Source organism: Peromyscus maniculatus, chromosome 4 (assembly GCF_049852395.1).
Source record: "Peromyscus maniculatus bairdii isolate BWxNUB_F1_BW_parent chromosome 4, HU_Pman_BW_mat_3.1, whole genome shotgun sequence".
Classification (NCBI taxonomy): Eukaryota; Metazoa; Chordata; class Mammalia; order Rodentia; family Cricetidae; genus Peromyscus; species Peromyscus maniculatus.
In genome coordinates, this window is record NC_134855.1 from 89,500,578 (window position 1) to 89,572,666 (window position 72,089).

Below are 72,089 nucleotides of genomic sequence, written 5' to 3' on the forward strand. Positions count from 1 at the left end.
ACCAACACAGCCACAAAATCTTAGATTTACAATCTGTACTGCTTGAAGAATGTGCTAAAATAAATGGCCCCACAAAACCTGTGGTAGTAAACAATGAACTGCAATTTGGCTTAAGGTCCTCCCTACAAGATAGAACTCATAATCAACAATGAACCAGAGACAAAGTAGCCCAGAGACCTGGAGAAAAAATAAATACTACAGGTCAAAAAATGTTAAAAATTAATGAATCCTAATGATATTATATACCCATAGATCATTGCCTTATTCAGCTAATGTTGGAGAAGCTTCATCCTGTAGTAGATGGAAATAAATACAGAGATCCACAGTCAGACATTACACAAAGAGAAAGAACTTGAAACATACAGCTCTAAATGGGATGTCTCTATCAAATCCTTCCCCACAGAGTTCAGAAAATACAGAAAAGGAGAATGTAGAAAAAGTGTAAGAGCCAGAGAGGATGGAGGACACTAGGAGCATGAGGCCCTGTAAATCAGCTGAGAAAAACTTATATCAACTCACAAAGACTAAAGAAGCAACCCTGGGGATTAAATGAGTCTGCACAAGGTCTAATGCATAAAAATATTATAGCTTTCAGGTTAGGAATTTTATGGGACTCCTGAGTGTGTGCAAGAGAGGGACTCTGATTCTAGTGCCTTCTCTTAGGGCTCTTTTCCTGCTGTTGGTTTGCATGGTCCAACTTTAATGCAATGGATCTTGTTTTATCTTACTATGTTTTAATTTGTTATGTTTTGTTGTTATCACTTAAAACCCTTGTCTTTTCTAATGAGAGACAGAAAGAGAAGGGAAGCAGAAAATAGGGGAGGTGGGGAGAAATGAAGAGGAGTTAAGGGAGAGGAAATTGTAATGAGGATATATTGTATGAGAAAATAATCTATATTTAATAGATGAATTAAATTTATAATCATCTCCCAGCTTCTAAGTACATTGAAGTCTGTAGCAGACTGAAAACATGTTTTTTTTAAATAATAATGATAAAAAAAGCATTTTCCTTTCCAAAATGGCCAATGTGAAGATCACTGAGGTAATGATGAGCATAATAAGTTGAAGTAATAGTACAAAAAAGCATTCACAAAAATAAAATGTTACATTTTTTTAAATATGGTACTTTCTTTTCTTTGGATGGAACTAGTAAGCTTATTAAATATTCTGAACCTTCTTGGATTTTTGCAATAAATATAACAAAACTAAAATTTTCTTCTGTAAAGTAATTATTAAAAGGGAAGACAGATTCAAGTATACATTCTTTGATATTTTCAGACTGAGGAGAATTAATTACAAATTTCAGTAATAAATATTTTAGGAAAATTCAAGTTCATATTAAAATTTGTAATCATGAAATTAGAAAACCAACTAATGGGCATGTGATGTTATATAGACTTATACACAGTTAAAATTTACTAAAATTTTATTCATGAAGGTAAACATATGAGTTTGGTCAAAAGTGCTAAGTTAAACTTTAATAAAAACATACAAGAATACTTTGCTGACATTCCTGTGTGGAAAATCATTCATATTTAGAATTTAGGACAAAGAATTAACAATGATCTGCTCGTTAATCAATAAATGTCATATTGTCTTTAAGGTGTTAAATGATATCTATAGTGAAAGAATGGTACAAATATTCAATGTAAGTCATAAGTGCTGGTTTTGAATCTACTTTACAAGTCAGTCTCTTTATCTGAAGTAATTGGAACACATTTTTTAATATTATGAATTTCCTTTGGGACCCAGAAATTTGCCTATGAACCTTTTCATAGCATTTTTCATCTCTTTATTTCTCAGTGTATAAATGGCTGGGTTCAGAAGAGGTGTAAAAACAGAGTAAAACACAGCAAGAAATTTGTCCAACCAAGTGATACTGAGGGGCCACACATAGATGAAGATGCAGGGCAAAAAGAAGATCATCACCACTGTGATGTGGGCACTGCATGTGGACAGAGCCTTTGATGCACCAGCTTTAGAGTTCTGGCAAACAGTGAAAAGGATATATGTGTAGGATATGAGCAACAGAAAGAAGCAGGTTACAGCCACAACCCCACAGTCAACATTCATTAAAGTATTTAAATCATGGTAATCCATGCAGGCTAGCTTGATCACCAATGGCATGTCACAGAAAAAGCTGTCTATTTCCTTGGGGCCACAAAAAGGCAGCTGCACAACCACTACATAGTAACTTATACCATGTATAAAGCCAGTAGTCCAAGAAATCAGCACCAACCCAGTGCATCTTTTCAGGTTCATAATGGTAAAGTAGTGGAGTGGTTTGCAGATGGCCACATAGCGGTCATAAGCCATTACCACCAACAACACCATCTCTCCTGCACCAATGCAATGGGCGAAGAAGACCTGGGACATGCAGCCTGCAAAGGAAATAGTCTTGATTTCCTTGAGAAAGTCTGATATCATCTTAGGAGTGGTGTTTGAGGAAAGACACATATCAACAAAGGACAAGTTGGCCAACAAGAAGTACATGGGAGAGTGGAGATGGCGGTCAGTGGTGATTAAAACAAGGATGACAATATTTCCAGATACAATGAACAGATAAAGTATCAAAAACACCACAAAGAGTAAGGCCTGCAGATTCTCTGAGCGGGAAAGTCCCCAAAGTATAAATTCTGACACCACAGACTGATTTCCTCCTTCCATTTTATTCAATGTGTAATCGGAAGAAACCTGCAAAGAAAGAAAATTATCAGCTAGTCATAAGAAGCATTATACTTCTTTTGTAGAACTTGGCATTCACTTTGAAACTTACCTGAATAGAAATACATAAATGTAAAGAAAAATCTAAGGTAAATATGAGTGATACTGATGCCCAAGTGAGCTAATGAGCTAATAAGCCAAGAGCAACTCCCCATGAAGAGAAGCATCAGGTTTGACTGCTACACGCATGCTCTATCAGGAAATTTCTCTTATAAAACAATTAGGAAACAGGACAGCATTGGAAAACATGTGTGGTTAATAAATAGTCTGCATTTGACACTAGCAATCATGACTTTCCACTATGGAAATGAGGTTTAAATTTGGAAACTGGTGAGGAGGTGCATTTTGAATATCAGTGCAAATGGTCTGATAGATTGCTAACATTATTGGCAGAATGCTTAATGATTTTATTGGACATCAGTAGAAACATTTCTGACACAGCAATAAATTAAAATTTTAGCTTAAATTATGAAGTAAATGATGAGAAAACCTGAGTGAGGAAGCATTCCGAACAGAACATTATATAATATATACACAGATATCAGACTGAAATGTTCAAACCAGGTACACAGTTATTAATAAATAAACGTATATTACAGATTTTTTATGCAACTAGACTGATTAACAACATACCACAGCAAATACCTATAGGTATAAATTGACCAAAGAACAAAGTAAAACATATTAAGACCTGAACTCCAAAAATCACAATTAGTTCAATCTTAGCAGTAGAAAATACTGATCTTAAATTGCATAAATTAATCTCGAGAGCCATTAGATTTTGAAATATAATTTCCTGACAAGATTAACATGTCATTTGTCATCAATTTGTTACCAGTATATTTTCTCATTATTTCATTTGTCTACTCATCATCTTTGTTGTTTTAAAGAACGGAATAATCACATAAGCATGTAAGCATAACTGTTCTTTGCCTTAGAGGAGTGTGATGTTATGCTTTCAGTAAGCAACAATTATTCACACCAAAGCACAGACAGGGTGCTTATACTGATCTAATGGACAATACTCAAGCCAGATATTTCTACTCACTACAGTTATTCTCTTGGTGCTCTTCAACTTTATTTTATCCTAGATCAGGTGAACAATGAAATCCTTGAAGTCATAATCAAAATTATTTTACATTATTGTTTTCTAAGGACAGAGAAGGGTTGAGTAAAGATGAAAATCAAGAAAGTTCTGAAGACACCAAGTAACACATCCATCTGCTATAAGAGCATAATGGCAAATAAGTAAACACACGTGCCTTATAAGATTTACCAAATATCTAAGGAAAATACACTGATTAAACATGAAAGAGTTCATACTCCTTGAAATTTTTTATTTTTCAACATTTCAAAAAAGATTCTAGTAAATCGGAATTATTTGTTTTTTATTATTTCTTTTATTTTTAATATTGTTATATAATTACATCATTTCTCTCTTTCCTCTCTTCAGATTCCTCCAAATACTCTTCGTTGTTCTCCTTCATATTCATGGATTCTTCTTTCTGTGCCGCTCATAAAAGGTTTTACTAAGAGAGAGTAATCACTTACAGAGCTATGTCAGACTGTCCTTTGGGACCTATGCTGAAAGGAGAACAAAGTCTCAAGTAATGCCTTTTAAATTGTGTCCTCTAGTATTATAGATGTAGGACACTACTGTATCAGACCTCTGTGGATGGAAAGTATCCTAAAACTACTTTCTGATACATAGGAGTGACCATGCTTTAACAGACCTATTTTAATGATGTTATTTAGAATGTTTTGTTTCCACATGATGATTGAGAAGCTAGTAAAAATGGTACCAAGTATTACAATATCTTAAAGATTGTTACACATTCAGTTTAATGATGGGTTATGAAAATATATAAGGCCGGGCAGTGGTGGCACACGCCTTTAATCCCAGCACTCGGGAGGCAGAGCCAGGTGGATCTCTGTGAGTTCGAGGCCAGCCTGGGCTACCAAGTGAGTTCCAGGAAAGGCGCAAAGCTACACAGAGAAACCCTGTCTCAAAAAAAAAGGAAAAAAAAAATTAAAAAAAAAAAGAAAATACATAATAAAATATACACATAGGAATTATTAAGTCTCACAATAATCCAAAGTAAAATGTTGTTTAATTTCATCATCTATTCTATTGTATGTTGAAACAATTTTGTTTGTAAAGTTAAGGCCAAAGCTTATAATGTCCATTTGAACTCACTGTATATGTGTCTGTACATATGCATTTATGTATATATTTGCACATATGTATTTATTCAAATATATTATATATTTACACATACCTAATTATAGATATTTACACAAAACATATGTATACATCTGTATAATCACCTTTCTTTAAAATAATTGATACACTTGAGATATACCTGTTCAGCAACTATGAAATATATAAATATAAATGACACATTCAACATGCACTAACAAATCACTTGACCTTTCTGTTCTCTTGTCCAGGATTTATCAGTATTTTTAAAGACCTAATGAAATACACTAATCTATTAAAGCATCTCTGTAATTCTTACATGTAACTTAGTAGCATCTCTCTTAGTAAAACCTAATGTTGGATTATATGTAATAAATATTTAAAAGTTAAATATTAAAATATGAACAGAAACAAACTAAATAATCTTGTATTAAGTCTAGAGGCAAACTAATAATTTTCTTCTATTTTCTATTGTGTTTTCTGTATTGATTGCCCTTCTATCAAAGTACTAAACTTGGTAATAGTTTCAGTATTTGAATTTCTGTATTTATGCTTATAGTCATAATTACAAAACTTGAAGAGATACCATATGACAGTTACTGATAAATGGAGGGTGATATTCTAGCAGCTTTTAATAGCTCACTTAGCTGGCAGATTGATTGTCGTATTGTGGGTTTTATTTTTTTCCTATATGTGTTTTTTTTTGTTTTTTAATTGTACGTATATTTTACTTTTTAAATATGTTTTAAATAAAGTGGAATCCCTAATTTTCCGTATATTCTTTCCTTCCACAAACCTCTCCCAAGTGCTCCATGCTACTTCTCAAGTAGCTACCCATTTTTCTTTAATTTTATTGATATATATATATATGGCTTATGTATGTATACTTATGTACAAATGCATATAAATACAATCTGTTATCTCTATTTTTGTTGTTGCATATGGTTTCAGAACTGAGAACTGGTCATTTGACAAAAAATTAGGAAGTTAATCCCTGCAGAGAGACTTATTCTTCGTTTCCTAGAAGACAATAGATGGCAGAATTTTTTAATCTGATTTCCACAATTCCCACTTAACTTGCATTCATTTTTATTCTTATTTCTATGCTGAAAGTTATCTTATCGAATATGCACTCTTTTATTTAAAATATATTTTATACAGTTAAGTGAGAGGGAATATTTGGACAATGTTAGCTGTGTATTACTTTTATGGATTATTGGATAGAGAATGATGACATTCTAGTGTAGACATGAGAACACATGGAATAAAAGAGGTAGAGGAAATACAGTAATTGGCCTCTAGTAATGACAGAGGACAAAGAAAACATTCTCAATTCCACCTATTGTGGGTATAGGTAAAAAGAGATAACCAAAAACATTTTAAGAATTACCTTACAGAAGAATATCAAACAGATGAGATGACTTACCAAACTCAACATTTTTTTTTTCGATCAGAAAGGAAAACACATCTAATGTGTGCTTATGAAGGTATCTTTTGTGTAGAGAGTCTTCACCTCATTAGACCTATATTTGCCTCCTGAAATTTCCCCATGGGTGAAATTCACTTGTGTGTTCTGACCCAAATGAGAATGGTGGAGATAATTACTTTGGACATCTCTTAGGAATTTTCCCATTTAAGGTAATACTGAGTGCTAAATAACTGTTGAAACAGAAGGAAACTAACATCGTTAAAGTCATTTCAGCACTGATTAGAATTATACAATTTTCAAATTTATTCACTTCTCAGATAAGGACTAAGGAGATGCTTTCTTCTGCCTGGTCACTTACTGTATGAATGTAATCAAAATGGATCAATTTTTTTGTAGTTATACAACCATGTGCTGTAAAAATGTAAGATATAACCAGAACAAAAGCGATGCTGGGAAAATTATTTCCAAATGCATGAAATATTTGTGTCAAATCTTGGTCACATGACTGATGATGTTCAGAGTACTCTGTAACTGTATGTGATACTGGCAGGTATAAAGTGGATGCCATAAATATTAACTATATAGAATACAAACATTTCTTCTATTATTTTAGAAAACTAGGAAGTATACCGTTCAAACAATTACACTTGAGATGGAGTTGTAATGAATTCTGTTAATCACAAAATAAAAGTGCTACATAGGTTTTTGCATATATAAATTGTAATTATCAGCAATTACTGCACAAGCCATCATGTTATTTTCTTTGTAAAAATGTACATATATGTGTGTAGTGTAACTTTATCAGCATCTTTATTCAAATGAGACAACATGGAATATTAGTAGATAGTCCTTATGACAATTAAGTGAATCCAATATATAAAATATGGTCTTATATAAACTAACAATTTTGAAACCTAACAAGAACATATTCTTTTTTTCTTCTTTTAATTAAGAGATTTTCTATTCCTTTTAAATATAAACCATGGGTTTGTTTGTCCTTCCTCCCACCCTCCAGGCTTTCCACCCCAACCCACTCCCCATTCCCACCTCCTCCAAGGCAAGGTCTCCTCTGGGGATTCAGCAGAGCCTGGTATATTCAGTTGAGGCAGGTCCAAGTACCTCCCCCCTGCACCAAGGCTAAGCAAAGTGTCTCAACACAGGCACTAGATTCTGAAAAGCCAGCTCATGTACTAAGGACAGGTCCCAGTCTCACTGCCTGGGGGCCCCCCTAAACAGTTCAAGCTAAACAACTGTCTCACTTATCTAGAGGGCCTAGTCTAGTGCTGTGGGGGCTCCTCAGCTATTGGTTCACAGTTCATGTGTTTCTACTAGTTTGGCTAGTTGTCTCTGTACTTTTTCCAATCCTGGTCTTGATATCTCTTGCTCATATAATCCCTCATCTCTCTCATTGATCGGACTCCAGTAGCTCTGCCTGGGGCTTGGCCGTGGATCTCCGCATCTGCTTCCATCAGTCACTAGGTGAGGGTTCTATCATGACAGTTAGGGTGTTCAGCCATCTGATCACCAGAGTAGGTCAGCTCAGTCACCCTCCACTCTATACTGGAGTCATCTTTGTGGATTCCTGGGGATCTCTCTAGCACTCTGCTTCTTCCTATTCCCATGGTGTCTACATTTATCATGGTATCTCTTTCCTTGTTCTCCCATACTGTTCCTGATCCAGCTAGGACCTCCCACTCCCTTAAGCTCTCTTTCCCCCGACCCTTATCCTCCATCATTCCCTCTTCCCCTAGTTTGCTCATGTACATCTCATTCATTTCTCCATCACTGGTTGATCCCTGTGTCTTTCCTAGGGTCCTCTTTACTAGCCAGCCTCCCTGGAGCTGTGAGTTGCAGTCTGGTTATCCTTTGCTTTACATTTAGTATCCACTTATGAATGAGTTCATACCATGTTTGTCTTTCTGAGTCTGGGTTACCTCACTCGGGATGATTTTTCTAGTTCCATCCATTTGTGTGCAAACCTCATGATGTCATTGATTTTCTCTGCTGAGTAGCATTCCATTGTCCACATTTTCTTTATCCATTCTTCAGTTGAAGGGCATCTAGGTTGTTTCCAGGTTCTGGCTATAACAAACAATGCTGATATGAACATAGCTGAGCAAGTGCTCTTGTGGTATGATTGAGCATTCCTTGGGTATATGCCCAAGAGTGAAGTCCGGGGATGATGGTGGAGGTCCTGGAACGACGTTCTGCCATCTCCTGGTTCTGCGGCTGTCCATCCGTGCTGCTGCTGGGGACCTCCCATTTAACAAGATACTGTTGACATAGAGAGAGCTTAGAGAGAAAGAATCATTATTATTTTATTTTGGAGTTGGCATTTATCTGAGGTAGATCTGGCCTGCCTAGATAGAGGCATGTGACATTTACCTGAGGTAGATCTGGTCCTAGTACTCTGCTTAATTTTTATCTGAGATAAGCCTCATTAGAGGTAGTTTATTTAAGGCACCTGTTTCCCTTATTAGGTTAGCACTTAGGAAACACAGGTGATCAGTTGCTGAGTATTGAACAATGATAAATTGTTGTATTACATTATTCCTTACCTCCTGGATATTTTTGATGGTCCTTTTGCCTCTGGCTCTGTGTGGCCCTGGTTGGAAAAGGAAGGGGTGATACCTTATTCCTCTGGAATTGGTGACAAAGCAGTGGGTCCTGATGTCCTCTGGAGCTTGAGAGTGAGAGGCCCTGTTTGTTTCACTGGAAAGAGAAGAACCTGATCCCCATTGTGTATTGGAGATGAGCAAGGATTGTCACACGGCTGAGGCAGTGAACAGTCCACATAGCTCCATAGAATAGACCTTAGGTGACATAAAAGAGGAGTTAACAGGCTATCTGGAACATTTGGAGGCTTGGAAAAAAGACCTGGTGTTAGAACTGGTCTGAGGAGATATTTAACTTTTCCTGTCGGTGGGCATATGGGTAAAATTGAGCTGTAGCCCTGGGGAGGTGGGAAGCCTCCAGCATGGCCATTATATGGCCTGAGTTAGATACGGATCCTCCTTTTGCTGTGAGAAGGCCACACTCCCTCCAAATAGCAGCGTGGGACAGGAGGATATGAAAAGCATATTTGGAGTCTGTAGAGTTAGTGGCTAGGAGGAGAAGTCGGAGAGCTGCTGGCGTGTCTGGGAGGAGGCAAATGTGTGGAGTGAAAAGAAATGGACGCTCCTACCTTAGCTAGGAGATCCCTCCCCATTAAAGGTACAGGGCAACTTAGCACCACTAAGAATGTATATGTGAGAGGGATGCCTCTGAAAATACAATTAAATGGCGGTGTCTGCTGAGGTAGATAAGGCTGTCCCCTGTACCCTACAATAAAGGAGAGGTGGCATCCCAAAACTCCCAGGACTGAGTCAATGGCTCTGGTGTCCAGAAGGAAAGAAACAGATCGCTTCCCTGCTGCGTTCTGGGTTCCCTGTCATGTCTGTAGCCAAGCCTAGGTCTGTTGGAGGTCTTAGCTTGATGTACCCATGCATCTTGGTGCCTGGGGGCAGTCAGCTGACTCTGTCTTTCTAGATGGCACTTTTAACAAGGCTGTTGATGGCCTGGCAGGGCATTCGATAGCCCATGGCCTTTTCCTCATTTAAAACAGGGACCCAACAGCTTTTGGAAGTCAGCAAGTGCCAGCACTTGGCAATTTTGTTTTCGGGCTTTTATCTCTTCCCTGGCACACCTTAAATGCCACAGGTGACTCTTTTGCCTGTGGGGTCAGGAGCCTTGCTCTCCAGATGCTTAAGTTTTAGTCAGGTAGGTCTGGGGAACAAGAGACAGATTTTCGTATTTATCCTGAACTATTTACTGGTTTTAGGGCAGCCTTATGGAGGCCTGTCAGGAGACAGGTAATAAACCTATCTCTGGCTAGACAGCCACTCTGGGTGTTGTAGTCCTAGTGTGGCTCTCGGTCAGGAACCGCGACAGCTCCTGGGGGATGTGAAAGGTTAGTTTGATGAATTTCATCTGTATGAGTCCTAGCCTGCTCCCATACACACCTGAGCTCCTCAGGAAGTCATGAAAGGTGAGACTATAAGATTGAGTTATATATTGAAACTGTTTAATAAAGGAAGCAGAATTAGATGTATAAGAACCCAGCTTACTTTGTATCTGAGAGAGTTCTGTTAGAGAGAGAGGATGGAACATGAATTTTAATTATTGGTTCCTTAGGAAGATCTAGAGTCAGAGATTCCAGAGTCAGAAAATCCTCTGGTTTACGTACAGCTAGGAGCATATGAGCAGGAGAGAAGGAAACAAGAAGAGACAGTTTAGCATTGAGAAAGAAGAAAGCAACTCTTTCCATTTGCCTGAACGCCAAAAGTGATTAGATAGCTCCTGTAAAATATCGGGATCCAAGGAGCCGCTCGGCGGCCATTTTTTGTTATTTTCTAAAGCATACTTTGGCCATTTTTTGAACATAGACGAGTTAGCTTAGAAATCTTTATGTAAGGCATTAAACTGAGAGGTTTTAAAGCTTCAACAAGACAGCCTAACAGAGAGGAAGAACTAACAGGGTTGGAAGCCTTGTTTCCCATGTCTGCAGTGGAGGCAGAAAAATAAAAAATAAACGTGATCCGGAGCCAAGGCCCCAGGCCTCCCCAAGGCCAAGGGCGGATACCGGGCACAGGCTGCTCCTTGACTCGTCAGCCACAGAAGCAGGGGCCCCCTCCACAGTGAGGAAAGGATTCCCCGGGAATCCAGACAACGTTTGCCCCTTCGTCAAGGAGATGGACGTGCCGGCCTCACGTGGCTCCCAGGACGCACCAACGGTGGTGGCCCTAACTCGAGAAATATCTCAGGCTGCAGACGTGGGAGACGGCTAGAAAAGTTAGGCCTGCGATAGGGGCCGACCGTAGCCAATGAAGACCGTGGTCGGGGGTTCCCCGGTCTCAAGAACACATGTGAGGCACCGGACAATCAATGGTCGTTCTCACAGATTCAGGAAACCGTTTATGCTGGCCGAAAAATGGGGGAACTCACCGATCAAAGAAGGCGGTGTTGGATGCAATTCGGATGCGGTTCAGGCGAATGGAGAGCTGTCTGTCGCATACGGAGCAGATTCCCCGGTTCGCGGGCTGCCAGGCGCAAAGCGCCCGGGAGCGCCTGCTCGGTTTCGGCACCAAAATGTTAGTTATTTAGCTGTGTTGTGTTCTTACCCTGCAAGGAAGTGTCACGAAACATGACAGAATCTGCTTATAAGAGTTTATTAGAGTTAAAGGGACAGAGTGCGCAGGCCTGTGGGAGAGACACGTGCGTGGAGAAGAAGAGAGGAGAGAAGAGAGAGTGGTTGCCAATATTTTAATGAGTATTTTTGCATCAATGTTCATGAGGGAGCTTGCTCTGTAATTCTCTTTCTTTGTTGCATCTTTGTTTGGCTTGGGAATCGGAGTAACTGTAGCCTCCTAGAAGGAGTTTGGTAAGGTTCCTTCTGTTTCTGTTATGTGGAACAATTTAAACAGTATTGGTATTATCTCTTCTTTGAAGACCTGGTAGAATTCCACATTGAAACCATCTGGTCCTGGGCTTTTTTTGGTTGGGAGACTTTTAACGACTTTCTATTTCCTTGGGGGTTATTGATCTATTTAATTAGTTAGTTTATCTGCTCTTGGTTTAACTTATGTATGTAGTACCTATCCAGATATTGTCCATTTCTTTTAGATTTTCCAATTTTGTGGTTTTTGAAGTATGACCTGATGAGTCTCTGGATTTCCTCATTGTTGTTATGTCACCCTTTTCATTTCTGATTTTGCTATTTAGATGCTCTCTCTCTGCCTTTTGGTTAGTCTGGATAAGGGCTTGTCTATCTTGTTGATTTTCTCAAAGAACCAACTCTTTGTTTGATTGATTCTTTGTGTTCTCTTTGTTTCTATCTTATTGATTTTAGCTCTCAATTTGATTATTTATTATCTATTCCTCCTAGATTGACCTTGCTTCTCCTTGTTCTAGAGCTTTCAGGTATGCTGTTAAGTCACTAGTGTGAGATTTCTTCAATTTCTTTATGTGGGCATATAGTGCTATGAATTTTCCTCTTAGCACTGCTTTCATAGCATCCCATGAATTTGGGTATATGGTGTATTCAATCTCACTGATTTCTAGGAAGTTCTTAATTTCTTTCTTTATTTCTTCCTTGAACTAATGGTGATTCAGTTGAGCATTATTCAGTTTCCATGAGATTGTAGACTTTCTGTAATTTTGTTGTTGTTGAAATCTAACTTTACGCCATCATTATCTGAGAGAATACAGGAGGTTATTCCAATTTTTTTTCTATCTGTTGAGATTTACTTTGTGACTGAATATAAGGTCAATTTTAGGGAAGGTTCCATGAGGTGCTGAGAAGAGGGTATAATCTTTTTTGTTAGGGTGGAATATTATGTAGATATCAATTAAGTCCATTTGAGGCATAACATCAGTTAAACCCCTTATTTCTCTGTTAAGTTTTGATTTGTCAGATCTGTCCAGTGGTGATAGTGGGCTGTTGAAGTCTCTCACTAATAATGTGTGGGGTTTTATGTGTGATTTAAGCTTTAATCATGTTTCTTTTACATATGTGGGTGCCCTTGTATTTGGGGCATAAATGTTCAGAACTGAAACTTCATCTTGGTGGATTTTTCCTGTGATGAGTATGTAATGTCCTTCTTGATCTCTTTTGATTGATTTTAGTTTGAAGTCTATTTTTTTGGATATTAGGATAGCTACACCAGTTTGCTTCTTAAGACCATTTGATTGTAAAGACTTTCCCCAGCCTTTTATTCTGAGGTAGTGCCTAACTTTGAAATTGAGGTATGTTTCTTATATGCAGGAGAAAGATGGGTCCTGCTTTGGTATCCATTCTGTTACCGTGTGTCTTTTTATAGGTGAGTTAAATACATTGATATTAAGGCATATTCATGACCAGTGATTGTTAGTTCCTGTTATCTTTTGGTGGCAGTGTATGTGTATTTCTCTTCTTTGGGAATTACTGCTGTGGTGTTATCCATTGCCTCTGTTTTTGTGGGTGTATCTGCCTTTCTTAGGTGGCAATTTTTCTTCTAGCGATTTCTGTAGGGCTGCATTTGTGTCTAGGTATTCTTTAAATCTGGTTTTGTCTTGGAATGTCTAGTTCACTCCGTCTATGGTGATTGAAAGCTTTGCTGGGTATATTAGTCTAGGCTGGCATCCGTGGTCTCTTAGTGTCTGCATTACATCTGTCCACATCCTTCTGGATTTCAAAGTCTCCAATGAGAAATAGGGAGTTATTTTGATGGGTTTGCCTTTATAAGTCACTTGGCCTTTTTTCTTTGCTGCTCTTAATATTCTTCCTTTATTCTGTCGAATTAGTTGTTTAATTATTATGTGGCAAGGAGACTTTGGGGGGGTCTAGTCTGTTTGGTGTTCTATAGGCTTCTTGTATCTTCATAGGTATTTCCTTCTTTAAGTTGGGAAAGTTTTCTTCTATGATCTTAATGAACATATTTTCTGTGCCTTTGAGTTGGTATTCTTCTCCTTCTTCTATCCCTATTATTCTTAATTTGGCCTTTTCATGCTGTCCAAGATTTCCTGGATGTTTTGCCTTGTGATTTTTTTGTCTTGGGTATTTTCTTTGACTGATGAATGTATCTCCTCTATTGTATCTTCTACACCAGAGATTCTCTCTTCCATCTCTTGTATTCTGTTGGTTATGCTTGCAAGTATGTTTTCTGTTTGTTTACTCAGAATTTCTGTTTCCAGCATTCCCTCTGTTTGTGTCTTCTTCATTGTTTCTTTCTTTTTCATTTTGTTTTACAATACAATTCAGTTCTACATATCAGCCATGGATTCAGTTGTTCTCCCCCCTCCTGCCCCCTCCCTTTCCCCCCCAGAACACCCCCCTTTCCCATCTCCTCCAATCAACTGTCTCATCTATTCAGAGGGCCTGATCCAGTTGGGGGCCCCTCAGCCATTGGTTCATAGTTCGTGTGTTTCCATTCATTTGGCTATTTGTCCCTGTGCTTTATCGAACTTTGGTCTCAACAATTCTCACTCATAGAAACCCTCCTCTTTCTCACTAATTGGACTCCCGGAGCTCCACCTGGGGCCTAGTCATAGATCTTTGCATCCAGATCCCTCAGTCATTGGATGGGGTTTCTAGCATGACAGTTAGGGTGTTTGGCCATCCCATCACCAGAGTAGGTCAGTTCGGGCTGTCTCTCGACCATTGCCAGCAGTCTATTTTGGGGGTATCTTTGTGGATTTCTGTGGGCCTCTCTGGCCCTTTGCTTCTTCCTATTCTCATGTGGTCTTCATTTACCATGGTCTCCTATTCCTTGTTCTCCCTCTCTGTTCTTAATCCAGCTGGGATCTCCCATTCCCCTAAGCTCTCTTTCCCTCGACCATCGCCCTTCATTACCCCCACTCATATCCAGGCTGTTTATGTAGATCTCATCTATTTCTCCATCATTGGGTGATCCCCATGTCTTTCTTGGGCTCCTATTTTCAAGGTAGCCTCCCTGGTGATGTGAGTATCAGTCCAGTCATCCTTGTTCCACATCTAGTATCCTCCTATGAGTGAGTACATACCATGTTTGTCTTTCTGAGTCTGGGTTACCTCACTCAGGATGATTTTTTCTAGATCCATCCATTTGCCTGCAAACCTCATGATGTCATTGTTTTTCTCTGCTGAGTAGTATTCCATTGTGTATATGTGCCACAATTTATTTATCCATTCTTCAGTTGAAGGGCATCTAGGTTGTTTCCAGGTTTTGGCTATTACAAACAATGCTGATATGAACATAGCTGAGCAAGTGCTTCTGTGGTATAATTGAACATTCCTTGGGTATATGCCCAAGAGTGGTATAGCTGGATCTTGGGGGAGATTGATTCCCAATTTTCTAAGAAAGTGCCATGTTGATTTTCAAAGTGGTTGTACAAGCTTGCATTCCCACCAGCAGTGGAGGAGAGTTCCCCTACCTCCACATCCTCTCCAGCATAAGGTGTCTTCAGTGTTTTTTATCTTAGCCATTCTGACAGGCATAAGGTGGTATCTCAGAGTCATTTTGATTTGCATTTCCCTGATGATTAGGGGTGTTGAGCAATTCCTTACATATCTTTCAGCCATTTGAGTTTCCTCTGTTGAGAATTCTCTGTTTAGTTCTAAAGCCCATTTCTTAATTGAACTGTTGGACATTTTGATGTCTAATTTCTTGAGTTCCTTATATATTCTGGATATCAATCCTCTGTCAGATGTGGGGCTGGTGAAGACCTTTTCCCATTCTGTAGGCTGTTGATTTGCCTTGTTGACCATATCCTTTGCTCTACAAAAGCTTCTCAGTTTCAACAGGTCCCATTGATTGATTGTTTCTCTCAGTGTTTGTGCTACTGGTGTTATATTTAGGAAGTGATCTCCTATGCCAATGTGTTCAAGATTACTTACTACTTTCTCTTCTAGCAGGTTCAGAGTAGCTGGATTTATGTTGAGGTCCTTGATCCACTTGGACTTAAATTTTGTGCACGGTGACAGATATGGATCTATTTGCAGCCTTCTACACGTTGATATCCAGTTATGCCAGCACCATTTGTTGAAGATGCTTTCTTTTTTTCATTGTACACTTTTGGCTTCTTTGTCAAAAATTATATGTTCATAGGTGTGTGGGTTAATGTCAGGGTCTTCAATTCGATTCCATTGGTCCACATGTTGGTTTTTATGCCAATAACAAGCTATTTTTTTTACTGTAGCTCTAAAGTAGAGCTTGAAGTCAGGGATCATGATGCCTCCAGATGTTGTTTTATTGTACAGGATTCTTTTGGCTATCCTGGGTTTTTTGTTTTTCTATATGAAGTTGAGTATTATTTTTTCCAGGTCTGTGAAGAATTGTGTTGGTATTTTGATGGGATTGCATTGAATCTGTAGATTGCTTTTTGTAAAATTGCCATTTTTACTATGTTGGTCCTGCCTATCCATGAGCATGGGAGATCTTTTCATTTTCTGACATCTTCTTCAATTTCTTTTTTCAGGGACTTCAAGTTCTTGTCATATAGGCCCTTCACTTTATTGGTTAGTGATCAAGGAAAATGAATTCACCACATACCCAAACTTATGGGACACTATGAAAGCAGTGCTAAGAGGGAAATTCAGAGCACTAAATGCCCACATAAAGAATTTGGAGAAATCTCACACAGTGACTTAACAGCACACCTGAACGCTCTAGAACAAGAAGGAGCAAAGTCTCCCAGGAAGAATAGATGCCAGGATATCATCAAACTGAGAGCTGAAATGAAGAAAATAGAAACAAAGAGAATAATACAAAAAAAATAATGAAACAAAGTGTTGGTTCTTTGAAAAAATCAACAAGATAAACAAGCCCTTATCCAAACTAAGCAAAAGACAGAGAGAGAGCATCCAAATCGACAAAATCAGAAATGAAAAGGGGGACATAACAACAGACATTGAGGAAATTCAGAGAATCATCAGGTCATTCTTCCAAAACCTCTACTCCACAAAACTGGAAAATCTAAAAGAAATGGAAAATTTTCTGGATAGGTACCACATACCTAAGTTAAATCAAGACCAGATAAACTATTTAAATAGTCCAATAACCCCTAAGGAAAGAGAAACAGTCATTAAAAGTCTCCCAACCAAACAAAGCTGAGGACCAGATGGTTTCAGCGCAGAATTCTACCAGATCTTCAAAGAAGAGTTAATACCAATGCTCTCTAAATTGTTCCACATAATAGAAACAGAAGGAACATTACCAAACTCCTTCTATGAGGCTACAATTACACTGATTACTAAACCAAACAAGGATACAACAAAGAAAGAGAACTACAGACTAATCTCCCTCATGAATATTGATGTAAAAATACTCAATAAAATACTGGCAAACAGACTCCAAGAACACATCAAAACAATTATCCACCATGATCAAGTAGGCTTCATCCCAGGGATGCAAGGGTGGTTCAACATACAAAAGTCTGTCAATGTAATACAATGTATAAACAATCTCAAAGAAAAAAAACCACATGATCATCTCACTAGATGCAGAAAAGGCATTTGACAAAATCCAATACCCCTTCATGATAAAGTTCTTGGAGCAATCAGGAATACAGGGTACATACGTAAACATAATAAAGGCAATTTACAGCAAGCCAACAGCCAACATCAAATTAAATGGAGAGAAACTCAAAGCGATTCCACTAAAATCAGGAATGAGGCAAGGCTGTCCACTCTCCCCATACTTATTCAATATATTACTTGAAGTTCTAGCCAGAGCAATAAGACAACAAAAGGAGATCAGGGGATACAAATTAAAAATGAAGAAATCAAGCTTTCCCTATTTGCGGATGACATGATAGTATACTTGAGTGACCCCAAAGATTCAACCAAGGAACTGATAAAGCTTATAAACACCTTCAGCAGCATAACAGGATACAAGATCAACTCAAAACAATTAGTAGCCCTCCTATATACAATTGACAAAGAGGCTGAGAAGGAAATCAGAGATACATTCTTCATTTTTTTCTGTTTCCCTTCTCAGGCCTTGAACTGTTTCCTTCACATGTTTAATTGATTTTTCATGTTTTTTTTTCTTTCTTTAAGGGATTTATTGATTTCTTTCCATTTTTTATTTGTCTTTTTCTCAATTTTTTATTGATTTCTTCCAATTTTTTTGTTTGTCTTTTCTTCAATTTCACTTTTTGTTGAAGGGCCTCTAGCATCTTCATGATGCTATGCATAAGGTTGCTTCCTTGTGTTTCTTCTACATTGTGATGTTCAGGTCTTGCTGTTGGAGGAGGACTAGGTTCTGGTGATGCCATATTGCTCTTTATGTTGTTGTTTGTATTTTTTTGCCTTGACGTCTGCCCATCTCCTCCTCTAATAGGTATAAGAGGTGCCTGTGTCTGAGCGAGTTGCTATTGGTCCACTCTATGTTTGTTGTGTCTGTGTCTCAGGGGGCCCCTCTGGGTCCAGTCTTAGCTTTTGGTCTAATTGGAGCAGGCAGATTCTGTGTCTCAGGGAGCATCTCTTAGGTCAAACCAAGCTAGTTGAGAGGTGGAAGATTCTATTTCTCAGAAATCTACTCTTGGTCTAATGAGGGGTGGTGGATTCCCTGTCTCATGAGGTTACTTTTGGTCCAATGAGAGCTTTGTCCATTAAGAGCTGGTGGTTTGATTTCCATGCCTCAGAAAGTTACTCTTGATCCAATGAGAGCTCTTGGTCCATGTGAGCTGTTGGTTTGGTTTCCATGCCTCAGGAATTTTGGGGGGTCTCAGGCAGATGGGTATGGGAGCAGGGCATGTAGATTGCAATGTCTGGTGGGGGAGTTGGTGAGGGGGCCCTTCCTGTGAGAGTTTTGCCTGCTGGCCAGCAACTGGGGGTTCCCGGGGACTGGTTGTGTCCCAGGGATGGGTCCTAGAGGCAGGGCTCTCTGGGTATGAGCAGAGTCATTCACCTCTTAGTCCATTGTGAGCTGGATATTTGGTTTCCTGCCTCATGAAGTTCCTGGGGTCTCAGATGGATGGGATTGGGGGCAGAGCAAGTAGATTTCACGGTCTGGTGAGGTGTTTTGTTGAGATGAGGGTCCTACCCACAGGAGTTTTGCCTGCTAGCTAGTAACTGGGACAGAATTGGGTGGGAGTGCCTGGGGACCGTGTCCCAGGGTGGTTCCTGGGGGCAGGACTCTCTGGGTATGATCAGAGTTACTCACATCTTGTTCCAATGCGAGCTGATGATTTGGTTTCTGTGCCTCAGGAAGTAGATGGGGTCCCAGGCAGATGTGTATGGGGGCAAGGCATGTAGATTTCAGGGTCCGGTGGGGGGTCTTGGTGAGGGGAAGGCCTTCTCACCAGAGCCCTGCCTGCTGGCCGACAACTGGGACAGAGTTGGGCAAGAGTTCCCAGTAACAGGCTTTACAAAATCCTCATCCTCAAGAGAGCAAGAACATATTCTTAAGTGTACAATAATGTAGATAAGTAGAAAAATCAACAATTTAAAAAAATTTAGAAGCATTCATGGTTTATCTTAGCTCATTATAATGTCTTCATGGTTATTAAATATGTAAAACAAAAAAACTACCTGTAAGAATGGCTAAGATAAGAAACACTGAAGACAGCTTATGTTGGAGAGGATGTGAAGCAAGGGCAACACTCCTATACTGTTGGTGGGAATGCAAACTGGTACAACCACTTTGGAAATCAGTATGGCATGGCACTTTCTCAGAAAATTGGGAATCAATCTTCCTCAAGACCCAGCTATACCACTCTTGGGCATATACCCAAGAAATGCTCAATCATACCACAAGGACCCATGCTCAACTATGTTCATAGCAGCCTTATTTGTAATAGCCAGAACCTGGAAACAACCTAGATGCCCTTCAACTGAAGAATGGATAAAGAAAATGTGGTACATAGACACAATGGAATGCTACTCAGCAAAGAAAATCAATGACATCATGAGGTTTGCACACAAATGGATGGAACTAGAAAAAATCATCCCGAGTGAGATAACCCAGACTCAGAAAGACAAACATGGTATGAACTCATTCATAAGTGGATACTAGATGTAAAGCAAAGGATAACCAGACTGCAACTCACAGCTCCAGGGAGGCTGGCTAGTAAAGAGGACCCTAGGAAAGACACAGGGATCAACCAGTGATGGAGAAATGAATGAGATGTACATGAGCAAACTAGGGGAAGAGGGAATGATGGAGGATAAGGGTCGGGGGAAAGAGAGCTTAAGGGAGTGGGAGGTCCTAGCTGGATCAGGAACAGTATGGGAGAACAAGGAAAGAGATACCATGATAAATGAAGACACCATGGGAATAGGAAGAAGCAGAGTGCTAGAGAGATCCCCAGGAATCCACAAAGATGACTCCAGTATAGAGTGGAGGGTGACTGAGCTGACCTACTCTGGTGATCAGATGGCTGAACACCCTAACTGTCATGATAGAACCCTCACCTAGTGACTGATGGAAGCAGATGCGGAGATCCACGGCCAAGCCCCAGGCAGAGCTACTGGAGTCCGATCAATGAGAGAGATGAGGGATTATATGAGCAAGAGATATCAAGACCAGGATTGGAAAAAGTACAGAGACAACTAGCCAAACTAGTAGAAACACATGAACTGTGAACCAATAGCTGAGGAGCCCCCACAGCACTAGACTAGGCCCTCTAGATAAGTGAGACAGTTGTTTAGCTTGAACTGTTTAGGGGGGCCCCCAGGCAGTGAGACTGGGACCTGTCCTTAGTACATGAGCTGGCTTTTCAGAATCTAGTGCCTGTGTTGAGACACTTTGCTTAGCCTTGGTGCAGGGGGAAGGTACTTGGACCTGCCTCAACTGAATATACCAGGCTCTGCTGGATCCCCAGGGGAGTTCTTGCCTTGGAGGAGGTGGGAATGTGTGCTGGGTTGAGGGTAAATGCTGGAGGGTGGGAGGAAAGATGACATGGGAATCTGTGGCTGACATGTAAAACAAATAGAAAATCTCTTAATAAAAAAGAAGGAAATCACAAAAAAATGTAGCAAAACCAAAATATTCTTCTGTAAAGTTATTATTAGAAGAGAAGAGAGATTCAAGTATACATTCTTTGATATGTTCAGACTATTTGTAACTACTTACAAATTTCAGGAATAAATATTTTAGGAAAATTCAAGTTCATAACTAAAGTATTTAATCATGAATTTAGCACAGCAATTAATGTGCATGTGATGTTATACAGACTTATACTCAGTTAAAAGTTGCTAAGATTTTATTCATAAAGATAAACATATGAGTTTGGTCAAAAGTGCTAAGTTAAACTTTATTAAAAACATAGAAGAATACTTTGCTGACATTCCTGTGTGGAAAAATCTTTGATATTTAGAATTTAAGACAAAAAATTAGCAATGAACTGTTGGTTGATCATTAAATGTCATATTGTCCTTAAGGTGTTAAATGATATCTATAGTGAAGAATGGTACAAATATTCAATGTAAGTCATATTTGCTGGTTTTGAATCTATTTAATACAGTTAGTCTCTTTATCTGAAGTAATTGGAACACATTTTTAATATTATGAATTTCCTTTGGGACCCAGAAATTTGCCTATGAACCTTTTCATAGCATTTTTCATCTCTTTATTTCTCAGTGTATAAATGGCTGGGTTCAGAAGAGGTGTAAAAACAGAGTAAAACACGGCAAGAAATTTGTCCAACCAAGTGATACTGAGGGGCCACACATAGATGAAGATGCAGGGCAAAAAGAAGATCATCACCACTGTGATGTGGGCACTGCATGTGGACAGAGCCTTAGATACACCATCTTTAGAGCTCTGGCTAACAGTGATAAGGATGTATGTGTAGGATACGAGCAACAGAAAGAAGCAGGTTACAGCCACAACCCCACATTCAGCATTCATTAAAGTATTTAAATCATGGTAATCCATGCAGGCTAGCTTGATCACCAATGGCATGTCACAGAAAAAGCTGTCTATTTCCTTGGGGCCACAAAAAGGCAGCTGCACAACCACTAAAAAGTAACTTATACCATGTATAAAGCCAGTAGTCCAAGAAATCAGCACCAACCCAGTGCATCTTTTCAGGTTCATAATGGTGAGATAGTGGAGTGGTTTGCAAATGGCCACATAGCGGTCATAAGCCATTACCACCAACAACACCATCTCTCCTCCAGCAATGCAATGAGAAAAGAAGACCTGAGACATGCAACCTGCAAAGGAAATGGTCTTGACTTCCCTGAGAAAGTCTGATATCATCTTAGGAGTGGTGTTTGAAGAAAGACACATATCAACAAAGGACAAGTTGGCCAACAAGAAGTACATGGGAGAGTGGAGATGGCGGTCAGTGGTGATTAAAACAAGGATGACAATATTTCCAGATACAATGAACAGATAAAGTATCAAAAACATCACAAAGAGTAAGACCTGCAGATTCTTCGAATTGGCAAGTCCCCAAAGTATAAATTCTGACACCACAGACTGATTGCCTCCATCCATTTTACTCAGTGTCCCCAGAAGAAACCTACAAAAAAAAAGAAAATTATCAGTTAGTCATAAGAAGATTGTACTTCTTTTATAGAACTTGGCATTCCCTTTGAAACTTACCTGAATAGAAATGCATAAATGTAAAGAGAAATCTAAGGTAAATGTGAGTGGCACTGCTGTCCAAGTGAGCTAATGATCCAAGATCAACTCCCCCACAAAGAGATGCATCAGATGTGACTGTTACACCCATGATCTATTAGGAAATTCATTTCCAGGAGAGCAGTGAGGAAGCAAGACAGCAACGTGAAAATTAATATATATATATATATATATATATATATATAGTTTCTTAAATAAATTGTCTAAATTTATCATTAGCAGTTATGATATTCTATAACAAAAATGAGGTATAAATTCAGAAATTGTATTGAAGTTCAGTACAAATGATCAGACAGGATGTCACCATTTTTGGAAGCATGTGTGATGACTTCATTGTGCATCAGTAAATTAATATCTGTCTGATAAAGTAAAATTTTAGCTTAAAACACTGAAGCAGGGAATGGAAAAACTTCAGTTGGGAAGCCTACAAAATACCATATAAGATTTACACAAATATCAGATAGAAACATTAAACCAGGTTTACAGTTATTTATTAATAAACATATATCATTGAATTTATTTATTTAACTAGACTGGTTAACAAAGTACCTTAACAAAATCTGTGGGCGTGAATTTACCAAAGAACAAGGCAGCACATATTCCAACCTGAGCTCTGAAAGTCACATTTAGTTCAGTCTTAGCACTAGAAAATATTGTTTTTAACTTGTATCAACAGATATTGAGAATTGTTAGACTTTGAGATATCATAGTTTCTTGACATGTATAATATGTCATCTACCATCAATCTATCAACAGTATATTTTCTCATTATATCACTTATCTACTGATCATTTTTGTTGTTTTAAAGAACAGAATGAATTACATAAACATGTAAGCATAGCTGTTCTTTGACTGTCAGCCTTGAATGGGTGTGACATTATACTTTACGTAAGCATCACTTATTCACCTCAAAGCACAAGCAGAGTGCCTATACTGTTCTAACTGATAATATTCAAGCTGGATGTTGGATAATCATTCTCCCTTTTCTGCTCCATTTAGTAATTCTCAACTTGTGGGTCTTATCATCCTTTATCCTTTGAAATGGGAGAAATGCAGCAGGTGAACAATGAGATCCCTGATGCTATTATCAGAACTATTTCACATTTCTGTTTTCTGAGGGCTCAGAAAAGTGGGGTAAGGATGAAAAACAAGAAAGTTCTGAAGACATCAGGTATCACATCCATCTGCTATAGCAGCATGATAGCAGATAAGTAAACACATGTGCCTTATAAAGATTTACCAAATATCTAAGGAAAATACACTGATTATACAAGAGAGTTGATGCTCCTTGATAAGCCTGATTTTTCACATGACAGCTTCTGGTCAGTCTGAAAATTTCCAGGGCAACTTTTTGGGTTTTGTTTAGTTTTAATGGCTTCTTTTAATTTTTGAGATTATAATATAATTACATCATTTCTCCCTTCCCTTTTTTCTCCACATATTATACAGTAGACCACCTAATTCTTTCTTTTAAATTTGTGGACTTTTTTTTTTCAGTAATTGCTACTGCATGCATATATGCTCATATCTAAATATAACTGGCTCAGCCTGAATAATGTTGGCTTTTATATTAACAAACATTAATGAAAAGAGACAAACTGAATTATCTTTTTTAGAGTCTGGAAGCAAGCTATTTATTTTCTTGTACGTGTAAATTTTTTCTGTATTGATTGCCCTTCTATTAAAGTGCTAAAATTTGTAATAGTCTCAAAATTTAAATTTTTTTAAGTATTTATGAATATAGTTATATTAATAAAACTTAATACATATCAAGTGATAGATAATGGTGGTTTAAAGAGTGATATTTTAGTAGCTTCTAATAGTTTGCTTTGCTAGCAGATTGGTTGCTATTGGGTTTTTTCACTGTCTGTCTGTCCATCTGTTTGTTTTGATTTGTTTTTTAGGGGGTGTAAGCTTAATTTAATTTTTAAATATATTTTAAGTGAAATATAATTACATCACTTCCCTTCCTCACTTTCCTTCTCGTATCCCTTCCAACTACCCTCCCTAAACCCTTCTAGTACCACCACTAAAGTGGATAGCCTCTTTTTCTTTTGGTAATTATTCTTAACTCATGTGTGTGTGTGTGTGTGTGTGTGTGTGTGTGTGTGTGTGTGTGTGTGTGTGTGTGTAAGCACAAACATACACACATAACCTGTTGAGTCCAGTTTTATTATTGTGTATGAATTCAGGACTGTCCACTATACATTTGAAAACAAATTAAGGAGCTCATCTCTGGGAGCTGCTAACTCTCCTCCCTGGAGTCATTCATTTTCAGATTTTTTAAAATTTGAGTTCTATAATAACCATGTATTATGTCTATTCTCATTTAATTTGCTATCATTTTTACCATTTCTATGCTGAAAGTTATCTTATATATGAGTCACTGTGACAAAAATATTTTGTCTGGGTAAGTTGAGGGGAATATTTGTACAATGGTAGCTGTATAATGCTGTTATGGATTATCTGATAAAGAATGATGATTTTCTGATTAGACATGAATAGAAGAATATGAAAAGTGGAGAAAACACATTAATTGATATCCAAAGATGACAAAAGACAAACAGTTCTCAGCCCATCACATAATGGGTATTGATAAAAAGAGATAACTAGAAAATTTTTAAGAATTACCTAACAGAAGAATATCAGAGAGATGACTTACCAAAATCATAATTTTCTCTTGCATCAGATTTTCTTCCCACCTGATGTGTGCTTATGAAGACATTCATGTAGTGTAGGAAATAGTCTTCTCTTCAGCCTGACCAATCTTCACTTCCTAAAACTGTCCCATGGGTGAATCATGTCCCTTGGTCTGTGTTCTGAACAAAATGAGAACTTTGGAAATAATTATCTTGGACATCTCTTAGGGATTTCTCTGATACGAGTGATACTGAGTGCTGCATATTTGTGAAAATAGAGAGACAAGTAAAACCTTCTGTTAGTCAGTCCAGCATTGATAATGTTAGTCAACTTTTCAAAATTATTCACTTCATCAATAAGGATGAAGGAAAAGCATGCTGTCTGCATAGTCTGTTACTGTATCAATATAATCAAAGTGACTAAAAAAAATTATAGTTATGAGACCATTTGCTAAGAGTGTGAGATATGACTAGAACAAAACACATGCTTTGAACATAATTCCCTAATGTATGGTAAATCTGTTTCAAGTCTTGGTCACATAACTGATGTATTTTGGTGTATTCTATACTTGTATGTGATATTAATAGGTTTAAATTGGCTGTCAAGTCATTTAGACACCAATGTGCTTTTTAATTATTTACCTATGCTTATCATGTATGCATGCGTGTGAATTTGTGCCATAGTATGTATACATATATATGAACATATATGTGTGTGTGTACATATATATACACACATATATGTATGTCAAAGGTCTTTCTGTCAATTCTCTTCTACCTTTACCAATTTTCTAGGGGTTGATGATCTTGGATTGTCAGATTTGCAGAGCAAACATCTTTATTCTTGGAGACATTTTGGCTCCTTCCTCCTTCACTATGTTTTAAAAAGAAGATATAGATGCACATTTCAAACATACTTATTTTCATCTTAGATTTAAAACATTTAACCAGATCTGCTAAAAGATTGGCCTGTAGAGAAAGCAAGGGAAGTGACAGAACTCCAATTCAAAGATTTCCAACATCACTCAATGTAACATTTTGTGTGAGAATGTCTCCCACAGGCTCATGTATTTGACCACTTCCTTCCCAATTGGTGACATATTTGAAAAGGTTATAGGGAAGTATGGATTTGAAGAGGGACATATGTCACTTAGAGTGGGTTTAAGAGTTAAAACTTGGAGCCACTCCAAGTTCTCTCTCTTGGCTTCATGCTGTTTTTAAAGAACCAGGCTCTCTGCTTCCTGCTTCTGTCACTTGTAGTCATGTTTCCTGCCTTTAAAAATTCTTATTTTTCTAGAACAATGAGTCCAAATAAACTCTTCCTTCTAAACAATAAACAAATAAAATATCTATTTTATGTAATAGATAAGAAAAATGAAATTTAAAATGTAAAATTTAAGGAGTGTTGATAAACCCATTCAACTATGAAGAAATATCATGACATCATAGACACTGAACTAGTTCCTTAATCCATGATGTTTCCTATTTTGTATTTTTGTGTGGTGTATGCATATGTGCACATGTTACAAGCATGTGCATCTGTAAGCTAGATAGACGTCAATGTAGTGTTTCTCCCTATGTTATTCTCTACCTTATTTTTTAAGTACTTCTGTGCTTAATATTATGGTGAATATAAGTTGAAGTTATTTATAACAATTTAATTTCTTTTTCAAAATTTTAACATAATTAACTTCCCCCAATTTGTCTCCCTCCCATCCCTTCCTACCCATCTTTGATATTGCTTTTTTCCTCTCTCTCTCTCTCTCTCTCTCTCTCTCTCTCTCTCTCTCTCCCTCTCTCTCTCTCTCTTGGTTTTTTTGAGACAGGGTTTCTCTGTGTAGCTTTGGTGCCTGTCCTGGATCTCACTCTGTAGACCAGGCTGGCCTTGAACTCACAGAGATCCACCTGGCTCTGCCTCCCTAGTGCTGGGATTAAAGGCATGCACCACCACCACCCAACAGCTTTTTTCCTCTCTTTCTCCATTGAAACCAGTTTGCACTGCCCAGGTATTCTTGGGAATAAGGACTGCCTCAATGTGTGGTGGGCCTACCAGAGATCATATCACTAAAGGAAAATAACAGTCCTATCCCCCTGCTATCAAATGCCAGTAACTCCTCAGGGAGCAATGGGATTTTGTGCCCACCTTCCCACCTCTGGATGGAGCTTATACAGGCTTCATGTATGCTGTAACAATTGCTGTGAGTTCCTATTGTATCAGCCCTGCTGTATTTGGAGAAAAGTTTCCTCAATATTATCAACCACCTTGAGCTTTATGCACTTATTCATGGACAATTGAATTGACAACTTAACTATGAGAAGTAATATTAAAAAATACCTATGAAGATATTTCTTCAACACCTTAATTTCAAAAACTTCAGATATATACATTATAAGCTGGGTTACATATTAGCTCCATTTTTAATGTTTGCAAAACCTGCATATTGATTTCCATAATAGTTCTACTAATTTACATTCCCACCAGTAGTGTAATGTCTACTTTGCAGCAAGCAAACATAAAGTGGCATGAAAACTAAGATCTGAATTTTCAAAGATAAAATTAACAGGCTCTCAGCTGCAAAAAGTGAAGAGAATCAAGTATATACAACTCAAAGGGAAGAGGAGACGTATGACACTTAGAAATACTAATAATCATCAGATTCATATATATGCCTGTCAATGGACTGAGTAATCTACAGGAAATTATAAGCTCAAATCATGATGCCAAGTTTATGTTGTATGAAAAAATGACTGTAAATTTGACAGAGAGAATTCTGGAAATATCTTTGAAAAATATGCACTTTAAGCAATATTATCACTTATAATTCATGAATGTTAAAAAGAGATATGGGATATTTCCTGACTTCAAAATATATTCTAAGGGACTGGAGAGATAGATCCACCATTAAAGGCTAGGATCACAACCAAAAATGTTGCAGTCTTTAGAGTACCAATTCCAAGACTGCACCCAAGGTATGCAAAAAAAGAAAACAAATCCGCAATGTCAGCTAGAACTAAACTTTTTCTGTCTGATGGGTAGGAAAGGAGCACACCTGTTCTGATGGTAACTTTCTTTATTACTGTATCTTAAAATCACTTCGCCTTTGTTTGCCTTTACATAGTTTTACACACACACACACACACACACACACACACACACACACACATTCCCAACTGAAAGCTCAAGACAATATATGGATTACATTTTGAGGGTCACATTACATTTTTTGAGTAAGCAATAAGAATCAGAGCCATTCTGATAACACATGTGAAATCACATGTTTTCTCTTGGACTTGGAATGTTGTGCTGACTAGGCAGCTGGTATGGCTGGGAATGAATAACCATGGCAATGCTCAACTATCAGTCAAGCTCCCTAGTGACTAGGCTGTAAAGCAAAGATGGGAGGCATGTAATGCCAAGTGCTTCAGTACCTCCTGATGGAGAGTGACATTTTCCCTAACTTAAAAATATTTTCTCCTATCCTTCATGCAACTCCAGATCATAAGGAAGGAAACTTGTAACTTTTTATTCAAAGCTAAGAATTTAGATTATCCTCTGTAGCCCTGGCTAATTACGAAAGCTTTTCCCAAGGTTTAGCTAGGCATAAAGCTGTTTCTCTCCGGACTTGGTTAATTGATTAATTGCTATTCTGTCACCATATAAATTTCAGGACCTAAACAATAAACAGTTAGTTGGCTGAACCTTGAGTCTTGTATCACAGAGCTGAGATTAAGAATTTGTGCAGAGTTAGTTGCTGAGGAATTTATGTAGGAAGTTGTCTTTAATGTTATCAGCCAGAGTTTAGCAAAGTGGGCAACTGCCATCAAAGTTGCTTTATGCCTGACCTTGGTTCAACAACTAGACACCTAGGAATTTCTTCTTGTGTAATTTATTTGTAGAGGCAACTAGACTACTTTGAATTTGCTCCAAGGTTTTAAATCACCTAATTGTATGTAATTGTCTTGAAGCCATGGAATAAAGGCCAGGCTATGAAAGCATATTTTATTCACCAAAATTATACAGTAAGAAGAAATAATATTTCTGTTGATCCATAGACATGGTTATGCCCAATAAATGAAACCAGTGGGCTGTGGGAAGAATCCCATGGCTGTTTTAAGGGAGAATTATGGTAGCATACAAGAAAATTATAGACAGAAGCAAAACAGCATTTATAGTCTGTTGCCCTGTAAGCTTTGCTTGATGAGGTTTCCCCCATCAGAGAGTTATTTATCTGGTGGGTTGATCTTATGAGTACCAGTTGTCATCTGCTGTATATTTTTATGGCCTCTGGCAAAAAAGAAAAACATACTATCAGCAGTAATAAAGGGTGCAAAGTAGTGTCATAAAATTGGATATATAAAATGATATGACATAATAGTAAATACAAACAATTTAACCTTTTCTGGCCAGTTTATTTTAAATAGTGATGCACATCACATAAATGAGAGAGAAAGAAGTCTTCGATTTTATAAAAGATTGTAATTGAAAAATAGCTTATTTTTTCATAAAATATATTCCAATTGTGGTTTTCCCTCCCCCAACTTCTCCCAGATCCTCCTTGCCCAACCAAATCCACATCCTTTTTCCATTAGAAAAAAACAAGCATCTAAAAATAATAATTGTAGTAATAATAAAAAATATCAAATAAAATAAAAACAAAGCAGATTAGGATAAAACAAATACACATACACAAGAAAAGAGCCAAAGAAAAAGCACAAAGAACACATATAGACACAGAGGCACACACATTTGCACACACAAAATTCCTATAGAAAACACAAAATCAGAAAGCATTATGTATTACAAAAGACCTGTAATGTTAAAAAAAAAGTTCAGAAAAAGCATTATGAGACAAAGCAAAAGGAAGAGAGAGAGAGAGAGAGAGAGATTCCAAAAATACCATTGAGTTTGTTTTATATTTTCCATCTATTGCTGGGCATGGAGCCTGTCCTTAAGTATGTTTGTATACCTAGTGAGACTCCACTGGAGAAAATTAAGTTTTCCTTTCTGAATGGTTATCAATTGGAGATAGCTTCTGGGTTACAGATGGGGTCTTATGTCAACTTCCACTGTTAGCTCTGGGACACCATCTGGCTTCAACCTGTTCAAGCCCTGTGAATGCTGCCAAAGTCTCTGTGGGTCCATATGTGCATCAGTCCTATTATATGTATAAGGCCTTGTTTCCTTGAGCCTTCTGTCCCAATTGGCTATTAGAATCTTTATGCCTCCTCTTCCCCATAGTTCCCAGAGCCATGAGGGCAGAATTAGATGGAGACATCCCATTTAGGACTGAGTGTTCCAAGGTTTCTCACTCTTTGCACATTGTCTAGTGTCAACCTCGGTATTTGTTCCTATCTGCTGCTGGAAGAAGCTTCTTTGGTGATGGCTGAGCAAAACACTGATCTATGAGTACTGCATGTCCTTAGGAGTCATTTTATCACTATATTCTTTCAGTAGAATGCAAGTATTTGGTTTTCTATTAGATTGTTGGTCTGTCTAGTCTTAGGTTCTTGGCAACATGGGCAGTGTCCAGCAGGGGTTCTGAGTCAAAAAAATGAAAAATGTATGTGATAGTAACATACATCAAGACAAACTTCAGCAATTACTTTAATATTAGTCAAAGTAAGTTTCAGATGGAAGAGTATTGCTAGAGAGGAAAAAAAATTTATATAGAAAAAGTAGGTCAACTAATTATAATAATATAACAATTTTAATCAGCGTGTTATAAACTACAAAGTTTTAAATGTATGAGTTTTCTGATGGCATTACAAAACTAAGTAATCACACACAGGCAAAGATATAAATGAAACAGTCAAAACCCAATCAAAATGTGTGGGGTCCTCTTTCCCCCTCAGCCTGTTGGCTACCAGGTCAAGAGGGGAAAGAAGCAGATGAGGAGACAGAAAGCTTTGGTAGCCCATGAGCATGAACAGAGGACAGCCCTCTAGGAGACAGATTTTGGTGAATTAGTTCAATGTTATTCTAGAGTATAAGAAATACATAGAATTAGAGACCCTGGGGAGAAACCCTAATTTTCACTAAGTGACATGCTCCTATCACAGGGCATGGTATGTGGCAGTAGGGTCCTATAGCAGAGCTCCTAGCACAAGTCCTCTCAGCATGGATCTGTGCCAGGGTCAAGCTAAAGATGAATCAAGCATCTGGTTTAGAAACAGCTTTCAGATAAGGCCAGTCCTCTAGACCCAGGGATATTCTCCAGATAAGGGCAAGTAGAGAGTAGGAAGCCTTGCTGGAGGGAGGGAACTCCATTTTGCTACTAGGCCATGGGGAGGCTGTGACCTCTGACCAGCCATCAATGTCTTCCAACAAAAATAGTTGATATAAGGAGATACAATTTATCAAAGATGAACTGATTTGATAAATTTATAATTACATAAAACATGCACCAAAAATCACACTTCTACTTCCTAAAATACATGAAATCTGTAATAATATGTTATACAATGAACTGTGCTATGAAATAATTATTAATTTTCTTAAATTTTATTTTTCACCTTCTATATTATGCTGATTTTTTACATTTTAATGCATTTTTCAATACAAATTAAATTACATGTTTTAAAGTGAAGTTATCTACTTTATTACAATAAAGCTATATTGTAGCTGAAGTTTTCTCTGGTCCTGCCCAGCCCCGTGGAACCTGCAGCCACTTATAAAATAATCACTCAGAAGCTTCTATTAATTAAAACTGCTTGGCCATTAGCTCAGGCTTATTACTGACTAGCTCTTACACTTAAACTCAACCCATTTCTGTTAATCTATATGCCACCACGTGTCCTGTGGCTTTATCTGTATGCCATTACATGCTGCTCCCTGGATGGTGGGCTGATTTCTCCTGACTCAGCCTTCCACTTCCCAGAATTCTCCTTGGCTGTTTATCCCGCCTATACTTCCTCCCTGACTACTGGCAAATCAGTCTTTTTTTTTTTATCAACCAATCAGAGCAACACATTCACAGCATACAAAATATTCCTTTAAAATGTTTTAATTTTTTTGGTTGTGACCCTAGCCTTTAATGGCTGAGCTATCCCTCCAGCAGGTGGATTTCTGTGAGTTTGAGGCCAGCCTGTTCTACAGAGTGAGTTCTAGGAAAGGCACAAAACTACACAGAGAAGCCCTATCTCGAAAAACCAAAAAAAAAAAAAATGTTTTAATAACTTAGTTTTTTTTTCTTTTTTTATGACTATGAGACATGTCAGCTCCTGGCAGCACCAATCTACTTCAGAGCAGATATGAGCACTGAAGAAACTGCATATGGAGTTAACTTTCATTATATCAAAAGTTGGCCACAGGGCAACAAAGTGCCCTTGAATCAACTGCTGACATTATGCTATCCAAAATGGACAGACAGGACACAAAACAAAGGACTACTGTTTTTTGCCAAGACCAGTGAGGTTGTGGCTTTAGCAACAGGTGTCCTCTGAGGCCAGGACAACATGGCACCATCACTGAAGTGGCTTTGCAATTCAGGAATGGTTCAGTGCCACTTTCTTCAAAGGCATCTGAACAGGCAATGGACCTATGGATTCTGGTGTGCAGTGGAAAAGTAGCTGAAACAGTTATTCTTATAAGAATAACTAGACTGACAGAGTCTAAACTTGCGATGATAGACTGGTATTTAATAAAAGAGATGAAGCTACCCATAAGCCAGAAGAATGGGATGATGAGAAGAATGGAATGTCGTGATTAAGCCACCTATAAGCCAAAAAGAATGGACAGCCAAATTACAAAAACACCAACAATTTCCAGAATTTAAAATCCTGAATCATGACAGGACATTGCTGTAATTCAGGTTTATCTGGTACATGGAATACTCACACTGAATGTGAGGTCAAGCTGTAGGCCTTGTGTACCTCCTACTTCACAAATGAGTCTGTCAGATATGCTAAGCCTGTAGGCCAAAGATGATGCCCCAACATTGTGGAGAAACCTCAGGTGACTGTCCAGGCAGCTGGCTATTTCTATCAACTCACATTTTTTTGGGAAACCACTTGTTTGCACTTCCTGTTTTACTAGGTAATATTATTTCCTTCTTGGGTCTCTGAGGGAGTTAAAGATTAGATAGTTATAGTTTTCCTTGTTGAGAATTTCAGAAAAAAAACTCACTAAAGAGGTGTAAAGTGTATAAATTTGAAAGACATTATAAGATAGTTCTCTGTTAGTAATATAAGTTAGGATAGAAAGTGAATCACGTACATTTTGGACTTAATAAAATAAGATAGATAATGAAATATTTTCTCTGAGTTTGTCAAATGCAAATGGACTAGACATTGTTGAGATATTTATTGATTGTATATATTGTATATAGTTATTGTACTTATTGTATATAGTTTTTCTTATATTAGTTTTTTATTCTTTTTTATTTTTATTAGAATAAAAGGGGGAAATGTGGTGATATTTTATTTGTATGTTAATAAATAAAGTTTGCCTGGAGATCAGAGGACATAGATAGCCAGCCATAAATAAATGTCAGGTGGTGGTAGCACATGCCCTTAATCTGATCACATGGCAGGCAGAGTCTCTGTGCATTCAAGGACACTGCCAAGCATGGTGACACATGCCTTTAATCCCAGTACCAACCATAAAGACCTGGAGGTCTGTATAGACAGGCAGTGACGAGGAAGTGAGGTGGCTGTGCTAAGAACCAATGAGAAGGCAGGACAGCAAGGCAATAAGGGCCCAGGTTAGAGAGGAAAAAGCTGGTTCTCTTGGGAAGCTACAGCGGCATGGTTAGCTAAGGTTAGCTGGTGGTTCTCACTATTTCTCTGATCTCTGTGGCTTTTATTCCTGTATTTGGCTCCATGTTTCTTATTTAATAAGACTGTTTAGAAATTTGTCTACACTATATGTATTTTATATATAAGGTGTTAGCATTTAGACATCTAGATTGACCTGCCCTTAGGGTCCTGACAGGATACATCTTCAGATACAGCCACTAAGAGCACTCCCTGTGTGCATTTGCTGTGTTTCCTTACAAAAGGCAGGCCTTGCCCACCTTGCATCTCTTTCTCTTCCTTTGCTCTCATCCCCAGGAACTGATCTCTGCCCTCTTCTCTGCCCCTTCTCTCCTCTCCCCTCAATAAACCTCCCATGTGGGCCCTGTTGCATGGTGTGACTCTTTCCTGCCATTTTAAAAAATATAACATATACATATAAAATTACATATACACACAGAGTTTATATATGGATATATAGTTAAAATAAAAATTTCCTCTAATTTTCCTTTTTTCTTTTTTTTTTTTTTGATTCTTTGTGGATTTCATTTAAAGCATCTGGATCCCACTCATCTCCCTCTCCCTTCACATCTGCCTTCTGCCTTTGCAATCTCCTTCCTCCCAAGATAAAACAAAATAAAATAGAGAAATAAAGAAATAAAAGAAAGATCTCATTGTGGAGGCTGTAGGGTGACACAAGGAGTCACACAGTATACCCTTTAGTCCATACATCTTTACTTACAAGTGTTCATTGAAACGAAATTGGTCTGGTTTGTGCCTCTGGCTTCTGCTACACTATCAATGCTGTGCCCTCCATGGGACTCCTCTTGGATATCCTGTGATTGTCCTGTGTCATAGAGATCCTACTACTTTGGGTCTGGAAGACTGGCCCTTTCATATGCTACAGTAGATCATATGTGAGGTAGATGTTGAGATGGGCCAACTTATAGGCCTGGCTGGTTACTGGATCAATTAGCACACCAGCTCTCCCTCATCCTCACCATCCAGGTGAGCTCTCCAGCACCACCCCAGCTAGCTCACCTTATCCAGTAAGCAACAAGGGGGTGGGGCCAGTTCTCCTGCTCTCATATCCTCTGGGCCAACTCATTCATACCTACTACACCACCAGGCCAGCTCTACTGTGTTGCCCAGGTGAAGTATGGGGGTCACTCTCCAGGGTCTTGCTTCTGGTGAGAGGCAGGGCCAGCTCTCTTGCTCGCATGGTGGGAGGGAGCGGGAAAGATCTCTCCCTCACTCATGCCACCATATGGCAGATGAGAACCAGATCTCCCACATGTCCTCTGAGTCTGCTCACCCACACCTGTGCCATGTGTCAACAGGATCAGCTCCACTGTACTGCCCAGGCAAGGTACAGCACTCCCCTGAATGCTACAGTTGGTGGGGGGCAGGAGAAAGAGCATCATTCCCTCAACCACACCACCACATGGCAAAGGAGGGAAAAAGGACCAGTTCTTCCACTCTCATGCCCCCAGGGTCAGATCGCCCAAGCCCCCTGCCAACAGCTTGAGCTCTGTCCTGCTGCCCAGTTGAGGGGCTGGGCCAGTTATGCCTAGTGTTTCAGCCAGTGAGGGTCAAGTCCAACTCTGTGCAGCCCTATCATCTTGGCCTTTGGTGGAAACAGGAGCCACAGACAACAACACAGACCGTGGCTGTGGCAGCAGTTCAGGCCTGGACATCAACCATGGCCCCAGATGGCAACCAGGCCACTAACCTCAGCATGCTGTTTGAATGTGTTTGAAACTCACATCAATGTCTTCTTTTTAAAACTTCCTGAAGTTTTAATAATTTGAAAAATCAAGTTCATACCCTCCAATATAACAAATGATCAGAGAACATACTGAAATACAATTTCTATATGATTAGCATTTCCTATCTGATTGAGACAACTTCATCATGTATTAAATGACCACTTTGTTATGATCATGTAGACTATACAACACATGGTTTCCCTTAGACCTGGGGACAAAATTGTTATGAAATTTGGATACATAGAATAACAGATCAAATATGAATAAGTTATCACTGTGGCATTTATTGGCCAAGGGAAAAAATTATACTACTTCACTAATTTTAAATTCTGGACCTATTTATACTTTTTGCTTGTATCTCTGTTATATTTAATAAATATGCAGCACTTGGTATCACTCAAACATATAAATCCCCAAGAGAACACAGATATAATTACTTATTCTCTTTTGCTCAGAATGTAGGCTAGATGAGTTTAGCCTTGGGACAAATTCAGGTAGTGAATAAAAGCCAGGCCAAAGGACAATGATCATAGTATCATTAAACAACATGGATATCTTCACAGGTGCACATCAGAAAGGAAGAAAATCTAATCTACAAGGAAATATTGAGTCTGGTAAGCTATCTGATCTCCCTGATTCTCTTCTCTAAGACAATTCTGAAAATATATCTGTGCATCTGTTTTACCAACATCCACTAGGATTGGGAATGAGAATTATTTCTTTGCTTTGTTACATTTTAGAAAATAATACATGGGCTTCACAACATCTCCATCTAGATTCTGTGGATTATCATCAGTTCACACACAAGAAAGAAGCATGGCCTCAGAAATGTGCTTAAGTCTGCATTAGCTCATTGTTATGTACCTGATGTACCATAGGAGCAGCATCCAGCTGCTCTTCTTCACAGTCCTCTACCATCTAATAGGATAGTGTCTTCTTACATCAGATATGTTTAGCATGTAGGATAACTTTCAGCATAGAGTGAGATGTAAAAAGGGTTACCAATCTAGTGAGAAATAACATTACACTTGGGTATTGCAGAAATAAAATGAAAAGGAACATGAGAAATGTAAATACATTAATGAACTCCTAGAATGTCCTTCTTACCACATCAGAGTACACCACACAGAATCTGGTGCCTTATCTAAGCATGAATATATGCATATTGCTCACAAAAGTACAAATGTTGAGAATATTGTAGAGTTTTATAGCATATAAACTTTTCTGGAAGAACACTAACCCCACAAAAGAATGAATATATTTTTTAAAATCTTTTTATATATATATGGGTGTTTTGCCTACATAATTCTGTGTATTGTGTGTATGGAAGAAGAATACATCAGATCCTCCTGGAAGTTACAGACAGTTACAGTTACAGACAATTGTGAACCATCATGTGGGTGTTGAAGACTGAACCCAGGTCCTCTACAAAAGAAGTCAGTATTATTAAACCTAAAACCAATATTAACATTTTCTAGAAGAATCCCAACCATATTGGCAGTAAGAATTCTAAAGATGTTTTCATGGAAATTTCTATGTTGTGCTTCTGGGACGAAGACATAAAGAGTGAGATAGCTGTTACATTCCTGAAAAAGAGCCAGTCCTTTAATATGTCATTTGTGTCTATATATCCATGGTTACTCAGTAGGTGAATATCAACCTAGACAAGGCATTTTAAAGAAAAGTGTTTAAAACACACATACAGGGAGAGAGAATAAATATCTATTACTTACACAGAATTCAGCTGAAGAGTACAAAAACCATAACTTTGAACACAATATTGCTTAAATGTATACTATAAAGAATAAAGAAAAGAAATAGTGCTGTGGATATCGCTCTGTATGAATAAAGTGCTGATTGGCCAGTAGCCAGGCAGGAAGTATAGGCTAGGCAGGACAAGCAGAGAAGAGAATTCTGGGAACAGGAAGGCTGAGTGAGGAGATGCTGCCAGTTAACACCAACATGTAAGATACTGGTAAGCCACAAGCCATGTGGCAAGGTATAGATTTATAGAAATGGGTTAATTTAATCTGGGAGGAGGGGACTGGACCTGCCTGGACTGAGTCTACCAGGTCGATCTCAGTCCTCAGGGGAGACTTTGCCCTGGATGAGGTGGGAATGGGGGGTGGGCTGGGAGGAATGGAAGGGGGCAGGAAGGGGGAGAACAAGGGAATCTGTGGCTGTTATGTAGAACTGAATGGTATTGTAAAATAAAATAAAATTAAATAAATAATAATAATAATAAATGTAATTAAAAAAAGATATAAGAACAGCTAGCTAGAAGCCTGAGCCATTAGGCCAAACAGTTTAAGTAATATAAGTTTCTGTGTGTTTACCTGGTTGGGTCTGAGCAGCTGCGGGACTGGCGAGTAAGAGAGATTTGTCCTGACCGTGGACCAGGCAGGACCAGGAAAACTCTAGCTACAAAAAAATAAAAATTTATCAACATACTAAAATGTTAAAACACTTAAGGGTTTTCTGTGTATAATTTTCTTAACATCTTCAAAAAACACTATTGAATTAATTATCCTACTTTTATAGGTAAAGAAATGAAATAGAAAAATGTTTGGGACAGGGTTATAATGTCAACATGCACTGAAGAGAGATTTGACTGGGTCTGGCTAATTTAAAACAAAAACAAAAACAAAAAACAAAAAACAAAAAACTGTGCTATTAAATCTCTTAAATGTAGATTAGTGTTAATAAAGTGATATAACAATTTCACAATAATTTGAATAAGGCTTATTTTTAAAATGTTAAAGTTTTATTGCTCAAACATTTCATGAAAATTTACATATTCATCTTTTTTTAATTATTTTTCTCCAATTATTTTATATACCGACCACAGTTTTCCCTTCCTCCTCTCCTCTTGCTTTCCACCCTCCAGCCTCCCATCTATCGCCCTCCCCATACACTCGTCCTCTGTCTCCATTCAGAAAGGGCAAAGCCTCCCATGGGCATGAACCGAGCATGGCACTGAAGTTGATGCAAAACCAAGCTCCTACCCCTGTATCAGGGCTGGGCTAGGCAATGAGCATGGGGAAGAGGTTCCAAAAGCCAGATAAGAGCCAAAAACAGGCTCTGATTTCACTGCTAGGAGCTTCACAGACAGATCAAGCTTACACAACAGCCACACACATGCAGAGGGTCTAGATCAATCCATGCAGGCTCCCTAACTGTTGGCCCAGAGTCCATGATCTCCCAAAGGAGCTCAGGTCAGCTGTCTCTGTGGGTTCCCCAGTCATGACTTTGATCCCCCCTGGCTTATACACTCCCTCCTCCCTTTCTTCCACAGGACTCCCTGAGGCTGGCCCAGTGCTTGACTGAGGATCTTTGAATCTGCTTCCATCAGTTACTGGATAAAGGCTGTGTGATGACAATTAGGGTATTCACCAATCTGATTACAGTAGATGGCCAGTTCAGACACTCTCTCTACTATTACTAGGACTCTTAGCTCAGATCATCCTTGTGGATTTCTGGGAGTTTCCCTGGCACCAAACAGGTTTCTCCCTAATCCCAAAGTGCCACCCCTCACCAAGACATCTCTTTCATTATTCTTCCCCTATGTTCCACCCCAACCCGACTCCAATGCCCAGTCCGCCCAATCTGAAATTGTTTCTCAAGCACTCAACATCCCTACCTTGACTATTGTTGTCATAAATTATTCAACAAGGTACAAAATTGTATCTTTAAAACACTGTAAATTTCACACTGATGGGAAAATAAGTTAAAGGGGGACTCAGATTATTCATCCTTTACAAAGACCACAAACATGTTTGGTACAATATTGAAGTATTTTCCTCAGAAAACTGATGAACTTTTCTTTAATAGAAAACAGATTTCTTTTCAAATTATCTAATATGCATCTTTTCTATAACAAGTGTTTCACCTGATTTTCTTCCTTTGCTCCTCAGTAAAGGAGAAGGTAAAATAACACATGATGGTGGGAGGCTTCTCTGTGGTCAACTTCACCACTCCCACCCTAGGGATTTCAAAGGATACATATGTAAGAATTGAGTACATGATGACTGGAATGTGAACTTGTGTTCATATGTAATATAAATTAAAATGTATTAGGGAATTTATTTGGTCAATTAGACTCACTAGAAAAATGTCAATGCAGGTAAATGCCGAAATGGATTAGCCAAACAGGAGGACAATTCAGATTCAAACTTATGAAGGAAGAGAGAACATTTACAAATTTTCTCTCCCATGAAGTTTGATTATTGTCAATATTACCTGTCAGTATGGACACTGTTATCTTTGGATGTACATAATTAGTTCTCCCTGGATGTTTGACTTCACATTAATACAAGACTAACAGTCAAAGACCCACTTTATTTACATGTATATATTCTCATCTTTCAAGTAACACAAGTGATCAGATATATGATACAAACTGAAGGTAGATAGATGATAATGATGATAGATGATAGTGATGAAGATAGACAGACAGACAGATAGATAGTAGATGAATACATCGTTTATAATAAAAGGCACTAGTACTGCACAGTTTAGTGATTCATTACTATTTATTGATATGATTTTAAATAAATACTTTCTAATTATAGGCTTAAACCATATGTAAAGTTCAAGGTAGAATCTGAATTGTCCTCCAGTTTGGCTAATCCATTTCCACATTCACCCACAATGACATTTTTGCTAGTGAGTCTAGTTTACCAAATAAATTCCCCAATACATTTTAATTTATGTTAAGTATAAACATGATGTTCACATCCCAGTCATCATGTACTCAAGCATCAAGTGTTCTATAGGTTCTCACATAATGATTATCATAACATTTCCTTCAGAGGAGTAAGATAAAAATTTAATATTATGAAGTATTATAAGAAAAACTTCATTATATACTAAAAGAATCACTATCTGTAGTGATTTTAAAAAAGTAAGACTCTAGAACTTCTTATGCATTGAAATTCAGTGTAATTCATCGCCATTTCCCTGAGACTATGAATTAATTTTTATAGAGTAGTGGGATGACTGTTGACTCCACATTCATATCTTGTTTAAACTGAACTAGTGGGTAAAATCTCCCTCAAAGGGAAAATATAATTATGTGTAGCCTCTTAGCTTGCTGACCTGTATTCCTCACTCCTGACATACAGAGAAAATTTCTGAAACATTGTTCCTTTAAATTTACTCTATGCTCTGCTTTTACTAAAGTTAATCATGGTTCATGAGCTTTTACTTTGGATAGCAATTCCATTCAAATTCTTCTTTTTACATTTATTTGATTTCTCTTTACGTTTATTTGATGTATAGATGTTAAGTACCAGTGTGACTGTCAAATTCAACAATCTAGTCCTTCTTGCACATCCCTCTGATAATCTTTCCTTTTCTGCAGGTTGTTTCTGAGAATAAAATGGATGGAGGTAATCAGTCCTTTGGATCAGAATTTGTGCTTTGGGGACTTACCCAATCACAGAATCTTCAGGTTTTGCTCTTTGTGATATTTTTGATACTTTATCTGCTCATTGTGTTGGGAAATATTACCATCATGATCTTAATAACCACTGATGACCATCTCCACTCTCCCATGTACTTCTTACTGGCCAACCTGTCCTTTGTTGATATATGGCTTTCCTCAGTCACCACACCTAAGATGATATCAGACTTTCTCAGGGAACACAAAACCATTTCCTTTGCAGGCTGCATGTCCCAGGTCTTCTTTGCCCATTGCATTGCTGCAGGAGAGATGGTACTGTTGCTGGTAATGGCTTATGACCGCTATGTGGCCATCTGCAAACCACTCCACTACTTCACCATTATGAACCTAAAAAGATGCACTAAGTTGGTGTTGACTTCCTGGACCATTGGCTTTGTGCATGCCATGAGTCAGCTTGTGGCAGTTCTACAGCTGCCTCTATGTGGTCCCTTGGAAATTGACAGCTTCTTCTGTGACATGCCACTCGTAATCAAGTTATCCTGCACAGATTCCCATGATTTGGATATTTTAATGAATGCTGATTGTGGGATTGTGGTTGTAACCTGCTTCATTCTCTTGCTCATTTCCTACACATATATCCTTATCACTGTTCGCCAGAGCTCTAAAGCTGGTGCATCTAAGGCCCTATCTACATGCACTGCCCACATCACAGTGGTGATGCTCCTTTTTTTGCCCTGCATCTTTATCTATGTGTGGCCCCTCAGTATCACCTGGTTAGACAAATTTCTTGCTGTGTTTTACTCTGTTGTTACACCTCTCCTAAATCCAGCCATTTATACACTAAGAAACAAAGAAATAAAAAATGCTCTGAAGAGATTTAAAAAATATTTCAAGAGTCAAAAGGTAAATACTTAAAACCCAGAAAATTCACAATAAATATTTTTAATTGACATTTCAATAAAATTTGGAGAGGTTACAAATTTCGGTATTTATATGTACAATTAATTTTAGTATTTTGATATGTAATAGAAATATAATTCTGTAGACTGAACATTTTAATTATATAGAACACTAAATTATTTCTGACAAATTTTAAAAACTGATCCTTCATCCTGAGAAAATTAGTGAATTGGCTCTTATATATCTTTAGTAATATGGAGAACCTAAATGTATTTGTAAAACTCATACTACCATTTTGTAAAAGTCACCTAAAGAATGCTCTAACAATATGAAAAATTTATTCTTTACCTTACCATACCCCACAAACATTTTATTCATTCATTTGTAAAAAGTCAACATCACAACCTTTATGTTATTCCAACTTTCTCCAAAAGCACTAAAAGGGGAATAAGAAAATTGTGGAAGGATGAAACAAAAATTATAAACTGCACAAGATATACAAGTGGACATTATTTGGTGTTGATTTTATTACCTTAATAAAAATGAAATGGTAATATAAAAAATATAATGCTTTCTCATTTATCTGAGATTTAATAACTAAAGTTGTCCCTCAAATTACTGTTTATTATTTCAATAAAATCATGAACTATGGTTTTTCCACATACACATTAGTCCTAAAATATATATATATATATATATATATATATATATATATATATATATATATATATATCCTTGTTTCTCTGTGTCTTCTATCCCAACTGACTCCCACACTCTTTATGCCTCCTCTTCTCCATACTTCTCTGAGCCATGAAGGGAGAGATTAGATGGAGACATTCCATTTAGGATTGAGTATTCCAAGGTTTCACATTCTTTGCACATTGTTCACTTGTGGGCCTCAGATTAGTTCCAATCTGCTGAAGAAAGAAGATTTTCTGATGAGCAAGACACTGATAGCTGAGCAAGACACTGATCTGTGAATATAGCATTTCATTAGGAGTCATTTTATCACTATATTCTTTTAGTAGAATGCAAGTATTTAGTTTTCCATTAGATCATTGGTCTGTCTAGTCTTAGGTTCTTGGCTGCATGGGCAGTGTCCAGCAAGGGTTCCAAGTCAAAAAAATGAAAAATATATGTGATAGTAACATACATCAAGAGAAACTTCAGCAATCACTTTAATATTAGTCAAAGTAAGTTTCAGATGGAAGAATATTACTAGACAGAATAAAAGATCATTTCACATAGAAAAAGTAGTTCAATTAATTATAATACAGCAATTTCTAAACTACATATTTCAGCATGTTCTAAACCACAAAGTTTTAAATATGTGACTCTTTTGATAGAATCACAATAAGTAATCACATATAGGAAAAGATATATTGAAACAGTCAAAACCCTATTTAAATGTTGATAAAAGTCGATACAATTTATCAAAGATGAACTGATTTGATAAATTTATACTTGCATAAAACTTGCACCAAATTATCACACATCTGCTACCTAAGATACATGTAATAAATAATGATATGTTATACAATGATCTGAGCTATGAAATAAGTATCAATTTTCTTAAATTTTATTTTTAAAAGGTTCATATATGTGTATAATGTATCTGTATCTGAATCATATCCATCCATATTACCTCCTTCCAACTCCCCCATGGTTTCCTCTAATACATGTCCTTTCTAAATCCATGTTCTCTTTTTAGTAACCTAATGAGTCCAATTTAGTGCTGCCCATGTGCATGTGAGTATTGGGTTATCCACTGGGAAATGGGAAAGCCACAAGTAGCCACCCCAGTGGCTATCTATTTTAAATAACTGCTCAACTGGAGATCATACTGAGAAGTTCCTCTTCTCTCCATGTTGCAATTTTTAGCTAGTTTGATCTTGCTCTTGGTTGTTCAACATAGCAAGATAGATAAGACCTATAAGCAGGAGCAGGCTAGACTCTCATATCAGACACAAAACAAATGCAATAAGTACACAAGCTCAGACAAAAGGTCAAAACAATGGCAGTATCCTTCCACGACTACTACTCCTATGGAAGAGGTCTTGAATGAAAATTACCCATAAGAATCTTAGGGCATGGGATTTAAAGGAACAATTATAAATATGATCAAAGAATACAAGTTTACAGAGATCAAAATAAGCACATGGAAGAATTTAAAGAAGAGAAGAGTAAATTCCTAATTAAAATCTAAGAATGTGGGCTGGAGAGATGGCTCAGTGGTTAAGAGCACCAACTGCTCTTCCAGAGGTCCTGAGTTCAATTCCCAGCAACCCCATGGTGGCTCACAACCACTTGTAATGAGATCTGGTGCCCTCTTCTGGCCTGCAGGAACACATGCAGGCAGAATACTATATACATAATAAATTAATAAATCTTAAAAAAAAACTTTAAAAAAAAGAAAAAAGAAAAAAATCTAAGAAAGCACAGAGAAAAGTTTAATGATAAAGACAATTTAGGATTTGAAAGATAAATTTAGCAAAGAGAAATATGAAAAATAACTCAACTTGAAATTGAGATGGAATTGAAACAACACCACAGTTAGAAAACTTGGGAGGATATCTTACAAGTAGAATGGATTGAATAAAAGAATATTAAAATTGAAGATAAAAAAGATCAATTTGACCACTCAATAAAGATAAAACTGCACACACACACACACACACACACACACACACACACACACACACAAAACACAAGGAAAATGCAGAAACATTAGGACACCATGAAAAGCCCAAATCTACAAATTACAGTCATAGAAGGAGAAAGATCCCTGGTCAATAGCATAGAATAGATCTTCAATAGGCTAATAGAAGAAAACTTCCCCAAATTAAAGAATATGGATACAAGAAGCTTATGGACTGCTAAGAAAGAACAGAAGAGAAACTCTCCATGCCATAAAATAGTTTAAACAGTAAATATTCAGTTCAAAGAAAGGGTATTAAAAGCTACAAGAGAGAATCCACAAATCCTACCTAGAGGTAAACCCATCAGAATAACATCTGTCTTCTCACTGGAAACTTTAAAAGCTAGAACAACACAGTACTCCAAATTCTAAAAAAAAAAAAAAACAAAAAAAAAAACAAAAACAGATTTTAACCTAGAGTTCTTTGTCTCTCAAAACTATTTGCCAAAAATAAAATTAAAAAAAGCTAAAAGAATTTATGTCCATCAAACTAGTCCAACAGAGAATATAAGAAGTAATACTTTGAACTGAAATGAGGAATAGGCATGCCCACAAAGCTACAATATGAAAACAAATGAGGATATAATTACTGGAGTGTAAAATAGGACTAATAATACAAACAGAAAAAAGGTTAGAAATCCATAAAAACATTGCAATAATAACTTTAAATATTAATGTTCTAATTGCCAAATCACAAGAAATAGCTAAATATAATAGATTAAGAAGAAAGAGGCGCAAAGCTACACAGAGAAACCCTGTCTCAAACAAAAAAAAAAAAGAAGAAGAAGAAGAAAGAGGGAGAAAAAATTTCATTTTGTTGTGTACAAGAAACTCATTGTACCTTCAAGGATAGGCATTAACTTAGAGGGAAAGGCTGGGAATAATGTATTTTAAAAAAATGGGACCTCTGAACATGCATGTGTCCCAATACTATTTGAAAAAGTAGAGTCCAACCCAAAACTACTCAGAAGAGATAAAGAAGGAAATTTCACTCAGATTAAGAAAACAATTGACCAAGAACATAATTCAATAGTGAACATGTATGCACCAAACTTTGGTATACCCAACTCCATAAAAGTAAGACTGTGTCTCCTAGTAATGTCATAAGCTACACCCAAAATAAATCTCACCAACCTGACTGTTGAACATGAATTAAACAAGGATGATATAAATAGGCATCCAAAAATGGGCAGGAAAAAAATGCAGGAGACTGTAGCTAGAGTTTTTCTCTCCATGACCCACCAAGCCCCGGCAGTCCCATAGCCCACTTATAAAATAAACATATGGACTCTTATATTATTTAAACTGCTTGGCCATTAGCTCAGGCCTACTATTGTCTAGCTCTTATTCTTATACTCAGCCCATTTCTGTTGATCTATATGTCACTACGTGTTCCATGGCTTTACCTGCTGCTTTACATGATGCTCCCTGGACGGCAGGCTGGTCTCCTCTCTGCTAGTCCCGCCTATACTTCCTGCCTGGCTACTGGCCAATCAGTGTTTTATCAATCAATCATCCACAGCAGGAGACCTTAACTCTACACATACAACTGGCATGCAACTAAGAATTCAGAGAGTAGAAAAAATAATTTTCTACAAGGAAGAACACACTGATTGGTTATCTAACACTAAATAGTCAGCACTAAAAACATATTCATACAAGTAACATTACAAAAACTGAGCAGGTTATATTTAGGAATATATATATATATATATATATATATATATATATATATATATATATATATATATATATATATATATATGAAAATACAATTAATGAAAAGAGAGGCCATGCATTTGAAAAAGAGCAAGAAGGGGTATATGAGAGGTTTGCGATGAAGAAAAGGGAAGGGAGAAATGATCGAAGTATATGTTAATATCAAAAAAGAAATAAATTAAAATAGCACACATAAAACTGGACTTCAGTACACCACCTAACCTCAACTCAGTAATAGCACGTAATTTCAACATCCCAATTTTCTGATAGTCACGTCATAAAGACAAAAATTCCACCAAAATGCTGAAGAATACATATTCTATTCAGTTGTTCATGGAAGTTTCTGTAAAATGGACCACACACTGGGACACAAAACAAATACGGACAAATACAGAAAAATTAAAAGAGCTCTATATGACCTATCTGATAAGAATGCAATAAAATTTGAAGTCAATAAATAGCAAAAAGATCTCTACCAAAAAATGCACCAAGTCATGGAGCTTAAACAATGAACTACTAGATTAAGAGTGTGGCTAAGAAGAAATCAAGAAGACAAATTAAAAACTTCCAGGAACTAAATAAGAACAAAAATACAATATATTAAATGCTCTTGAACCCATTTTGAGATTAATCCTAAGAGGAAAAAAGTCACTAAGGAGAAAAGAAACTGGCCCATGCCTTCTCCAATATTAGGCATTAGACAGAAAACTCCAGCTGCTGGCAAGCAGACATAAAAGTTAGAATAGGCCGGGCGGTGGTGGCGCACGCCTTTAATCCCAGCACTCGGGAGGCAGAGGCAGGCGGATCTCTGTGAGTTCGAGGCCAGCCTGGGCTACCAAGTGAGCTCCAGGAAAGGCGCAAAGCTACACAGAGAAACCCTGTCTCAAAAAAAAAAAAAAGTTAGAATAGAATTGCCTTGGAACTTAGTACAAGGTTCTCTTTAATGACATTCAACACCAGGAAAAAAAAACAAAGGTCCTATAACCTGGACAGGCTCACTTTTGGAGCCTCTAGACTCAGGAATGATGAATAAGTTCTTTCAGTAGTAGAAAGCCTACAGCAGTGTGGGTTTTGCTCCATTCGTGTGCTCTGCCATTATTTATGGATACAAGGGGTCATTACTATTCATAATTGTGTCATTGAAGGCCATAGTCATGATCTAGAAACCTGAGGCTGGTCCCTCCAGAGAGTCTGTCCATTGTTAAGTGGAACCCATCCATCCCCACTCCCAAGTCACTGACTGCAGATAAGGCATTCAAGACCAAGGAAAAACTTTCACAAATTGACTATCCATTTGGGTATACACTTAGGCCATGCAGAATAGCAAGGCACTTGTGAGGTTGGGAGAAACCAAAGTTTGTGTTATCCCACACCAAAGAAATATTGAGCAACCATGAATTCATAGCATACTTAGACATAGGTCACCATCTAGTGCTGAAGAGTGGTAAAGCAGGCACAAATCAGGCTGGATTGCAAAAACTAATAAGTACAAACGTCTTCAATGAGAAACTAACCTTTCCAAGCAGAAAAATGTTAGGACAGATTTCCCTAAAACTGTATCCCCTGATAAGTCTACCAGTCTACAGTGAGAGAGCATACATCTAGTGGAAGAACCGGAATCTAAGAATATTTGAGCAGCAGAAATTGATTTTGATGGTTTTGTTTATTTTTAATGAAAGGACACAAAGTTGAATGGGTGGGGGTGGATTTGAAAAGAGAGGAGAAGAGGTGAATATGATCACAACAATTTATAAAACTCAAACTCTCAAAGAAGTATTTTCTCTTAAAAAAGGAACTTTGAGACAACCATGTTCTCATTTAATAGAAAAAAAAAATGGCTCAAAAAACTGACCAGACAGAAACCATTATTGGTGAATGCCTGAGATTATTGACAAAGTCTCTGATGAAGAATTTATATTTTTTTTCCTTTTATTGAAAATAGATTCTTGAGCCCCGGCCCAGGAGAGGACTCCAGCAACAGCTCCACCCCACGCCACGAAGCCAGGGCAGGCAAGACTCAGCCAAATGCAACCAGGGGTTTCTAGCCCCTGCCAGCAAGAGGATTCCAGAAATAGCTCTGCAGCAACCAGTCTGGCAGGTAGGAGAGCTACCCGGAGCAATGCTGGAGAGCTCACCCTGGTGGTAAGCATGGGGTTAGCTGGTGGACTGACCAACCATGCAACTATCCAGGCCCAGAACCAGGGTTATGCCTTGACCCACCCCAACTTCCACACCATCTGTGATCTATGGGAGCACGTGAATGGGCCAGTCCTGAAGACTCAAAGCTGCAGGATCTCCACAACACAGGACAACAAGAGGATATTCAAGAGGAGTTCCAGTGAGGACCCACCATTGACAGTGTAGCAGAAAGCAAAGGCCCGCAGCCACTCAGACACAAATAAACACACAGATGTTTATATTATTTACGAACTGTATGGCTTTGCTCAAGTTTATTACTGACTAGTTCTTACTCTTAAGTTAACCCATAATTCTTATATATGTTTAGCCACATGGCTTGGTACCTTTTCACAGTTCTGCCTTCATATCTTGCTTCTTATGCCGGCAGTTGGCAGTGTCTCCTGACTCAGCCCTCTTGTTCCCAGAATTCTCCTTTTTCTTTGTCCTGCCTATACTTTTTGCCTGGCTACTGGCCAATCAGTGCTTTATATATTAACCAATCAAAGCAGCACATTCACAGCATTCAGATATCCACATCACTTCCCCTGTTCTTTTTTTTTTTTCAAAAAGGAAGGTTTTAATTTTAACATAGTAAAATTACATATAACAAAATAATTGTCAAGCAAGAATTATAGTTATAATATCTAGTCTATATATATTTGGCAAAATTAAAGAAGATATCCTATCCATCCTATATTTGTGAGTCTAAGGTTTCATATCTAACTTATCTTTTGTCATAACTAAGGAAATTATAGCTATCTAGTCTTCAACTACATCAATGACCTCAGAAGGATATACTATTATCTGAAAGATGGGAGAAGGATACAAGCAACTTTTGGGAGTCTTAGAGAGTAGACAGAGACAGCTGGCAGCCTGGACAGTCATTCAAAGTTCTTCTGTAAAGTTGGGGCATCTGTTTTCAGCCCACAGGCCTAGAATCTCTCAGTCACTTCTCTCTGTGTCCTGTAGAATGTCTGGCAGTTTCCTCTGTGAAGCAGGAACCTGAAGAACCACTTTGTCAAGCAAAGTTCAATGGTCACCTTCCTATGGGTCCTACATGTCCAGTTGATCAAGCAGTCAGTCCAGGCAAGAACAGTTTCTTGCCTAAATGGCTATTTTTGACAAGAAGAAGATAAACTCCATATAGAGTGTCTTTGATGCCCATCCTCCTCTCTGAAGTAAATCAGTGCTGTCAGAAGCAGACATGTCTCACCGTCTAGAAAGTCTAAATTTTTAAAATATGTTAAATGCCATATTCTGTAGGTCTTTGAAGTGTTTGAAGATTACCTACCTAATTGAATTATATCTATGTATATGTAGAAAATTTAACATGACTATCATAGAAGACTATTAATCTGTATTTCTTAACTATAAATTATAATTTAAATGAGTTATATAAACATAATATCTTAAACAAGAGTGGAAATATATATACAGTATAACAAAATTAACCTTAAATTTATATCAATAAACTAAAATCCATAGCAATGTAAAACATTTCTAAAAACGCTGTTGCTCTTTAAAAGTAGGTTCATTAATCTACCCTTTTGTCCTATCATATCTATATTATATCCCCTTTTCTTTTTTAGAAAGAGATCGCATTTGTAATCAACCTGATTTAAATAGAAATATTGGTTTTTCTTTGTCTCACACCAGAGGGCTCTTCTGATATGGGACAGAATAACCTCTCAACCTTTCAGGACCCATAGGAAGGTGACCACTGAACTTTGCTTGGCAAAATGGTCCTTCGGGTTCCTGCTTCACAGAGGAAAACTGCCAGACATTCTACAATAAAATATTTAGTGAACATGAAAATGTTTAAACAACAGAAATGCACAAGGGGACAATACTTCAAGAAACCCAAATTCTTAAAAAAAAAAAAGTAAGAAAATAAAAAGTGGAGGAGATTAAAGGCAGAGAGGGAGGTTACCATAGACTTAGTTTGCTCCCAGGAGAAAGCCCTGGCACAAACTTTTGGGATTTTAATACAAAAGAAAATTGGACTATGAGTAGAATGGAATGGAAGATACAACGCCCTTTGAACATGGATATCTAAGGCTCACAGAACAGTAAACAAAACCCAGGCTCCTACAGATTCACAGAATTCTGTCAGACTTGCAAAGAAAAATCTACAACAAATACCTCTTTGTATAATAATTTTTTTTTATTTTTGAAGTTATAATATAATTTCCCCCTTCCCTTTTCTCAGTCCAACCTTTTTCATTTACCCCTTTTCTCTCTTTCAAATTTATGCCCTCTTTTTCTTTAGTAATTTATATGTATAATCTATTATTTATTATAATAGATATTGCTGCCATGAGGACCAGCCTTCATCAGTTCAGGGTTTGAGGAGGAGTCATGGAGTCAGTGAACTAATCACTCTACTTGACATTTCTATCTGAAAGAGTAAAATTCAATTCTCTGGGGCCAGCAAGTGGGGCAAATCTTAACTCTCTGTGGCCAGCAAAAAAAAAAAAAAAAAAAGGGAAACACACATACACACACACCTTTAGGGTCTGTCTATTCTCTCTCTCTCTCTCTCTCTCTCTCTCTCTCTCTCTCTCTCTCTCTCTCTCTCTCTCTCACACACACACACACACACACACACACACACACACACACACACAGAGTTTATATATCCCAGCAAAATCTTTCAAGCAATAGAAAAATTACAAAATGGTTACAGTATATTTTTCAAGTGAATGATTACAATGAATACAGATGAAAAACCTGTTTCTCATTTCCCTTACAAGATTAAACATTTTATGTATCACAGGTTAAAAAAATTACTCCCCCAAACCCACATACATTCATGTCCAAGCAACTTGTTATAGATTAACAGAAGATAGGCAAGCAAGGTGTTTTTCAGCCAGTTCTTTGACTGGCAGGCTACATTTTACAGTTGCAAGGGAAGGATAAATCACTGTATTACTTATCTTAAAAGGTAATTTTATAAAAAATCTTAGAAGAATAACATATCTAAACAGCTTTTTTAATCAGGAAGCTGAGGGAAGAAATGGGTACAAGGAATTAATCATCACCTTTGATAACCAACCCATCCTAGCAAGAAAGGCACATCAGCAAATAATATGCAGGCTGTTATTGTTCTTGTTTCTTGACCTCAACAAGTCCCTCACTCAACTAAACTATGTGCCTTTCTAAAATTTAAACTCTTGCCCCAAGGCTTTCTACCTCAAAGCTATTAACAAAAACATCTTAGCCTAACCTTAAGTCATTATTTAAAGCTATGTTTTAGCTATGCACACCAAAACCTCTGAATACATCTCCCAATACTAACATTAAAAGAATGTGAGCTAACCTAGCTTCAGGAACACAATTGTTTTTCTTAATCATTAACCTAAGCCACAGTCCATATGACTCCTCAAGAGATACTCATAAGTCCTAGCTGTATGATACTTCCTTGTTCTTATTTTCTATCCATTGCAGCCCCTGCTTTATCAAGAGTGGAGGCAAAGCCATATCGTGCCTTTACCTATATTAATTTCCCTGATATATAACCTATTTCATAATCCCATACTACATTTATTTAAAAACTCCAATCATCAAAATTCTGTTTAAACTAACACTATTATTGTATAAAATCATTTAAGTTAAACAGTACAGCTTAAGAGTAAATCATCTTCATAATAATCCACCAGTAAAAATGCCGAGTAGAATGGGATATTTCCATAAGATAATCACACTACATTAAAGGCAGTGGGGATCTCTCACACCCATTGACACCATGCCAGATACCAGAGAAAAATGGAAGTCGTGAATATGTAAAGGTACAGCAGTAGCAAAAGACATTCTGGAGCTGAAACCTTAAGGGCCTTGCCTATCTGAGATTCAACCATCAGTGCCTTGCTTCCTGATCTCCTGAAGCTCAATTGCCACCTGCTGCTCCTCTGACATGGCTACCAGCAATTTCTACTAGTCTCAGGTCTTGTCTTTTCATGGTGTCCTAGATGCTGGATGTTTTGTGTCAGAGATTTTTTAGATTTAACGTTTTCTTTGGCTGATGTATTGATTTCTTCTATCATATGTTCAACACCTGAAATTCTTTTTTCCATCTCTTGTAGTATATTGGTGATGCTTGAATCTGCAATTCCTATTCACTTCCCTAAATTTTCAAGTTCCAGAATTCCCTCAACTTGTGTTTTCTTAATTGCTTCTGTTTTCATTTTCAGAATCTTGAACAGTTTTGTTAACAGAGTGATCATGTAAAACCAAAGAACACCTACTAAGGAAGCACTTGATTTTGAAGGCTCACCACCTAGATGTTTTAAATTTTAAATTACCTAATAGTATGACATACTTAATATGACATACAGTGACAGCAGTGATTCTGTGAGAGAAAGATATATTTATAATTGCATATATACAAATCATATTTATAACCTAGTGGCACATTAAGTTTCTCTCTTTTTTACTGAAAATAGATTCTCTCTAACAATACATTTCAACCACAATTTCCCTGCTCTCCAATCCACCAATCCTCCCAGCTCCACCCCTCCAGCACTTCTCACCCCTTCATTTCCTCTTCATAAAAGATAGGCCTTCAAAAGATGACAGCCAGACAGAACAAAACAAATTACAATAAGATAAGGTAAAGCCTTCATATATTGAGGCTGGACAAGGCAACCCACTAGAATGAAAAGAGTCCCAAAAGCAGGCAAAAGAGTCAAAGATACACCCACTCCTACTGTTAGGAGTCCCACAAAGGAGTCATAGCCATAACATATATATTCAGAGAACCTGGTGCAGACCTATGCAAGCCATGTGCTTGCTGCTTCAGGCTCTGTGAACACATATCAGCCATGCTTAGTTGATTCAGTGGGTTATGTTCTCCTAGTGTCCTCCATCCTCTCTGACTTCTACAGTCTTTCCTCTCCCTCTTCCACAGGGTTCCCAATCTGAAAGAAGAAAGACCTGTTGAAGATCTCCAGTTTAGACTCTCCACATAATGTCTGGTTGTGGGTTTCTTCACTTGCTCCCATTTGGTGCCAGAGGAAGCCTCTCTGAAGATAACTAGATAAGATACTGATCTAAGAGTATAGCAGAATATCATTAGGAATCATTTCACTGACCTTTTTTTTTGCCAGTTTTATTTGGTTTTGGAAATCTAGTCTCCGGTTCCTGGTCATCCAGGCAGTGTAGGGCACAGACTCTCTCCTGTGGCATGGGCCTCAAATTAAACAGAACATTGGTTGACCACTCCCACAAGTTTTGTGCCCCACAGCCCCAGCACATCTTGCAAGCAAGACAGATTATAGTTTGAGTGTTTTGTGCTTGGGTTGGTGTCCAAATATCTCTTTTGGTAGCCTGCATAACACTTCCCATACCTAAGAGACCAGAACATAGGGGTGAAGGCTCCATGCAGGCACCAGCTCAACCTCTCTATGTTCAATAAGCTGTGTGGATGTTGTCCTCAGCAATGGGGGCCTGCTGTCAGTTTTCAGAGAGTGACCTTATGTCCTAGTATCAGCCTGGGGTTGTTTAGAGGACCTATGGGAACCTCTCAGGCAACAACTCAACTGAATGTAACCCAGCCCCACCACATGACATCATGAAATTTCCAGGCAAATGGATGCAAATCATAAAAATCATCTTGGGTGAGGTAACACAGACCCAGAAAAATAATATGGTATGTATTCAAGGCCTTTCAAAAAAAGTAACAACAATGATCCTAAAAATAATCATGTGAAAATAAAAGAAAATCTTGAATCTTATTCTACAAACTCAATATTAACCTAATTCTAAATCCAGATAAGGTCAAAGCAATGGCAGCAGCAAAAAATTGCAGACCAATTTCCTTGATGAACTATATACAAAATCTTCAATGTAATACTTGTAAATATGATTAAACAACCCTGTGAAAATAACATGTGGAATGATCAATTTTCATTCACTCCAGAGTTGTAAGGGTGGTATACAACATACAATTCAATATATACTGCATAAATATAATAAATGATTAACCATTACATAGTCATCTCAATATTTGCAGAGGGACCTATTACTGAGATTTCAACACCCCTTTATACCAAATGCTGTCAGGAAACTAGGAATAGAAAGAACATACTTCCACTTAATACAGGTTATATATGGTAGACCTATAGACAAAATATACTATGTTGAGAAAAATCAAAATATTTCCTGTAAAATCAGGAATGCAGCCAGGTTGTCTCCTATCAACATTTTAATTCAATATAGTATTTAAAATATATAAAACAATAGAATAAATAAAAGCAATGCAAAAAAGAAAGTAAAGGATTAGAGAGATGACTCAAAGGTTAAGAGCAATGACTTTTCTTCTAGAGGACCAGAGTTTGATTATCAGTACCTACATGGTGACTTAAACCACCTGTAATTCCAGTTCCAGGGAATACAATTCCCTCTTCTAACATCTATGGGCAGTTCATGCATGTGATACACAAACATACACACAGGTAAAGTATATATATATATATATATATATATATATGTGTGTGTGTGTGTGTGTGTGTGTGTGTGTGTGTGTGTGTGTATGTATGTATGTATGTATAGGTATGTATATGTATATACATATATATATGTTAATTATCACAGTCTTAAAGAAATAAGCCAAACTCAGAAACATTGTATAAGAATTTTAAATACATAATATTTGAAGAGGTATTGTTAAATATGATGCTCTACTGAAAACAGCTTTAACACACTCCTTCCCTCTAAGGCTCAAAGATCATCATGGAAGATGGGGTGTCTTAGTTAGGGTTTTGTTGTTGTTGTTGTTGTTGTTGTTGTTGTTGTTGTTGTTGTTGTTTTGAGACAGGGTTTCCCTGTGCAACTTTGCGCCTTTCCTGGAACTCACTCTGTAGTCCAGGCTGGCCTCGAACTCACAGAGATCCACCTGCCTCTGCCTCCCTAGTGCTAGGATTAAAGGCATGCACCACCACTGCCCGGCCATTCTATTGCTGGGAAAAAGCATCATAACCAGCTCTTATAAAGATAACATTTAGTGGGGATGGCTCACTTACAATTTCAGAGGTTCAGTCCATTACCATCATGACAAGGAGCATGACAGTGTGCATGCATGGTGCTGGAGCTGAGAGTCCTACATCTTGACTCAGAGGCAACTGACTGTCACACTGAGTGAAACTTGAGAAAAGAGACCTCAAAGCCCACCCCCACAGTGACACACTTCCTCATAGTATCACTCCCTTTGGGGGCCATTTTCTTTCCAACAATTAAATGGGTCAAAATGATTTTAAGAGCCAGAGATACTAGATATCTGCAAAAAGTGGGGGTATTTGTTGGATATGACAGGACCACAGCACAAATGAGTTTACAGTAGATTGACTCCATGCATAAAGTTCTTCACAAGCTAATGTTTTATATATGTATATATATATATATATATATATGTGTGTGTGTGTGTGTGTGTGTGTGTGTGTGTGTGTGTGTGTGTATGTATAAATCATTTTGACCCATTTGATTGTTGGAAAGAAAATGGCCCCCAACAGCCTCTACATGGTTCACTCTTTCATTTCCCTACTTAAATGTTCCATATCTTCCTGAGTTACGATTCTAGCATACGTTGTTTCTAAACTTTATAGGAGACACAAGTTAAGAGTTCAGTATATTTTCCTTCAGCTAACACTGGGATTTATTAATGTCAAACCATCACAGTTGTGACTGAGATTGACTTTCTCCCTTGATTATATCCAAGTGAACACAATGCACCAGAGGACTGACATACACAAACAGTAGGAAGTAGAGGGAGAGATTACAAACTGAGGGACATACATTCCAACACATATGGGAGGGGAAAAAAGAAATTAAAAATATAAAACAGCACTCCATTACAACCTTCCACAAACTGACAGCTAAACAGTACTGGAAAACAGAGATGATATGACAGAATAAAAATACTAGAAAAAAAATAATTTTGTTTTCAGCGCTCTATACACTAACTATGCAACTAACTTAAGCGTCCAGGGACAGAGGGTTTGAAAGAGGAATTGTGATGTGGGTACACAACAGGGGACTACAACATTACTATCGTCCTTACCAAAAACAGAATCAAGCATGACGTAGTTGGTCTTCTAAATTCAGGTGTCATTTGAATAAAATACAAAAGTGATTAGAAATAATACATTTTACTGAGTGTGCAAATGGTAAAAATCAGACTGGAAAATGGGCAAAAAAAAATTCAACAAAGAAAATAACAGAAAGAAAAATACATGTACAAGAAGAGGTTCTAAAACCATGTCAAGTACACAAATCCAGTGAGAATAAGCTATAATGCTTTGGAATGCACACTGGAGATGGAAAACTAACACACAATGGAATCTTTGGATATCAGTTCAGATCACATTTGCATTTATGGAGAAAGGCAGATGTGATTGGAAGAATTTCATGAGGGTTTTCTGTATGTCTGGCAATTTCAATATCTTGACTTGGGCAAGAATTACAAGGGCGATCACTTTATAAAAATATTTTTTTTCTACCAGTTGTGTTGGCTATTTTTTTTTTCAACCTGATACTAGCTGGAGTCATTTTGAAAGAGGGAGCCTCAAATGAGAAAATTCCTCCACTAGCTTGGCAGATGGACATCTTTGGGATCTTAACTGCTGATTGAGTTGGGAAGACCCAGCTCACTGTAGGAGGTACCATCCTAGGCAGGTGGTACAGGAGGGTTAAAAAAGCAGGTTTGTCGAATGGAAACACATGAACTATGAACCAATGGCTGAGGGGCCCCCAACTGGATCAGGCCCTCTGAATGGATGAGACAGTTGATTGGCTTGATCTGTTTGGGAGGCATCCAGGTAGTGGGACCAGGTCCTGTGCTCATTGCATAAGTTAGCTGTTTGAAACCTGGGGCTTATGCAGGGTCGCTAGGCACTGCCTGGGGGAAGGGGACTGGACCTGCCTGGACTGAGTCTACCAGGTTGATCTCAGTCCTGGGGGGGGGAGGCTTTGCCCTGGAGGAGGTGGGAATGGAGGGGCTGGGGGAAGGGGAGGGGGGCGGGAGGAGGAGAACAAAGGAATCTGTGGCTGATATGTAGAACTGAATTGTATTGTAAAATAAATAAATAAATAAATAAATAAATAAATAAATAAATAAATAAATAAATAAATAAATAAAAGGATTAAGCTGTGTATCTGTAAATTTAAAAAAAAAAGGGGGGGGGTTGTGCTTAGTCTTATTGTAACTTGTTTTGCCACATCCATTGGTTGATATCCCCAGGAGGCTTGCTCTTTTCTGAAGGGAATGTAGGAGGAGTGAATCAGCGGGACAGGGGAAGTGGGAAGAGGGCCTGGGAGGAATGGAGGGAAGGGAAACTGAGGTTGGGATGTAATGTATCAGAGAAGAGTTTTTTTTTTTTTGTTTGTTTTGTTTTTTTTTTTTTAAGGCAGTTTATTGAACCATGAGAAGCAAGCCTGTAGCACTCCTCATAGTCTTTGCCCCAGTGTCCCAGCTCTTGGTCTCTGCCTTGAGTTCCTGCCCTGACTTCTCTCAATGATAGACTGTAATCTTCAAAGTGAAATAAACCCTTTTCTCCCCAAGTTGTATATGGCCATGGTTTTTTTATCACAGAAAATTAAATCCTGATAAAGATAGCACTCTTTTCTGTATTGTAATTTATTTACAAATTTAATTTAAAAAGTAAATTCAGTACTTGGTGGACAAGTTGAGACACATACCTCCAATTTATAATCTCCCATATCTGAGACCAACATTCAGCTACCACTGCCAAGGGGAAATCCCATCAGCAGCTGTACTGTTGATAACAGACACAATAAACAGAAGAAACACTGCTCCTGCGACTACAGGGCACAGGCAACTGCATCTGCAGGGAGTCGAAGCAACACAGAAAGTTTCTGTCTGCTGCATGAGAGTCCCTTGTGGAAAAAGTGTTACAAAACCCTGCCATGGTGAAAGCAGTTAATTAAGAGCCTTAATTGTACTTGGGTTGTGACCAAGAGGAACTTCAGAGATCAGACATTGCCTGCCAAGAATCTGTCTTGGGAGTTGTCTTCTGCAATCAGATTGGTTTTCCCAGTGTTATAAGAGGGAAAGTGGTTAATGGGTCACTGGAGGATTCCATCTATTCCTGTAAATTAGTGTTTATGTCTCCTTGTAACAATTTATTACCCAGGAAGCCAAATAACAAGCAAATTAAAATGAATTAAAAATAACGCAAAGAAAAACTGAAAGAACAACTATGTTCTTTTAAAACTGGCTTTGCAATATGAGATCTGGATTAAGAATAGTAATCATAGTGCCATCAGAGACACTAAAATTGAAGCAGATGGGACAGTATTTTCTTCATCTTGTCTACTTATTGACTTTTTCATGGTAAATGGATGCAAACCAATAGGATAATCATGTGGAAGCCACAAAAAACAAGAGGGTAGAAGCATTCATGACTCATTTGTCCATAAAGATCTTTAATTAGCAATGATGTAACGTATAAACACCAATGATTGCATCAGCACATGCCTTATAAGTGTTAATTTATTTTGACTAGAGCTATCCAAAGCTCGAATTTCTATGAGAACAATTTTAAAGAAAAATCTGAAATTCCAAAATATTCTAAAATGGTCCCTGAAAACACAATGAGTGAAATATATTAGGAGTAAATATGCATTAAAAGGGAATTTCTAATATTCACACACACCATAGAGTGGGAGGCATCTTCAAAATCTCTGAAATCCATGATTAAAATAAATTCAAACACTTTGGATACTCTTAATTGACTATGCCAAACTACATATGTTCCACTTAACTTCTGCCTTGTCTCTAAAATTGGTTGACCTTGCATTAGAAAGCAGGAAATCTAGTCCATTGTTTGCAACAATCCCTTGTGTTTACTCCATGTGTGTGTGTGTGTGTGTGTGTGTGTGTGTGTGTGTGTTCTTTTTGTTGTTGTTGTTTTGGATTTTGTTAGTTTGTTTTATTTGCTTTGTTTGTTTAATGTATGGATATAACACACACACACACAAATGCACATATAGAGACATGTACACAAATACGCATACAAATGAAAGTCTTAGATCCACATGTGAAAGTAAGAGTGTTGTATTTGTTTCTTTGAGTCTGATGACATCACTGAGGTTAACAAATTCTATTTCCACCACCTGGAAATGTCACTTCACTTTTATTCAAGGATAATGAAAATCCCAATGTGCATAAACACATTTATCTGTTGATGAACATCTAGACTGGTTCCATTTCCTGCCTGCTGAGAATAGTGTATCAAAAAAATGAGGATGTTTAAGACTCCTCTGCAGTAAGAGCTGATCGAGAAGTGATACACCTGAGTAATATGATAGTTGTACATGTCCATAGTTTTGAGAAACCTCCATACTGATTTCTATAGTGGATGCTCAAGCTGTATTCCCACAAGCATTGATAAGGGTTATTCTTTCTCCTCATCCTCATCAGCATTTATTGTCACTAGCTTCCTAGTCATTCAGACTGCAGTGAGTTTGAACCTCATAGTTGTTACTATCACTGGTGCTCTCAGATTATTTTAACATCCACTTCTATTGACATGTCACAGAAGTCCCTGTTACAAGATAGTTTCGTGCAAAGGAATTGAACAAATTGCAATTAATAGTTTCTTTCTTTTACTGAGAGTTAATGAGAATTTATCTCTTCAATCCAGTCAATAATATTGTCTTTGAACATTTATTTGTTCAGCTAGCTTTAGCTGAACATCGGTGTCAATTTTCTTTTGGGCATGCTTAGTAAATCCTGAAGCAACATAGGACTATATCAAAATTAGTCAACTCATTACTTTCTTCCTGATTCTAATCCATGTAATTTCAGCTACAGGTTGTCAGAGAGCAAATTATTTCTACTTATCCCAGAAGAAACTTTCCAAAAATTCATTTCCATTTCATTCCTCATTTCACTCAAGCTCCTAAAAGCAAAAGCAGGCACTAATTTCTGCTCACTTCAATGGACTCACCACTTTCTCAAGATTGTTAATGTGAACATTTTTTTGTATTCCATTTTTATACATTTAGTTTGACCATGCTCCAGTGAGTATAAGAACAGCACAATTTGGACTTGGTATTTTTTTCTTATTTTTCTTCTTCTTTTGATTTGGGGAAGGTCATGGGGGGGGGGGGCTGGGAGGATTGGGAAATGAATGTGATAGAGGTGTATCATGTGAAATTTCCAAATAGTCAACAAAAATATTGTATTTAAAAAGCACTAAAAATATGACATCAATTCGATTCTCCAAAAAAATATTTTAACACCATTTTGTGATATGTCCTTTTAGCAAGAATAATAACATTTGATTCTAAAAGAAACAAAAGTTTGCAAACTAATAGTTAGCAAAAGAAGTCTTTCTTTTCACATTGAATTCATGTTTAAAAAAACCCACAATTCAAGAGGTAACCAATAAATAGTAATTTATTAAGACTAGTGATCTGCCTTAATATGCAGCCAGTTTTGATAAATTCTCACATTTGCTTCAAAACCATATATTCCATAATATTTATTTAATCCATACACCAATGTTATTCTCATAAATAATAGAAAATAAATAGAAAGATCTATAAAGTGATAAACTGTAAATGGAGGGATATCTATTTAAGATATTAAATACTTAATCTTATGCTTTTAAATATGTTCACTTTTAGACAGGCTCTCACTGAATACCCCAGCTATGGCTTGAATTCACATTCCTACTGCCTAAGCTTCCTGGGAGTTCAGATTCTAGGTATGTGCTATCATGCCTTAATTATCCATATTTGCATATTTTCTGCCTGATTTCTCATCACTTCCCATTATTTTTCCTATTGATCTACTATGTATTTTTTATGAATCATTGCGTTATGTTTTGAAACAATAGTCTTCTATGCAAACCAAATTAATTTTATGCATTAATCTTAGTAAGTTTAAAATACTATTATGATCATGATGATATTTCCTTATACTTTTTTAACCTCAATGTAATTTATCCAACATTATTATGGTTTCAGCAAATATTTTGAAGAAGCTAAAAATCAAGTTGCTTTCATAAATTCCTATACATTTTTTTATATTCTGTTTCTATTTTTCTTTACCTGAAATATTTTGAAATTTTCTTTCTAATTCCTACTCTGTTTAGTATAACAGTAGCTCAATGATATATTGTTTATCAGGAAAAGATGAAAAATGGAAGTTGAGACAGTTTGCCTTTTCTCATGGATGTTAGAATGCATGAGAAAGAGAAATAAAGTTAGGTCTATGTTGATAATCTCCTGAGATAGGAAAGTTTACTGGATATTCAGGAGAGTAAAGAATGAGGTGTGAAACCACACTCTGATTATATTTATATATGCATAATATACATATAACTACATATGTGTGTAACATTAATAATTAAAGATGGAGAGGTCATTAGCTGTATTCAGAGTGGGGGAAGACACAGGGGGAGTTGGAGAGGTGTAAGGAGGGGTGGAAATGGTGGAAAAAGAGTCTGATGCAGGAATTCTAAAAAAAAAGGATTTAATTTAACAAATGAAACAGAACTCATACCTGACACTGTTAATTAGGACAATAACTCGATACTAGAAAGGTCATGGGCCTAGGGGAAAACCTGTTACTATTACTCTACTAAATGAACACAACAATAAAATGACCTCTAATAAGATAATCTATAACATAAATGAGTGCATCATCCCTCAACCCTCATCACAGAAGCTTTGTCTTGTAGTCGACGGTAATAAATATAGGAAGCCACACCTGTGCAGAGTGAGAGACTTGGGAGCACCTATCACTAATTGAGATGGCTCTGTCACACCCCTTCTCCCAGTGCTCAGGTGGCTATGCAGAAGAGGAGGTGGAAAGATTGCAAGGGCCAGAGGTGGTGGACGACTTCAAGAAACTGGGGTTTTCCAGACACAAGAGATACACATATGAATTCACACATGCATGTGACAGCATTCACAAGACCTTCATAAACTCAAGCCAGACAAAATCCCAACACTGACAAAAAAAAAAAAAAAAAGAAAAAAAAAAGAACACAAAGCCCACCCCTATCCAAGAATCTATTCGCAATTGATACCTACTGGGAAATATAAAATCATTTTTCTTCAATGGAGTGACATTGGGCATTTCAGTCACACTTCAGAACACGCCTTATTCTCATAGTTGACCAGCACAAAACAGACTCCATGTTTCTTATGTACTTTTTTGTTATTGTTGTTTTGGCAATTTTTTTTAATTGAAAAAAAAAATTTTTTTCAGGCAAATATCCTGACTACAGTTCCCCCTATCTCTCCTCCTTCAAGCTCCTCCCCAGCTCACCACCCATCTGGATCTACATCTATTCTGTTTCTCATTTGAAAAGCAAACAGGCATTTAAGGGATAATAGTGGAATAAATTAGAAAATGATAAGAGAAAGCAAAGACAAACAAATTGAAATAGGACAACACAAACAAACAGGAGCAAAAGAACCCAAGAGAAGGAACAAGAAACAGTCATACTCTCAGAAGTCACATAAAAACACAAAACCAGAAGCCATGATATATACATAAAATCTGTAGGATTAAAAAAATTAAATTAAGTAAAAATTAAAAAAAAAAACTGATATGACATTATGAAACAAGAAACCTCCAAAGATGCATTTAACTTCATTTTCTGTTGGCCATCTACTGTTGGGGATGAGAACTACCCTTAAGAATAGTTTGTTTCTCCAGTGAGACATGCTTGGAGGAAACTAATTTTATATTTACAAGTGGCTATCAATTGGAGATAGCTTCTAGGTTAGAGATGTGAGCAGGTAACCACTTCTCATTTATAGCTCTAAGACTCCATCTGGTGCAGACTCATGCCGGCCCTGTGCATACTGCCACAGCCTCAGTCATATGCATGTCAGTCCTGCTGTGTTTAGAAGGCCTTGTTTCCTTGGTGTCCTCTGTCCTCTCATGCTCTTACACTCTTTCTGCCTCTTCTTCCTCTGGGTTCCCCGAGCCTTGAGGGGATGGATTTGAAGGAAACATCACATTTAGGGCTATGTTCCAAAGTCTGTCACTCTCTGCATATTGTCTGGCTGTGAGTCTATGTGCTTGTTCCCATCTGCTGCAGGAGAATGCTTCTCTGATGATAACTGAGCACGGCACCATCTATGAACATAGCACAATATCATAAGGAATTATTTAAGTGTTGCTGCATTGCATTTGTAGCACAGTAATATTTGGTTTTCTCCTAGGTCTCTTGGCTATCTAGTCCAAGTACTTGGTTACCCAAGCAGCAATGGGTATGGGTTCTAATTCACAGAGTGGGCCTTAAATAAAATCAAATATGGGTTGGTTACTCCCACAATATTGTGCTGCCACCACACTAGCATATTTTGCAGACAGTACATCATTGTCAGTCAAAGGCTTTGTAGTTGCGACTGTGTTTGCATTTCTCTTTTTGTTAGTGTTGTGTACCTTCCATACCAAGAACATTAGCCAGTAAGAATGAAGGCTCTCTGAAGGCATGAACTCGACTTCTCCATGTTCAGTAAGAGGTGTGGATGTTATTTCATAGGACTCTGCCATCAGTTTGTGGAGAAACTTGGTTGTTTGGAAGTTCCCATAGGACTCCTTTGGTTTTCTTAAGAGAGAGGAAAAAAAGAAAGTTGGTTGGGTAGGAAGGTAGTGGAGGAGTTGGGAAGATTTGGAAGATGTGGAAGAATATAGTCAAAATGAATTGTATGTAGTTCTCAAAATATAAATAAAAATGTTAAAGGAAGCAAAATAGACTGAGATTGACTCCTCAGGAGTCTAAGGAATGGTATAGAGCTTTAGAATATCATTGATCTGTAAATGTGACATGAATTTATGAAGTTGAAGAGGCTTTGGCAGATCTGAATGACTTACCACCATGTATCTTTGGTTTATGAAATGCTAAAGCAACTATGAAAGAATATTTAAAAAGAAGAAACATTCAAGGGATTCTGTGTTTCACTTGTTGGCAAATGTGTCAAGATTTGTGTCAAGGTAGCATTTCTGGGGGAAAATGACTGCCAAATACAGTTCTGTTGAGGTTCTAGGAGGATTTGTAGTCTAAACAGCAATATACTTCTTTGATTGTTGGCTTCTTAAAGTTTTTAAATTAAAATATATATAAATAATTCCCCTTCCCTTTCCTCCCTTTAACCTCTCACCTGTATACACCCCCTTAGCTCCCTCAAATTCATTATCTGTTCTTTGTTATTACTGTATGTATGTATACATGTCTAAATATATAAATACTATCAGCTCAGTCCATTTAATGTTACTTATATGTACATGATTTCAGGACTTACTACTTGGTATTTGATAGCCAATTATAGGGTTCCTCTCTGTGGAAGACTATTTCTCCTATTCTCTGCATCCTGTATTCTTTGTGTAGGGTTGGGGCTCTGTGATATTTCTCCTTTGACATCACATGTATGTTGTTGTAGTCATTGTTCAGGTCCTACTTAAGCAGTCATATTGTTTAGGTATCATGGATGAAGCTTTCTTGTCATTTCTGGATACAGTCTCATAGCACATTTCCTGAACCACTGGCTTTTTTACAAAGCCCTTTTCTGCAATGTTCCCTGACACTAGATGCAGAAGTTATGTTAGATGTGTCAGTTGCGGCTCGTTAGCCCATGATCCCTTATTCTTTGAATTATGACCAGTTGTATCTTTCTGTAATGGTATCTATCTCTTATAGAGATATGTTTGTTTGATGAGAGATCAAGGTTATACTTATCTGTGAGTTTAAGGATAAGTATTTAGAATGCAATTAGAATTTACTAAACCAGTGTTTAGTAGAATGTTATATTAAGTTCCCCACTAAGTTTCATGGCCTCACGAGCTTCAGGTATATGACGAGATTTCCAGTACAGGTATGATTTCCTTTCCGTTGAGTGGACGTCAAGTCCTACTAGAAAACAGTTGGTTACTACCAAAATGTGAGTGCCACTATAGCACCCTTAAGTGTGGAGAACCATGAAGTTGGCCTCATCAGCTTGCCTTGAGAGGATTGTGTCATAGGTCTTTCAGGTTAGAGTCTGTGGCTCCTGGGGCATAGTGTGCTTTTCAGTTTGTGAGAAACTGAGGTATTATCCCAGGCAGTGAAGCATTCAAGCCACCTGGGTTTGTCTGTGTTCCATAAAAGTCTGTGAAGCATATAGAAGCTTGTCTGGATAATTAGCCTTAGACATTAATCTTGTATATCATCTATAACTTGCAAATGACATTGTATCCTGGCTACTACAATTGTATTGATTCTAGCAAACTCCACTGTATTCTGTTTCTGATAAGGGTATAAAAGGTCTGATTTCTTACAATAAACTTGTCTCAACATCACATCACCCATACATCCCAGAAGGTTCTCATTACTCATCAGATAACTTTGACCCAGTGAGTAAATTTTGGCACTTACACTTAGGTACATGATGCCAGGTTGCCCAGTTTTGTGGTAACATATGTAACAGAGCTAGGTACAACTGTTGATTACTTTCCTAACTTGGATGCTTTTATAGTAACTAAAACGTCTGGTACTATGAAAGCTAATCATGAAGGAAATAGCTTTGAGGTCAAATCCAGCTTGAACCCTTTTCATCCTGTGACCAAAGTACATGGTAACGTTTTTTCCCCAGCAATAAGAAATTACCTTCAATCTCTGGGAGGCAACAGCAATAACCTGTTGTTTTAGAACTGTCTTGAATTCCCCGGCAATGACTGGAAATGGGGTATCTCATGCATGGTACCAGGTCTTTCTTGGATACTCTAAGGCTGTTATGGGTGGCATTGTCAGCCCAAGTTGGATAACTTTACTTAAACTGTATTACATATGCATACACACAAACATATAGGTAATATATGTAATTTTAAATAAATATATAGATGAGCTTTTCAGATCCTTAATTTTATTTTTTTCTTCTCTCGCCCTCTCCTTTGCTGGCCACTTTCTCACCTCCCCAGCTAAAGTCCTGCACTTTCATATTTCCCTCTTGAAGCACTTGTACTCCCTTACTCCCCTTTCTATTGTTCCCCTCCATGGTCCCTTTTTCCTTTGCTGGTTTCTGCTACTGCACTGTTATGTACTTACCTCTGAAGATTTGAAGTTACAAGATTCAGATGGGAAAGAAGAGTTAGTGTTTGTCTTTCTGGGTCTGGGTTACCTCACACAATATGATCTTTCCTGATTCCATGAACCCCTACATGCAAATTTTATTATTTAATTTTTATTTACAGCTGAATAGTTTTCCATAGTATTTATATATCACATTTTTGTTATCCATTCCCCAACTGAAGGAACTTGGGCTTGTTCATCCCCTAGCTGTCATGAGCAAGGCAGAAATGAGCATTGCTGAACAAGTATCTGTGGAATATGAGGTTGAGTTGGTTGATCATGTGCCAATTAGTGGTATAACTTGGTCATGTGGTGGATTTATTTTTAGCTTTTGAAGAATTCCCCACACTAATTTCCAGAGGGGCTGGACCAGTTTGCAATCCAACTGATAATGAATATGTTTTCCTGTTTCCCGACATCCTCACCACCGTTTTGTTCTCAGTTGCTTTGTTGATCTCAGCCTTTCTGACTGGGGAAAGATAAAATGCCAAAGTTGTTGTGATTTTCATTTCCCTAATGGCTATGGATCATGAACATTTTCAATATGTTTTTAGCCACTTTCATTTTCTTCACACTTTTTCTTATTTTGAGAACTGAATATTTTCCCCATATACTATATCCTGAACCTGGTTTTCCCTCCCTCTACTCCTCCCAGTTCCTCCTCTTCTCCCCTACAATCAGGATCCAGCTTCTTTCTGTCATTAGAAAACAAATGGGCTTCTAAGGAATAATAACAAAATATAAAAAGATAAAATTAAAATTAGCACATTAGAATAGGACAAAACAAACAGAAGGAAAAGAGCCCAAGCAAAGACAATGAAACAGATAAAGATGCAGAGATCGGTGTTTGTTTTTTTGCACACTCAGGAATCTAATAAAAACATTAAACTGGAAGCCATAGCATATATGCAAAGGACCTGTAGGATAAATAGAGAGAGAAAATATACATATAAGTAGAATAAAAATAAAAAATAAGACTAAATTATAAAAAGATTAAAAAAAAAAAACCTGAAAAGCCCTGGCATGACATTATGAGACAAGAAACCTCCAAAATGTCTTTGAGTTCATTTTCTGTTGGCCATCTATTGCTGGGTATGAGACCTACCCTAAAGAGAAGTTTCTTGTTTCCTTAGCAAGACTCCCTTGAGAAAACTAAATTTTCATTTGCAAGTGGATATCAATTGGGGATATCTTCTGAGTTTGGGATGGGGACATGTATCTATTTCTCTTTTCAAATCTAGGACCCTGTTTGGTGCAGTCCCAGTGTTTGCTGCCTCAGTCCCTGTGAGCTCATATGTGCACTGATCCTACTATCTTTAGAAGCCTTTCTTTCTTTGGTGTGGTGATATACTGTGTACCCTAATAAACTTGCCTAAGGATCAAAGGGAAGAGCCAGCCACTATATTAGACACAGAGGTCAGGCAGTGGTGGCACACACCTTTAATCCCAGAAAGTAATGTCTGGGCAGAGAAAGGTATATAAAATGTGAGGAAACAGGAACTCACTCACTCTCTTTAGGCTGAGCATTTTGTAGAGGTAAGAACTAATGGCTGGCTGTTCTGCTCCTCTGATCTTTCAGCTTTCACCCTCATATCTGGCTTTGGGTCTCTTATTAAAAAACCATATAATATAAAATAAAGAACAATCAGACTACAACCCATAGAATCATGGAGGCTATATATATAGCATGGAGGTCCCTAGGACGACTGTGGCTTATAATAAATTTTGGTTTTACTCAATTACTGAGCAAGCCTCAATGAAACAGCTCACTATTAAGATAAGAATACATACTCTATCAAGATGATAATAGAAAAATTAATTAATTAATTAATTTTAAACAATAAAAAATAAATAAAAATAGAAAAATTTGAAATATTAAACAAACAAACATTTTACTAAAGTTAAAAAAAGGGAGAACTAGGGACTCATCATTCCTTTCCACATTCTATTCTTTTCCTTGTTTTATATATTTTTTTATTGGTGGATTCTGCTGGAGTTTATTGGTGGAATCTGCTGGAGGATGCAGATAAGCACTGGAGAGCTCCTGTTGCAAATCCTCAACCCTCTGGAGTGATGGAAGGATCTTTCTACTAGCACGTGGAGGAGACCCAATTTAGTGTTGGTGTGGCCCCAGAGTTTGGTTTATGTCTTTCCTCAAGACAATGAGGTTCCTCTTTGGATTCCTGAGCACTGAATGCGCCCTGTGGCTGCTGCTGAAGCCCAACATGACAGAGACCTAATGGGTCATCATGAAAAAATCTACCCTTCTGATGCCAATGGAGATTGAGAGTCCAATATGGCCAGCTTTGGCAAGCATTAATGTAAGCCTAGGAACTGTAGCCATGAGATTGGATTCTCCAGAAGAGCTGCCAGCCAAAGTCATGCTTGGATCAAGAAAAACGGGCCTTGGTGGTTTGTGTTCCTGGAGTTGTATTCATGCCAGTGGATGTCCACACAATCCAGAAGAGAATTTGACATTGCTGCTGCCACTGTTGCTGTTATAACAATGGCGCGCACCGCTGCTACTGTTTCTGGGATTACCATTTTATAATTGTTTACTACAGCTAGCACAGTGGAGACCCTGGCAACAAATGTAGCTACTAGAGTTAGTTAATCTTTCATTCTATTGGGCATGATAAATTTAATTCAGTAGTTATATACACCTCAATTGGCTTTGAAAATTATAAATTTATAACCTCAAGTTCCAGTTGCTTTTGGGATACTATCTTACAAGGACTCCAACGTACAGTATGGCTTGATAAGGATGGGAATGGCTCAGTTGCCTTTAGCCTACTGGCTATGGGTGAGATAGGACCTCTGTTGGTCTTTTCTGTATCGAACACACAGATTGCAAGCACAGTGCCACTTTGAGATCCTTGGCAGCAATTAACCATGCAGCTCACACACAATTGAGCCAGTATGATAATGAGTATTCAGAGATGGGTAATGCCTGGGGGCACTCACCAACCTAAGACAGAGCACCTGTGTGGCCTGGGCAGGCGTCTCCATGACAGGTACAGTGACCTGCTGACGTCCCATGCAACCCAAGTCAGAAGCTCATTTTTTAATAAAAGGGGGACCTGCAGGCCCTGGCCCCCATTTTGGGTAACTGTTGCCTTGCTTGTGAACCCTGACCTTGATATCCTCCCAATGCTAATTCCCTGCCAGGTTCCACCCTCCTGAATGCCTAAGGGAAGTTCCTTGTCTGTGTATCCCGAATAATGGGCATTAACAGCTTAGATGCAAGATTGTAAAACATCAGTAGCAAACTTCTGCCCTCCGGGGTCCTCCCATTGGGCTGTAAGCCTGTAATTAAGACCTCCTACCCCCTTCAAGAAATGACATTTGACATTTAAAATTATATATATATAATTGAATGAAAAAAAAAAAAAAGGACCATCTAAGACTCGAACAACACCTTGGTGTCCTCCATCCCCTATGGCTGTTACACTGTTTCTCTCTCCTCATCCACAGGGTTCCCAGAAGGCTGAGGAAAGGATTTGGTGGAGACATCCCATTTAGGACTAAGTATTCCAATCTCTCTCTCTCTCTCTCTCTCTCTCTCTCTCTCTCTCTCTCTCTGCATATTGTCTGGCTGTGGGTCTTGTATTTGTTCCCATCTGCTGCAGGAAGTAGTTTCTCAGATGATGTCTGAGTAAAACGCTGATTTATGAGTATAGCAAAATATCATTAGGAGTCATTTTATTGCTACATTTTGGGTTTTTGTTTTGTTTTGTTGTTGTTTTGTATAGCAGTATTTGCTTTTACCATAGGTCACTGGGCTATCTAGTTCAGGCCCTTGGTATCTTGTGGTATACTCCTTAAGTCAAACCAAACATTGATTGGTTACTCCCACAAGCTTTGTGCCACCAATGAATTGTGTATCTTGCAGGCAGGTTACTGTTGGAGATCAAAATGTTTGTAACTGGGATAGTGTTTACATTTCTACTTTGGTAGTGTGCCGAATACCTTCCTTTACCAAAGATGCTATTATGTAAGGGTGAAGGCTCTATATAGACACTATCTTAACTTCTCTGTGTTCAATGAGTTGTGTAGGTGTTGTCTTCAGCAAAGGGGCCTTGCCATTGGTTTATTGATTTATGGAGAGCAACCTATAGTCTCAGCAACAGCCTGGGTTCTTTGAAGACTCCCATAAGACTCCTTTGGCCAACAACTCAATTAGATGTAGCTCTATCCCATTATAGGAAGCTTCATTTAATGACAAGAGATGTCTGGTTGGGGCTTTATCTCTCTCATTATTTGGCAATTTTACTTAGTGTATATTTTTATATATGGATATATTTTAGGAAGCATCTACTGTATTAGGTTTCTTTCAAATGGTTCTTAATTTTAGATATTTCTTCTTGTATTCCCTCCTTTGTCCCCTAATTTCCTCCCCCTCCCTGTTTTATCCTCCTGTCCTGTGCCCTCCCTCCATCCATCCTTAGCTTTACAAGGGAGGTCTATCGGGCCCCTGTCCTGGTCCTCTACTCTATGCCTACCCTCTGTGGCTCTATGGATTGTAGCTAGGTTATCATTGACTTAACAACCAATATCCCCATAAAAGCAAATACATGCTGTATTTCTTTATGGACCTGGGTTAATAAATGGAACATCATGACCTTGAAAAGCTTCTGTACAGCAAAGGACATCAATCAATCAGATAAAGCAGCAGCCTACAGAATAGGAAAAGATTTTACCAACTGCACATCCAATAGATACTTAAAGATCAAAATACTTAAAGAACTTACAAAACTAGATATCAAAAAGACAAATAACCCAATTTAAAAATGGAAGAAAGCCCTAAATACAATTGTCAAAGAAAGAAACTCAAATGACTGAGAAACACTTAAAGGCATGTTGAGCATACATAGTAATTAGGGAAATACAAATCAAAACCACTTAGAGATTTCATCTTACACCCATTAGAATGGCTATGGTCAATATAAAATGGCAGCCCATACTGACAGAATGTGACAGAAAAGAAGCATTCATCTATTGCTGGTAGAACTGCAAACTTGTACAGCCACAATTAAAATCAATGTGGTAGTTGTTTGGGAAGATGGAAATCAATCAACATCAAAGTCCAGCTGTATTTCTCTTGAGCATATACTCAAAGGACACTTCCTCGTACCACAGAGACACTTGCTCAATCATGTTCACTGCTAATCTATTCATAAATTCAGAAATTAGAAACAGCCAAGATGTACCTTAAAGATGAATGAGTAATATGGCACAATTACCCAGTGGAATATTACTCAGACATTAAAAAAGATAACCATGAAATTCTCTTTTAAACAGATGGAACTAGAAAAAAATCATCCTAAGTAAAATAACTCATAGTACATTTTTAAGGGTTTTCTGGTTGTTTATTTATTTGTTTTGATTTTTTAACAACTGTTTTATTAAGATATATTACATCATTTCCCCCCACTACCATTCCTTCCCCAATACCATCAGTGCATTCTTCCTCCAGCAGTTTCTATTCCTGCTCACTCCTACTACTCTCAAATTCATGG

At 37.6% G+C, this 72,089-nt stretch overlaps 3 protein-coding genes across 3 annotated transcripts; 1 reads left to right on the forward strand and 2 right to left on the reverse strand.

Moving 5' to 3' along the window:
- Positions 1-1,728: 1,728 nt before the first annotated feature.
- Positions 1,729-2,670, reverse strand: LOC102910424 (olfactory receptor 4K13-like). Its single transcript, XM_006994499.3, has one exon. It carries the CDS (start codon positions 2,665-2,667, stop codon positions 1,729-1,731), a length of 939 nt encoding a protein of 312 aa, XP_006994561.3. The 5' UTR covers positions 2,668-2,670.
- Positions 2,671-18,010: 15,340 nt separating this feature from the next.
- Positions 18,011-25,130, reverse strand: LOC102910730 (olfactory receptor 4K3-like). The gene is made up of 2 exons (XM_076568728.1): positions 25,107-25,130; positions 18,011-22,322 (listed from the first exon to the last, which is right to left on the reverse strand). The coding sequence occupies exon 2, from the start codon at positions 22,295-22,297 to the stop codon at positions 21,359-21,361; it is 939 nt and encodes a 312-aa protein (XP_076424843.1). The 5' UTR covers positions 22,298-22,322; positions 25,107-25,130; the 3' UTR covers positions 18,011-21,358.
- A 15,835-nt stretch (positions 25,131-40,965) lies between these two features.
- On the forward strand, positions 40,966-41,904 carry LOC102911053 (olfactory receptor 4K3-like). Its single transcript, XM_006994501.1, has one exon. It carries the CDS (start codon positions 40,966-40,968, stop codon positions 41,902-41,904), a length of 939 nt encoding a protein of 312 aa, XP_006994563.1.
- Positions 41,905-72,089: the final 30,185 nt, after the last annotated feature.

Coding starts and splice junctions, on each gene's coding strand:
- LOC102910424 (XM_006994499.3), bottom strand. CDS start 2,667: ATGGAAGGAGGAAATCAGTCTGTGGTGTCAGAATTTATACTTTGGGGA.
- LOC102910730 (XM_076568728.1), bottom strand. CDS start 22,297: ATGGATGGAGGCAATCAGTCTGTGGTGTCAGAATTTATACTTTGGGGA.
- LOC102911053 (XM_006994501.1), top strand. CDS start 40,966: ATGGATGGAGGTAATCAGTCCTTTGGATCAGAATTTGTGCTTTGGGGA.